This window comes from Scaptodrosophila lebanonensis, unplaced genomic scaffold (genome assembly GCF_003285725.1).
Source record: "Scaptodrosophila lebanonensis strain 11010-0011.00,11010-0021.00 unplaced genomic scaffold, SlebRS2 tig00000043-arrow-pilon, whole genome shotgun sequence".
In the NCBI taxonomy this organism is placed as follows: Eukaryota; Metazoa; Arthropoda; class Insecta; order Diptera; family Drosophilidae; genus Scaptodrosophila; species Scaptodrosophila lebanonensis.
In genome coordinates this window covers 1057724-1129812 of record NW_022060545.1, presented here as the reverse complement: position 1 = coordinate 1129812, position 72089 = coordinate 1057724, and the positions used below count along the sequence as shown (strand labels likewise).

At 38.4% G+C, this 72089-nt stretch overlaps 4 protein-coding genes across 4 annotated transcripts; 3 read left to right on the top strand and 1 right to left on the bottom strand.

Moving 5' to 3' along the window:
• Window positions 1–25507: 25507 nt before the first annotated feature.
• Window positions 25508–29704, top strand: LOC115622210. Its single transcript, XM_030516106.1, has one exon. The coding sequence runs from the start codon at window positions 25508–25510 to the stop codon at window positions 29618–29620; it is 4113 nt and encodes a 1370-aa protein (XP_030371966.1). The 3' UTR covers window positions 29621–29704.
• A 1609-nt stretch (window positions 29705–31313) lies between these two features.
• Window positions 31314–33674, top strand: LOC115622863. The gene is made up of 2 exons (XM_030516948.1): window positions 31314–31466; window positions 32376–33674. The coding sequence occupies exons 1-2, from the start codon at window positions 31322–31324 to the stop codon at window positions 33623–33625; spliced, it is 1395 nt and encodes a 464-aa protein (XP_030372808.1). The 5' UTR covers window positions 31314–31321; the 3' UTR covers window positions 33626–33674.
• Window positions 33675–47522: 13848 nt separating this feature from the next.
• On the bottom strand, window positions 47523–49979 carry LOC115622777 (ras-interacting protein RIP3). Its single transcript, XM_030516835.1, has 2 exons — window positions 49235–49979; window positions 47523–49153 (listed from the first exon to the last, which is right to left on the bottom strand). Exons 1-2 carry the CDS (start codon window positions 49830–49832, stop codon window positions 48894–48896), a joined length of 858 nt encoding a protein of 285 aa, XP_030372695.1. The 5' UTR covers window positions 49833–49979; the 3' UTR covers window positions 47523–48893.
• A 10573-nt stretch (window positions 49980–60552) lies between these two features.
• On the top strand, window positions 60553–61650 carry LOC115623145. Its single transcript, XM_030517354.1, has 3 exons — window positions 60553–60703; window positions 60765–61465; window positions 61536–61650. The coding sequence occupies exons 1-3, from the start codon at window positions 60610–60612 to the stop codon at window positions 61572–61574; spliced, it is 834 nt and encodes a 277-aa protein (XP_030373214.1). The 5' UTR covers window positions 60553–60609; the 3' UTR covers window positions 61575–61650.
• Window positions 61651–72089: the final 10439 nt, after the last annotated feature.

The window sequence follows — 72089 nt, the reverse complement described above, 5'->3', positions numbered from 1 at the left end:
AAGAGAAACAAGTGAAAGTGAAAGAAAGTGCTCACTAATGGCAATTGGAAGAGCAGGCTTAGTGGGAATTGGTGTGGTTGGGCCTTAGCATATTGAACATGACCCAGATTGCTGGCGCTTGCATAATTGATATGCTGCTGGGTGGGCATTTGACTTAGTAGGCGGCCTATGCCAATGGGTGTGCTTGTGTGGTTGCTGTTATTGTTATTGTTGTAATATTTCGCATGGCTTGTGAGATATGTACATAAGCTTAAGGAAATTTGGTTTGCTCTCACCTTACGATGTCAAAGAGCAATTCTCCATTAATGCTCGTCTTAACTTAGACAAAGTTGGAAAATGTACCTATTTGAAGAGCACTCTTCATTTGTTCACAATTTTCGTGGAAATGGTCAACTTAAATGTGAGTAGAATTCAATTTATTACCCTCGTTCTGAAATACTTATATTTGTTCTGCACAGGCATTCATTTCTACAGAAAAGAGACGTCGCGACGTCTGAAGAAGAAAAAATTAGAGAAACAAGTAACATTTAATGAGCTTAGAACAAGAAACTTAAAAAAGCAAACAAATTTCATTGCGTACGTACTACACCTACTTTATTCGTCCTTCTACTTACACAGAGATATGGAAATGAAAAATAGGAGCATAAAAGTAAATCCATTTGCAAAAGTATCGTTTGACTTGTGAACTTTTTCATTGGCTGCCAACTACACACTATACTTATAATGATGATGATGATGGATGCAAGCAAAATAAGGCATTCAGGTTGCTAAATAAAAAGCTGATTCATCAGAATTATGCTTAAAAGCAGATTGAGTTAGAAAGATGTGAAATATTTGTTTGAAAATTATGGTGAATAGTAAATATTGCTTACAAACAAGACGTAAAAAAACTAAACTAAAGAAACAATCTAAAAATTTGATTATTAATTTTATTAGATTTTTTACCTATTCATTCTATTTTATATCTACATTCAAATTGTGTCTTAAGAAATTAATGGAACACAAATTAATGGAACTGTTCACTGTAATAATTTTAAATCTTTTACTAAAATATCAGCTAATTCAGCTCATTTATAAAAATATCCATTGATAATACTGTTGATCAGAAAAACAAATAACTAGCATAAATATCAACTTATAATAGCGCTGATGATCGAAGCTGGCCAACAAATGAATGAAAATAACGAAATAAGGGAAATCAAGGACTAAAGCTCTCTCAATGCATGGTGTTTATCGTGTTTGTGGCTCATTTAAAATTGATTGAAATATTTTTTTTGATTAGAAGCATTAATTTCGTTCTTATACTAAATGTACTGTATGTATCCAAATATTTATGGACTACGCAAACAAATCGTTAATTTAATGGGGCCTGCTATAAGAGGCAAGGCACTTACACAATCAACTCTGGGCAAAGTTCTTGTTCTTGTTCTTGGCCATATAGTTCCATGGCCAACTTGACCCATGCACATTTATTAGCTTAATTAATAAGTTGAATTATGCGGGCCTCAGCTACGAAACTTTTTGAGCGCACTTGGCCAACTTAATTTAGTTGCTTAGTTTGAATAAGTAGGCTAGTATAGTGGTAGTTAGATATGAATGTGTTTATGTAGGAGGTCTAACTTAAAGTTCATGAAATTTAAATTTTCCCTGCTTTAATAATTTTGTTATGCAAACAAAAGATATCTATTTGGGGATCCCCTTTTGTATGGTTGTTTTGACTAGACTGAGGGCAGCAACAACATACTTATTACACTTTAAAGCCGTAAATGCTGCGGCAGAAGTTAAGGCCATGTTTAATGAATGTGCGTGTGTGTTTCATTAGACTAATAGCTACATTTTTGGGCCGCAAAGCAGGAGGATTTATGCGTGCTCGTATATTGCGCATACGCACCGCTGTGCGCAGCCCTTCCGTATTCTGGCCATAATGTGTGCACTGTGCATGCCTTTCCGTATGTGTGTAAGTGAGTTTGTCTGTCTGCCCATCACCATAAACTGAAATGACAGTTACATATCGACACACACGCATGGAAAGTGGAGATAAACATTTGCCCACGTCTGCATTTGTCAGCATTTGTTCCCATAAATGCTTGGCCTGCAGCCTTCGAATCACTCGAGCCCACTTGCTGTATTCCACATTAAAAAAAAACACAGAAGGAGAATCCCTCCATTGACCATAATTATTTCTACTTTACGGGCACATTGCAGCTGTTTTTGTGGTCGCACTGTGGCCGCTTTAGCTTTTGCTGTTGCTCTGTTGGCTTATCTGTTGCTTCGCTTCTGAGGCTCTTGACTTGTGGTTTTGGACTGGCATGAACAAAGTTGTGCATTTCTATAGCCTATTGAGGGCTCAAGTAACAGTGTGTATCGTGTTTACTTGCACCTCAAGCTTCATTCAAAGCTCTTGAAGGCAAATCATATTATATGTAAACGTATAGACCTACATTGACTTAGCCAATGAGTGCACAAAGCATAAGTGATTAGCCACAAGATAACAACTATAAAGAGGTAAGATAAATGTATCTTTAAACTTGAAAGAAAAACGTTCTTAAATATGTACTGCTCTTTAATGAGAAATATATATTTCTAAGCTCAACACATTCTTCATCGAATTACATTAAAAACGCTATTTTTTGTCGCATTTTTATTTCTAGATCGTTCGTTACATCAAGCATAGTTTTTAGCAATTTTTAAAAAAATGTATTTTATGTTATTATATAATGGTTTTTTTTTAAGAATTCGGAACTTTTTAATAAATATTTTTTGCCCGAAGCCAAAGTTGCTGAAACAATGTTCATAAACTTTATCAGACAATCACACCATATTAGAAGATGTATTAGACCATTTGTTCCCCAACATACTGATTGCCGTACATTCCAATCAAATATAAGGGCATCATAAATTAATGAATGAAGATGAATGATTAAAGAATATACAAAACTATTTAAAAATTTGCACAGCGTTCTTGAGTGGGGGTAAGCAAATGCTTTTGGGTATTTCCGGACCAACTACATATTACATCTCATTTTGGCTACAAAGTTGTGTCTCTGTTGCCGCATAATTAATAGTCATTCTGCTTAATTGTTATCGCAGTAACACATATGTAGCTACAACGACGTTAACATGCGTCTCATACATAATTAAAATGAGATTCGCAATGGACTAGTACATAACCAGCGTCATGTTCTTCTATATGCAAACATTCACGACGACGACGACGACGACGACGACAGCAACGACAGAATCGGCGTTGAGTGCATTGACAGACAGCGAAGGAAAATGGGCGGACGGGCAGGTAGGTACATAGACAGACAGTCACGCCCATGCTCCTCAAGGACGCGTCACGCAGTCAAAACTTGCTAGAGACTCACACGCGAGCACTTGAAACTATTACGAGGCGAAATGTCTTTCTCGCTAGTTTGCAGAGTAAATATTTTTGCCATCTTGTCGCTGGTTGTTGTTTCTCTTGTTGTAGAAAAATTGGGGCGCGCACAGCATGGTGGGTGCGAGTGTGTGTGCGTGTATAATGGACAAAAATTTTGTGCTCACAAATTTCGCTCCCTACAATTTGATTAAGTTGAAACATGTTTGTGTATGTGTGTGTCTGAATGTTTGTCTGTTTGCATGTGACTGTGTGTTTGTGTTAAAAAGACATCGCACTGTAAGCTTCATACGCACTCGTTCCAAATTAAATTACTAGCATACAATTTTCCTATGGCATTGTAACCAACTTGGCTCTTGTGACAACCATAAATAGAGCGTAAATAAGTGAATTACAAAATATGGATGTATACGTAGTAGATAAAAATGTAAACGGATGTCTTGCTATGTACAAGTATATGCATAAGCAGCAATGGCTCACATCAATTTCATTGAGCTAAAACATACAAAAATTATGTCAAGCATATGCTATAACATTTCATATAAATGTACATATACTACGGACTCTTGTATGACAAGTGCAAGTTTTTGAGGCGGGAAATTTAAATTTGTCTCGAAAGCATCAGATGTATTGCATATGAAATAAAGCGATAAATAGCTTCAATTTGCGTCATATTTTTATTTCTGGTAAATTTTATTAATTGAAACTAATTGAAACATTTCACCGATTTTAAAGACAAACTTTATTTTCGCTCTCTGGCTCAAACAATTTGTCAATGACAATTTAGTGCATCGAAATAACTCCACTTTCAGTCGAAACCAACTAGTGGCTGTGATATATTTAATACTAAGCCTTTGCATTCCATATGTTTTCAATGTAATTGGTGTTTTCCTGTGTAAAAAAGAGTTAGGATATGGGTTCCTTTTTACTCTGTATTTTAATTGCTTTTTCAAAGAATCAAATCAAGACCAAGTAAGTGCTTTTCGATATTAGTAGCTTTAGGGAGAATCTTAATCTTAAGTAGCCCAAACTCTTCCTAAGTCATAAATAAAGCTAATATGTTAAATTTGGTTTTTACTCATATTCGAGATATTTAACACAATGGCTCTATATAGTAATTGTCTTTTAATATATATGCCTTGATTGTATATCGTTTCATCCTTCTGTCTTCTTCAGCCTTTTATGAAAGATTACTAATTTTCAGAAATGTTGCATATTGGTTATTTAATTAGCAGAACAACAATTTAAAGTCTTATGTGATATCTTAATTAATAGTCCAGCGGTACCTGCACTGCGGATTGGTGCAGATAAAGTATACTTGAAGTTGTCTATCACTGCGACCAGTTTCTTGCATAATATATGCGATTTGGGTATTTTTGCATTCAGGACATTCGCCTGGAATGCGTGGTAGTGATGGATCGGAAATAATAGCTGGCGGTATATTTCGTAAACTATTCTCGTGCTTAATCAATTGGTTTTCATAAACGCAATAAGTCTGCGACTTTCGAGTCCAGTTGCAGTTGCGGCAATATTGCAGAAGCGCCTTGTTGACCTTATCTTCCTTGGGGTATGTGAGGTTATTGCAAATTTTGCAAAAGTTAATCCTTGTCTTTTCTCGAGGAGGTGGATCACCTTTTGATTCGTTTTTCGTTTCTTCAGGTGTTGTTGTAACGGGAGCTTCTTGCCTTAATTGTTCCAATGTTGATGTTGGTCCAATTATTGGCAGTTCGTCTAGATCCATGCAGCTTTGGTCGTCCTCCTCCTCCTCGTCCCCTTTTGTTATATCCGAAAGATCCCTCTTCTTCAATGATGTTTCACATTCGGAATCGCATTTATCGCTCTCTGACTGAAGATCCCTAATTGCTTCTTCCAAAAAATTATAATTATTACCTTTCGGATCAAATTGTACTTTTGTGGTAGTGTTGTCTGACCGTAGTCCTATTATATGTTGATCAGGACCTTCCGGCTTAGTTTGAAATGCGGTACGCGGTCTGCGGGAATATTTTCGACCCAAGTATCGGCTAATGTCGTCACGTTTTTCCTCGCTTTGCTCCTTCTTGGAGTCCCTTCCCGTTCCCTTGCATTTCTTTTTTATTGATGTGGTCTGACCATGGGTTGCCGTTTTTGACGTGCTCTCATTAGCTTCCATTGGCTTAGGGTCAGTTGCCAAGTTTGGGCTCAACTCGAGATTATCAGGAAACTCTGGTCCTTTTTCGGATTCAGCTGTCTCGCCATTCCAAACAGCATTATTTGGCAAATTTTGCACATCGTGCAAGTTTGTTGTCTGAACATATCCGTCGTCTTCCTCAGTGTCTTCAGACACTTCATCAAATTCGGGTAAGTTTGGCGTCTTCTCACATCTTATCTCGGTAAATGAAGAGTCCGACTCCTCCGATTCAGGTTGCTTCACTGACTTATCCACTAATTTTGGTAGCTTCGTTAATGACGCATTAGAATCTGACTGCTTTATAAACTTGTCCTTGGACTCTTTAATCGACTTCTTTACCGATTTCCTTTCAGACTCTGGTGTTGATTCTAATTCAAAATTCGACATATCAGACTTCTTCGACGATTTCTTAATCGAAGTTCTTAACGGCTTTTGTCCAGTCGGCTTGAATTCCTTTTCTGATTCCAATTCCCACTCCATTTCCTGGTCAGAGTTTGACATCGATCCCGATTCAGGGCTTAACATTAAACCCATTTTCGATTCCTTTTCAAGATCATACTTCGATTTCATAGGCTTTTTTAAAGGTTTCTTCACCGACTCCACATCCGACATCAACTGTAACTCGGATTCAAGTTCCGATACTGAGTCCATTTCCCGATCATTTTTCGGTTTTATGGACTTCCTATTCTTCGATTTATTCAAAGATTTGTTATCAAATTTCTTTAACGACTTCTTCGCAGACTTCTTTTTTAACTTTATTTTAGGATTCGACTTCTTTTCCATCTTAAATTTCGACTTTGCCGCCTTTTTGGCACCCCTTTTCAACTTTTTCTTTAAAGACTTCTTTCTTGACTTTAACTTCAATCCGGATTCTAATTCAGACCCCGAATCAGTCTCCAACTCTGACTTTACTGATTTCTTGGAAGCGATTTTCAAGGACTGCTTTGCTATTGACTCCATATCCGATTCTGATTCAAACATTGACCCCTTTTCCAACTTCGATAAAGACTTTACTGTTGACTTAACACCGCCCATGAACTCCATTTTGGACTTCTCCTCCAACGTCAACTCTAAGTTCTCTAATGGGCCCTTCTCAAATTCTAAGGATTTTTCAATTTCCTTTTCGGACTGCATTTCAGATAGACCTAGTTCTATAAAAGAAAAATAATGTTAGTATATAATTGCTATTGTAAATCATAAAGAACACTATAGACGGATCAATGCTGGCCGTTTAGAAATGTGTTTGGAAAAATTATGTTCGACTTAACAATCGTAAAAAAAGGTCGACAGATATTTTTCTCATCCCAAACTTTAACTTTTACTTTAAATTTTACTTTAAGTGCATATACAAATGTGTGTATTTTTTTGACAGTCACAGTCTAATGATTTGCGACTGATTTTGTTTTTTAAGTCACACGCATCACTTCTTTTGGTAAACAGAACTCAAGAAACAAATTTGTTTTGCGTACAAATTTGTAAAATTGTGCTTCTTAGAAGTTTTTAAAATATATTTTCAATGTTTTTTTTTTCACAGGAATCAAAACACAACCGAATCCAAAGGTTTTAATGAACTAAAGCAATGGATGTATTTGAAATACCCAAATTGCTTTTGGCAAATACATCAAAGCCTACTTTGCTAATATTTTTGTTCGCCTCCTAACAGACAAATGTTTCAAACACTTTTTTTCAACACTTATTTTTATTATTTTACTAAAACTTTGGAATATTACATTTAAATTATATTACAAATATATAAGTTAAGCCACAAAGAGGAGATAATATAAGTTTTAAATTGTAGAAAGCAGCATATATTTGTTTGAAATTTGAAAACAAAAAATATATTCCAAATATGCATTTGATCAAAAAGACAAACATAGACTTTATATGGTCCACTTTTCAGAACCTAACCAAACTCTTATCAGACTACACTTGAATTACATCCTTTCCAATAAAAGAAGTGTCATCGAAATCCGTTAGCGTATTGAGTTATTTGTCCATTTGTCGCGCACATACTTATTGCAAATTAAAGACCATTGAAAAACTGGACCACATTGAAATGGGACCATTTTTGAAGTCGTTTAAAAATATTTACGCTTTTTGTTCTTAGACACATTTTAAATGATGTAGGATACGTGACGATAAGATACATTTAATAAATTGATTTTTCAAAATCATTTGAACAATGCCCTTAAATAAATATAAAATAAAATTTGATAATATAAGTATTTACTCACGTGGAAATTACTTTTAGCCATATCGCTGTTGTTAACGCTTTTTAGTTTTTAGGCACATATCTATGATGTAACGATAAGATACATTTTATAAATTGATTTTTCAAAATCATTTGAACAATGCCCTTAAATAAATATAATATAAAATTTGATAATATAAGTATTTACTCACGTGGAAATTACTTTTAGCCATATCGCTGTTGTTAACGCTTTTTAGTTTTTAGGCACATATCTATGATGTAACGATAAGATACATTTTATAAATTGATTTTTCAAAATCATTTGAACAATGCCCTAGTGCATAAACGGGATTAAAATAAATACAATATAAAATTTGATCCTAAAAGTTGGAAAACAATGCCACTATGTTAACGAACGTGCAAATAATTTTTTGTCATGTCGCTGAGGCAATGGTACGATAAAGCCGATGCCTTGGTGTGGGGATGATGTTAATGGCATTGCAGGCTGATGACACACATGATATTGTAACTGTAAATGTTTGTTTGAGTGCCATCGAGAGACATAAACATCCTGGCCGCCACTGCTATGGAACAGCAACAGTTCGAGCGTTTATTTTCGTTTCAATTTTAAACGGTTTTGGATTTTTGTTTTTATTCATTATTTGCTCTTCTCTTTTTTTGTTGCATGCAGGGCACGCTTTAACACGTTTACATTGAATTAAACGCTGCTGGGAAGCACAATGAAAAGACAAACAACAGCAGCAGCAGCAACAATAACAATAATACCAACAACAACAACAACACTAACAACATCAACAAAGGACGACCATTCAGTGCAGATAACAACGCCAACGATAACGCACCCAATGACTACGTGTATAGCAACAGCAACAGCAACAACAACAATAACAATAATAGCAGCGGCAGAAGCAACAACAACAACAACAACAAGAATAATAGCAACAATGCAAGTGCATTGCAACATGGCAAAGTGAAAATCAACAGACATTGTTGCCGTTTTTACAGAGCGACGAGCAAAAGCCGGAAAGTGAAACAAGCTCAGCTGAAGTGAAAGAAAAACAGGCAACAGCTAGCGGAGAGCAGAAAACAGAAAGTAGAGAGCAGACAACAATGGCAACAATGTGCTTGAGAAAATACTGATATTAAGCACATTATATGTGTTGCACTCGATGGTATTATTTTCGGCTTTATTTTTCAGCTGAGGTAGCTTATATAGTATGTATTGTAACGCAGTAAAATTCTGCGTCACAAATTGTATTAGCTCTAAGATTTTTCTATTTGTATTATTTCTTGCACGGTTCTGAATAGTGCCAACTTTTGTTACTAGTCTTAAGATTCCACTACTGTTATTAGATCTAAGGTTTCACATTGAAGTTTCTATGCTACTAGATGTAAGTTTCACTTATATTTCACCACACTACATACAGAAAGGGTTACGCAGCAAAGATCTTTTGAATAGGGGAAGAATAAACGAGCTGGCATCACCGCCCACGCGTGTATAGGGATTTTAGAAAAAGAGAATTAGGTCACACGAACGAAGGCGAGAAGGGCGAACGAAAACGGAAGCTCGCTCTCTTCTTCGGCGACCATCAAGACGACCAGACGTGGGTTAGCAGCGAGACATAGGATCAAATCCACGTAAGTTTTGGAAATCAGCCAATAAACGTGGTGCAATGTAGGGCCAATGGCAGCGAAATCCCGAATAAAAGGCAATCTTAAGAATATTTAAGAAATCCGCCCACGCTATGAGCGCAACTTACATATATACCAGGCTCGAGTCCGAATATATGTAAGTTGTGACTGAAAAAGCGAACAAGTGTTGATTGTTATATTGTTGCGTATGAGCCGGCAATATAACGTCAAAACGAGCCCTAGTCCGCCCCGCATTCTCCAGCACCAGCGGCTACAGTGGGCCTATTTCATGTATAGCGTGTATGAACCGCGATAGATGAAATAGTCCACTCGACCAACGGAGTTTTGGAGGTTAGTTTGCAGCGCATGAGCATGCAGACATAACGCCAAAACTACCGGCCGCAAGGCGACTGACACCCTACAGTGTGCATCGAGTCCCTCTTGTCGCATGGTCCCGTCACATTTATAAATTTTCTTGTAATGAACCCTGGACAGCTGAGTTATACCCCAGCTGGAAATAAAACTTCTTTACAAGTGGCGCCCGAGCAGGGACCCTGTGACAACGCTGAAAGAAAATTAAGGGAAAAATGGATTAAAGTCCCATATTCGATGCCACTGTAGGTTAGGAAATTATCATAGAAGCCGCACCATAGGAAATTTGGCACATGCCAAATTTAATGCACATACAGAAGCCCAAGCAACGGCTTAACACACGTACAAACACACGTACAAACACACGTACAAACACACAAGCAAATACAAGCAAATCCAACCACCGGCGCTCTCGCTGCTTTGCTCGACCTAACGGCTCGCGACACGAGCTGAGCAGCGCAGCACCGACTGTATTCTCTCTCGATCCCGCTCGCGCTCTCTTGACGCCGACGCCGCCGTCGCGCAACGAGCAGCGCTAAGAAAAAAATTAAGTGAAAACAAGCAACGACCGAAGCAGAGCAGTGAACATTTATATACAGTGCCAAAATAACAACAACAACGCGTAAGACATAGTGAGAAAGCAAAACTGACACAGTGAAATAATTAAAATATATTATTAAAAATATATAAATCCAACAACGAGCGGTCCAATAAAGTGGACGATACACAGTGGAAATAAAAAAAAAAACAAGCAAAGCAGTACAGTGAACACAGTGAGAAAACATGAAACAGTGAAAAAAAAAGGACAACATAATAGAAGAATATAATACCTTTTTTTTTACATATTTTTTTGATACCAACAAAGATCTACCCAGTGCAAATTATCACACAAGAAAAATTTTATTTTTGTTTTTTATGTGAACAAAACAAACCCAACAACACAGTGTAGTGACAATACGCAGCAACAGCGAACACCAAGCAATAATATTACAACGAAAGCAACAATATAAGAACAGTGAATAAGAATTTACAACAAAACAAACGCAGCACAGTGAGCGTAAAACAACAACAAAAGCGGCAGTGACAAAATAAAAGCCAAATGTGCAAACGAAAAGTGCATAGAGGCAGTGACGTCATCAGTGATGTGCAGGGTCGTCAGTGATGTGCCATGTCACTTGACAGACGAACCAGTGAGCCGATCCAGTTCGTCACATTGCCTCCATGGTTATTTTGTATTTTATTTTTGGTTTTTTTTAAGTGTGAGCAAAACCTGAACAACAATAAACAATAGCTGGAACAAAATAAATAAATAAATAAATAAAAATAAATGAAAGTGATTTTTTTTACATTGAAACAATACAACGATACAAGGACACATGCAAATAAATCCATTAAAACAAAACCATCCACCAGCAATAAGAAGACAGTAAGAAAAGAAAGCGAACAAAGATGAATCCAGAAATTCAGGGTGAGTACGTTCCAGTAGTCACTAGAAACCCTGGGGTGGGAACCGGCTGGATTTATAGCCGGTCGCAAGCAGAACTGGAAGAGTTCTCAGTCGAGTTCGGGTTCGACACAGCGAACCAACTCGACGATTTAAAACAGAATTTCGCGACGTTCATTGCGGGAAAGGCATTGCAGCGCGAAACTTGGGCTCGGTTGGCGGATCTCGAACGGCATTATACGTCGAAATTCGTACCGGCCCCAGTTCCTGAGTCTGGACAATTGCCGCGCACATCGATGACGGGTGCGCCGCGCGATTTCCAGATACCCGGAACTGCTTCGCCTGCATATCTCTCGCCCATTAATGATCGGCTGTTCCCAAATTGGCAACCAAAGCCAAACCTATCGACCGCAAGTCGCGCAATACGCTTCGAGGAACCAAACCAGAACCGGCCCACAGCAGGCAACGTTACGGCCTCAATGGCATGTCATACTACAAGTCCAGAGCGCATAAGAAAATGGGGACTTCGTTTTAACGGGTGCACAGACCCACTGGCATTTATAGAACAACTCGAAGAACGGGCTGTTTCCTACGACATCGAGTTCGACGACCTGCCACGCGCCATGCCGGAGGTTCTAACTGAGAAAGCTGCACTCTGGTTCCGCACAAGCCGACTCCAGAATGCAACATGGGAAACCTTTCGAAAAGAATTTCTAGAATTTTTCCTGCCCTCCAAGTATTTTCAGCGGCTAGAAGACGAGATAAGAACTCGCTTCCAAGTAGAGGGGGAAAATTTTAAAGATTTTGTCGTAGAGCTGCGAGCACTCATGCATCATGCCGGGTACACCGAGGCCCAAGAACTAGATCGTATTTATGAAAACACTTTGCCAGAATTTCAGTTATATGTACGCCGCCATGAATTCCGGACGCTGCCTCATCTTATCCAACTCATTGGAGAGTTGGAGAGTGTCAAGCAGCGTGGTCAGAGGCGCACGCCCATGGCCGCACCCTTCGCCAACACTTCACCGAGCAGGGCGCATACGCCTACCGCTGCAACATATGGCCGCGACGGAAACACGAGACCAACAACATTCGAAACGCCACGCAATCCGTTCCGACAACGACCGATGCCGCGGCTGGAACCACCGACGATGACGTTGGCGGTGCCGGGAATGCGGCAAGGTGGCAGTCGGGACGCAGCGAACCAAATGATGACACAGGACTCGCATGTTCCGGGCGATGCTCGACGAGCATGCAGGAACTGTGGCCAGCAGGGCCATTTCCAGGATCAGTGCCGTAACAGTCGGGTACTGTTCTGCTGGGAATGTGGACGGCGAGGCGTACGAACCCTTGCCTGTTGCCCACAGCGAGCATCGGGAAACGAGCAGCGTCTCCGCTCGACTGGGAACCCAGCGGAGACAGCGCAAGCAACACCCCCAGCCTAGATAGCCAGATGTATATGTGCGAAGGACGCATTGTGGCCAGAGTCCAGATAAGCGGTCAAAGCATAGTTGCCACAATAGACACCGGGGCAACTCGCAGTTTCATCAGCGAAACGTGCTTTGATACGGTGGCTCGACAGGACGAAATCCGCAGCGCCAGCACGAACATTCGGCTCGCCGATGGCTCCAGATGCGAGATAAGCAGAGCCTTACACACGAGCGTACGCCTAGACAATCGCACTGTTCGCATGACATTCCTGGTTATGCCCAACATGCTCGACCCCGTTATCCTAGGTATCGATTTCCTACAGACTATTGGCACGATGATACAATGCGGGACCGTTTGCCTGAAACTTGGACCAGGCGAACCAGAAGCCCCTATGCACAACGAGAATCCTGATCTACCCACTAGCCGGAGAAGAAGCACAACCAAGGTCACATCGCCGCGCCCTGCACCAGTCAAGAATACAAGCGTACCCGTCACTAGCCGGCAGGCCATAGAGAGGTGTTGTCAACAGCATGAAGATGACAATGAGGAGAACAAGGAACCACAGAGTCCCTCAACGACCACGACTACGCAGGCCAGCCCCTTCGACGTCACTGAATTGGCTGAAGAACCCGAGGAACCAGATTACGACTCGGTGTTACAACGAGAACCGGCAGAACCATGGCCACGGGACATACAGCTCAAAGCTCAACAGTTCCTAGACGAGGAGCTACCAAGATTTGACACGCTCAGTGGAGTCACGCATATGGCGAAGCACTCGATCGTCATGAGAGATAATCGCCCAATCAAGCAGCGATACTTCCCAAGAAATCCGGCCATGCAACGTATAATCAATGAACAAGTGGATGAACTCTTGGAGCAAGGATTAATAGAGCCTTCTCGGAGCCCACACAGCGCTCCCATTGTGCTTGTTCGGAAAAAGAATGGCAAGTGGCGTATGTGTGTGGATTACCGGCAACTCAATGAACGTTCAATTCCTGATGCGTACCCTCTGCCGCGCATTAACCACATACTGGAGCGACTACGCAACGCAAAGTTTATAACCACACTGGACTTGAAGAATGGCTATTGGCAAATACCCATGGCTGATGACAGCCGTGAATGTACAGCGTTCACTGTACCGGGTCGGGGTCTATTCCAGTGGCGTGTCATGCCATTTGGACTACACTCGGCGCCTGCTACGTTTCAACGCACTCTCGACACAGTCCTGGGCACAGACATGGAACCCAACGCTTTCGCCTATATGGATGACGTCATTATCATCGGCAAGGACTTTGATGACCACATCAGAAATTTGCGCGAGGTCTTCAGACGACTACGTCAGGCAAATCTCAGAATCAATCCAGAGAAATGCACGTTCTTCCAACAGAGACTGAAATACTTGGGCCATTTGGTCAGCAACCAGGGCATTCACACGGATCCTGACAAAGTTTCTGCCGTACGAAACCTGAAGCCTCCAACGAACTTGAAGGAACTTCGCCAATGTATTGGGTTGGAATCCTGGTATCGCAGATTCGTGCCAAACTTCGCTGCAGTCGTGCAGCCAATGTCCCAACTACTCAAAAAGGGAAGAGTCTGGCGGTGGGGCGAAGAACAGCAAACAGCTTTTAATAATTTGAAATCTTTACTCACCACAGCTCCAGTGTTAGCATGCCCGGATTTTAACCACAAGTTCGTACTACAAACGGACGCTAGCAATCTCGGGATCGGTGCGGTATTAACGCAGGAGATCGATGGGCAGGAGCGGGTCATTTCATACATCAGTCGCAGACTGAGCAAAGCTGAGCAGAATTACTCTGCTACCGACAAGGAATGTCTAGCTGTGATTTGGGCAATCCGGAAGCTGAGGTGCTACCTGGAGGGCTACCGATTCGAGGTGGTGACCGATCACTTGGCACTCAAGTGGCTAAATACACTCGAGAGTCCCCTAGGAAGAGTTGCACGATGGGCGCTGGAATTGCAACAATATCAATTCGACATTCGCTACAGAGCCGGAAAGCAAAACGTCGTGGCCGACGCACTCTCCAGACAGCCTCTGGAAAACATGTATCGAATTGACGCAGAAGGAGAATCATCTTGCCCGTGGATTACGAACAAGATCAAGCAAGTACAGGAAGATCCACAGAAGTTCTCGGAGTACACCCTGGAAAATGGACAACTGTACCGAAACCTGGGTCACAGGCCAAACGACGACGATTACGTCCCGTGGAAGCTCTGTGTCCCTAGGAATCATCGTCGCCGTGTTCTCGAAGAGTGCCATGACGCTCCAACAGCGGGTCATCAAGGCATCCGCAAGACGATCATCAGGTTATCCCAGCGGTACTACTGGCCAGGGATGTATCGAGACGCCCGACGTCATGTTCAGAAATGTGAAAGCTGCCAACGATTTAAGGTCAATCAACAGAAGCCAGCAGGGAGAATGCTCACGAGGCAAGTCGATGAGCCATTCACGACACTATGCGCTGATTTCGTCGGACCTCTACCCAGATCCAAGCACGGTAACACTACACTACTCGTTTTCTTCGATTTGTTCTCGAAATGGGTCGAATTGGTCCCCCTTAAAAAGGCCACTGCCACCCATCTGGTACGAGCATTTAGAGAACGAGTCCTCAGCAGGTTTGGAGTCCCAAAACTCTTCGTGTGCGATAACGGCACACAGTTCACGAGTCGGATATTCAAGAACTGCCTAAAGGAATGGGGAGTCGACGTCCAGCATACAGCACCGTACTGCCCCCAGGAGAACCCAACAGAAAGGGCAAATCGGACAATCAAAACGATGATATCGCAGTTCATCAACGGCGATCAGAACACCTGGGACGAGTTGCTGCCGGAGATTACTCTGGCCATCAACTCCAGCGTCTCAGACTCTACTGGTTTCAGTCCAGCCTTCGTAGTACAAGGGCGAGAGCCAAGACTCCCAAGCGCACTATACGACGAGGTGACGCCAGCCACTGGAAGCGAATCTCAAACGCCTGCCGAGAAAGCAGCCCGTTTGAGGGAGATATTCGCCATAGCACAGTCCAACATGCAACGAGCCACGCAAGATCAACAACGCCACTACAATTTACGCCGCAGAGAATGGAGACCGAAACTAGGATCCCTTGTCTTACTTCGACAGCATCACCTTTCGAAAGCTGCCGAAGGATTTGCTGCAAAACTAGCACCGAAATACGACGGACCATTCAAGGTGGTCAAGTTCGTATCCACATACGTCGTGCGCATCCAACGTGTGGGAAGCCGGAGGAGACAAGTTGCCAACGTGGCCGACCTAAAAGAGTACCACACTGATGCAGCGAACAACGACGACGACGACACAGACATCCTCGAGGCTACCCACAACCCTCAGGATTAACCAAGAGAGCACTCGCCAAGCCCAAGTAGTGACCCACTTCCTGAGTATGAGCCAGAAGACATGGCGCACTTACTTGGACGAGTAAATTAGATAATAAGGTGTATTAGCCAGAGACCCCACACTCACACTAGTTTACCTTACGCGCAAGCCACACCTCTAAAGCGGAATAAAACCTGCAAAAACAAAGTTAATAACAAGAAATTTTATCTTCCACAGCAACAACAACTTTCGCCAAGCCAAGATGGAGAGAGAGAATGGAAGTAGTGCGTGGCAATCGTCGCCGGAGCAGGATTGGGAGGACGACAAGTCCACGTCCCCATACCTTCCCCAAGACCAGGACGGCCAGTCATCAGATGACCCGTCCCCAGCCAGCAGCGCTCCCGACAACGAGTGGCCTCATCCGAGCCGGAGAACGACGACGGCCAGCCCGACGAACGATTCGAAACAACACTGCAGCGGGATGAGTGGGACTGGCAAGAGTCACCACCACCTCCCAGCTCGGAGAGCGACACCCCACCGGAACGGCACTATCCCGACAATGTGCGCGAGGTGTACGACGAGGACGCACCACCTCACCGCGGCTTTCGAGGCCCCGCATATCCGCCCCGGTTCCAGGGCCATCAAGACGGCGGCTCCTACTCCAGGTCACCAAAGCCGGAACCCCGACGCGACCCAAGGAGCGGACGAGGGGTATACAAGCCCGCCGAGCCGCAGACTGAGCTGGAGCATTACACAGCCAGTCCGGCCAGCGAGTCCAGCAGCGACGACGAGCAAGTCTATTACCGGGAAGTGGTAGCATCTGCCGAAAACTACCAGCACATCACCACTCCCTATGGTGCCCGAGTGACCCGCAACACCACTACTACTGTGGATATCTTCCTACCCCCGGGAGAGACGATGAGCTCAATGTTCAACGTACCGAGAGAGTCACGGCAAGCACTCAGGGGTCGTGAGGAGGCTCGATGCATGCGCGTCGAGCTGGAAGCGACCACCGATGACCGGACCAGCAACCGACAACCAGAAGCGGCAAACTACACGCGGAACAACCGCAACGACAGTTCCCAGCGTCAACCAAGGCGGAACACCTCACCCGAGACTGTCCAACGGCCTACCTGGGAGCCGGCAACATCGGACGAAGAGGACAACCGTCCCCTCTTTCGTCGGCGGTACTCACGAGCCCCGACCAACGCGACCACCAGCGAAGCAGCACCAGCAGAGTGGGTTGTGGCACCGACGGGATGGAAGGTCGACACGAAAGACCGGAAAATACCCCAGGCCCTTGTCGAGGACGTCATGTCAGGGATGCACAAGCGCACCCGGGCCCGTTACTCTAAAGAACTGGACGGGCAACGATTTCAAGTGGAACGGACGAAGACTCGGAGGGTTTTGATCCATTTGACCCCCCGAAGAAAGGAGAGGATGTAACGCAGTAAAATTCTGCGTCACAAATTGTATTAGCTCTAAGATTTTTCTATTTGTATTATTTCTTGCACGGTTCTGAATAGTGCCAACTTTTGTTACTAGTCTTAAGATTCCACTACTGTTATTAGATCTAAGGTTTCACATTGAAGTTTCTATGCTACTAGATGTAAGTTTCACTTATATTTCACCACACTACATACAGAAAGGGTTACGCAGCAAAGATCTTTTGAATAGGGGAAGAATAAACGAGCTGGCATCACCGCCCACGCGTGTATAGGGATTTTAGAAAAAGAGAATTAGGTCACACGAACGAAGGCGAGAAGGGCGAACGAAAACGGAAGCTCGCTCTCTTCTTCGGCGACCATCAAGACGACCAGACGTGTGTTAGCAGCGAGACATAGGATCAAATCCACGTAAGTTTTGGAAATCAGCCAATAAACGTGGTGCAATGTAGGGCCAATGGCAGCGAAATCCCGAATAAAAGGCAATCTTAAGAATATTTAAGAAATCCGCCCACGCTATGAGCGCAACTTACATATATACCAGGCTCGAGTCCGAATATATGTAAGTTGTGACTGAAAAAGCGAACAAGTGTTGATTGTTATATTGTTGCGTATGAGCCGGCAATATAACGTCAAAACGAGCCCTAGTCCGCCCCGCATTCTCCAGCACCAGCGGCTACAGTGGGCCTATTTCATGTATAGCGTGTATGAACCGCGATAGATGAAATAGTCCACTCGACCAACGGAGTTTTGGAGGTTAGTTTGCAGCGCATGAGCATGCAGACATAACGCCAAAACTACCGGCCGCAAGGCGACTGACACCCTACAGTGTGCATCGAGTCCCTCTTGTCGCATGGTCCCGTCACATTTATAAATTTTCTTGTAATGAGCCCTGGACAGCTGAGTTATACCCCAGCTGGAAATAAAACTTCTTTACAGTATAATTGAAATGCATGAAAGGGGTTAGAGCTGCCAGAACAAAAGGCGGTAATTGCATTCACAGGCCAAAAAATTACAAAACCATTCGATAAATTACAAAAATATTTTGGACGCTCAGACTTTGGCCTTTTTCGTTAACGTAACATAAATCGTTCAAATCGGGCAATTCAATTTGATCCGCATTATTAAGAAGCCATTTTCCCATCCATTTTGAGGATGAAATGTGTTATAAATGTGTCCATATTATGGTTTCTTTTTGGTGATGGCAGAATCTTTTTAATATTGAATAATAATTAAAATATTGTCAAAATAACCTTATACCTCATAAATATGTGTAGAGTAATTACATGACTTTTAAAAAGTAAACAAAATTAAAAAATAGCAACAACAACATCTGCGAGGAAAACTTGGGATAAAAGGGATTACTTCTATGGCTATAACTTATTTTAAAATTGGCCTCACACGTTCAAACTTAACATAAGGACATATAACGTAACATATAATGTAATTACGAAATTTGAGCTAAGAACTCCAAGCTCTTATTGGAAATAGTAATCCCCGATTTTCCAGATACTTTTATAATATTTTAATTAATAATTTATAATAATAATTTATCAAGTTTCTCTCTTAAATAAAATAATAGGGAATCAGTTCTTTGATGTAAAATGAGAAAACATCAATTCTTGAACTCACTTCGGCTGATTGTTAGTTTGTGATCGAGCTGTACAAAGAAATTTCTTGTTAAAGATTGTTGGTTTTAATAAAAATTGTGAAGCGTGTTTTTGCCGCATTTTTGTTAAAGCATTAAGATTTTTATCTTACAGTTTTTATTTTTATTTTTATTTTGGTTTTTTGTTTTTGGTTTTTGTAAGGGTCCTTGGTTTGACATTTTATATGTCACGCATACGGTGTTGTCGGTGGCGCTGTTGATGGCGCCGCCATGGCATTGAATAAATGAAGAAGTGTCCTGGTCATGACGATGGCCAAGCGAAACTGCTCCTGCCTTTGATGGTCAGCTGCAGCAACGAGAAATGAACAACAAGAACCAAACAGAAACCACGACAACAGCCAAGCTGCCAACAAATGGAGCGGCAGCTGCCATTGCGAGTGGCATTCAAGTGCAGCAGAGGCAACTGCAAGGGACAGCAGCGAAAGAAGAAAAAAATAATGACAACAACAGCAACATCATCATTGCATTGTGCGCCATTTTTTAATAAAAAGGTTATGCATGAGAACGTCTTTTTTTTGTTGCTTTTCTTTGCTCTTGCCTTGTGCTTTTTTCTGCTCAGCATAAGCCAGTTTTTGGTATTTTCTTTTTCGCGAATCGCGACTCACGCACACAGATACACACACACACACACACGCACACATATGCATATATCGTTTAAGTGAAACATTTTAATTTAAATGTTAAAACGTGACAATAACGCTGACATTGGGGATATGAGACTGTCATGCGCCGGATCGTGCGTACATACATAAGGGCGTATATTTTCCATCTGAGACTATCCGTCATTGGCATGTTCGGCATACGAGTATGTCCTCCAGAGGATTAACAAGGAATTACATATATAGCCATAATAAGAAGAGTAAAATTTGACTTTGCAGCTTCGACCGAAAGTCTTTAATACATATAAACATTTTGATTTATTTCAGGGCATGCAGTTAGGTACATTTATGAGACTATCATAAAACAAGAATGACAAACATTGCCTAACGAAGTTTTGCCGAAAATTTTAGTACATTGAAGTCAATTAATGGTAAAAAGCGCAAACTTTAAAATATTTGGGAAGATGCCAAATAATGTAAACATTCAAATGTGTTAAATAATTTCATGGGTTGGTATCTTTACAAATAAAGTATATACTAGTATTAAGGGATACTGAGTCGGCAAAGAAAGAATTTCTGGTAGAAATCTGTACACAATCAGAATTGCCTGACATATATTTTAAATATTCTTTTTCTTAAATTGTTGGAGACCATAATTTTTCAGACGGCAACAGAAGATGCTTTTTAAATTTAATTTAATTTAATTTAGTCAACTTACAACTGCAACAATAAGGTTGTTTTTGTCCACTGAGCTGCCCTCATTATACGTTTTAAAATTGGATTGTACTATAAAGTGGCCTAAGCCTTTTCCATGGAAAAAAACATCATTATAATTTGTGATCATCAAAACCTGTTGAAGTCAAAGTCCATGGCATTTATGCTTATTGCCATGGCAACCTTCATTGAGTTTACAAAAAGAGCTAATTACAAGTATTGTGGACTACTTTTTTTTTACACATACATAAATAGCATGTATGAATTTTTTTCATTGCTTACGGTTCAAGTGTCAATTAAAAAGCTTGCCTTTGGCTGCGTTTGAAAAAACAAAGCGCTCAGCTCGCCATCCGACCTTTTTAAGCGAGATTCGGTAGGGGTAGAATTTTGAAATGAGGGTAAGTATGGTAAGGGTTTCTTAAAGCTGTGGCTGTGGTCCGCACCAGTGATGTGTGTATGAATTATGCAAAGAATGGGATATTAAAAGCAAATATACACTCATGCGCATCTGCATATATACATTTTATTTTGTTTGTGTGTTTTTTTTTTTTTTTGCTTTTTATTGTGCACCTCACTTGAAGTTATATTTGGGTGGTTGTGGTTGTTGTTGTTGTTGCTATTGCTGTTACTGCTGCTGACGGACGACTCGCTTGAGTAATTGGAGTTTTTACTGTTCACGCTCGTGTTTACTGCTCGCTCGTTTGTTCAATTTCGTGTCCTCTTCTGCTCCTTCCAGCAGGATTCTGCTGCTGTTGCTGCTCCAGCTCCTGGGTCTGCTGTTGCTGTCATCGTCATTGGCGTCCTTGTTGTTGTTGTTGATGAAGCAAATTTTAATGAATAATGTGCGGCTACACGCGTTGTCATAAAATATTTACGATGGGCGGGGTCGGCTCTGCCCTTTAGGCTGTAGTTGGACTTTAAGGCGCGCAAGTGTTGTTCAAATTAAAACAAATTGCACAGATACAACAAAATTAGAAACATATAACTTGAAGCAACAAGCTGGGGTCCACATTTAAAGAATTGGGCACTTTTTATTATAATCAATATAACAAGACTGACCTAAGAATATACATATTAAGATTAACCATTTCGTTTATCGGTACAAACTTCTTATAATAATTATTTTACGATATATACATTCTAATTGTTTAAATACAATCGAGTAGTTAGAACATTTCTCAACCTAGATCAGATCTTTATCTAAGAAGTCAATAGAATTAAGAAGGCTACACAACACACTGATTCCCTCTAGAAGAGAAAGTTTCTAGTTTCTAAAAAACTTCCTCTCTTATATGCACGGACAGACTGATATTCCTTTATTTGGCATTCTTGGCATAACTTGCTAGATTTTCATCATTCTGGTGCAGGGCTCATAAAATTTATTGATTCGGAACTATTAATTTTTTTTAAGCTACGAATTGAGTTTCCCCAATTATATTTCGATCATACTTTTAAGCTCACGTCTTAATTTAATATTTAGTTCTTAAAAAAAAATGCGCCCCAAAGAGTTCCTAAAGTAGTCCCTTTTTCCTTTATAAATATTTATATTACTTCATATTATTTTATACTACTAGTTTTTATACTTACTACTACTACTACTACTACTTTACTTTTTTACTTAAAATATTTGTCGCATTAAACTATACAAGTTTTGTGAGTGTATGTAGAAGCCGGAATTGAATTTGCGGTTACCTTCTTAAACCATGCAGTCTCATTAAATAAGTGCAATCAGGCGACATATTTCGCCTTAACCTTGTGGCTGTGAGATTGAGGCAGGATGTATCTTAATGCACTTTTAATTGAGCCGCAAGCTGGGAAGGACAAAATGGAAAATGGAAAAAGCATAATTAAGATTGCTATTAAGTGGGGCACAACGGGCCTTCACCTCTGGCCCCAATTGCCCCATTTCAGGGTCCATTGATTGAATTTCGTTGGTAACTGTCCTATTGGCTTGATAATATTGCCTATAGTAACAGGGCGCTCTGCTTTAATTGGACAAACGAGAAATTGCGCATACGCCATGTATTTGCATTAGTTGCCATAAATTAATGCTCAGGATTTATGCACGAATTGTCACGCTCAAACGCTAAACTTACGCCTAAATAAAATAATTGATTAATGCGAAGGACACGTGCGCACGTGTTGTTGTAGTTGTTGCCGCATCGGTGGCTGGCAAAAATTAAACGCGTTGCCTAATTTGCATATGTATTACAAATTATGTCGGTTACATAAAATTGGCAAACATATTGCATTTGATAAATGTCACATACACATTTTTTTTTTGCCGCTTTGTTATGTAAATGACAAATCATTGAGCAAAATGTTCAATTTTTCATTTATTTATAAGCGGCTTAAATGAGGCCTTCTTCAAATTTTAATAGGATGTGGATGCAAATTGTAATACTAAATAATGTTTAAAGTCTCTAATGAAAAGGTGATGTAATTTTTGATTGAAAATATTGATTAGTAAATGCACAATATACGTTAGGTTCGCATTTCAATCAACTATTTTAAATATTGAAATTATGTTTTCGTGGACATAGGGTTCGAATACGCTGAAGAAAGCAGAGTTCCTTATTTTATATTTTTTATTTTCATATTCGGTAAGTTAAAGTGTGAATATCTTTTTTCTATAGTATGCCTTAACTCTTCAAAATATGAAACAAAACTGAACCGTAATGCACAATTCCTTATGAAACAATAATATTACAGCTTCAAAGTCCACTACAATAACAATTTCAGGTCTCCATTGACTGTTATTTATTATTACTATTTTTTATCTAGTTCATACGCTCATATGCTTTTTATCTGAACAACTGGTTCCAACTATGCGTTTCTTTCCTTTTCGCCGCATAAATTTTAATCTCCCCACATCCATAGAATTAAATTGTCATTGATAAGCAGTCATATGAAAATAGAAATATGTCAAGTGGCCAATTGCTCATGTTTCGAAAAATTTATTTTTAGGCAATTCGCCCAACATGCTTCTACGTGTGTGTGTGGATGTGTGGATGTAGTCGAATGTCTACATATTTATTGCATTTTATTGACAGCCTATTTTGCAGATTATTTTTATTTTGTTCTGTGAGTAGCAGCTGTCAGCAACAAATACGAATAAATTGTATTTCCAAATTCAATTACCTAATGATTTGTTTTACATTGTTTTTCCCCCTTTCTTGTTCTTGTTTGCGGCCCCGTCCCTCGCATTCAATCCATAAAAACTCGAACGCACGAACTGTGCCACAAATTAGTCGACAGTGTCGTGGGTGTTTCTACATTCATTTCCACCAGCTATGTTCCATTTGCGATTGGCCGCAGCATTCACTCAATTCAGATTCTTGTCCATTGGTATTGATGAATGATCCTGCTGCTGATTTGATGGAATGCGTTTCGGTTTCGCCAAACAGATTTCGCCTCAGACTAGAAATGTGTGCAGCGTGCGGGTATTGCCAGTTTTAATTAATTAACATGCCACTGGAAGTGAATACGAGAGAAATACTATGTGCTTGTTCCTTTAAGTGAATAGGTTTTGGCATCGTTTTATTACTTCTAATACTGAGTTTGCACTTTTAACAACATTAAAAAGGCATTTGACATAAAAGAGTGTTATTTGTTATACATGCATCAATTACTATTGATGTTATTGTTATTATCATTCTAATAATTAGTTAGTCATAAATTTTCCACTAACTTCAATGCGAGCTAGCCAATCGAAGTACAATTATTCACAAATGCTCATAAACTTTTATTCCATTATGATTATATTTACTTATATCTATATTTATTTATATAGTATAATCAAGCAGCCAGAATTAAATTTAATTTCAACTTGGCAAATTTCCACTAAAAAATAAATTTGTTTTTTTTTAAATAAGATAAAATTAGCAAATATTATTTTCTTAAACGATTAAGAGCTTTGTGGTATAATATAGTATGTTATATTACAAAATAAGATAAGAGCTATATGGTATAATATGTAGTCCGACTTTTTCTGGGCAAAAATAATATCAAATTCCAAAAACCCATCATTGACTCGAAAGTCTTGTGGCTACTAACGTAAATGATAATTTACTATTCTTGTAAGGTTTTGCATTTTGCAAAAAAGCTAAAAATGTATTTCAACTTAATACCACATAAGAGTACGTAAACTTATCAAGTTAAAAGGTGGCTGATTAAAGGTTTTCCCCATCTATTTACTAGGAAATGTGTGACTAAAATACTTGATAACTCGCACAGTTTACTTGTATACCTACTAATTAATAATTTCTAGGCATATATTATATTTTTGAATGCCTGATAGAAAATTTTGCAAAATCAGTTATACATGTAATAAATGGCTTTCATTGCTTTTCATTCACAATGCATAATCTTTTCAAGAAGGCATCGATTTCATACGTTCATAGGTATTATTCAACCGATAAGTACGAAACGCGGGCACTCACATGTCAGATATGTCACGTTAATGTACTCCAACCATGATAATGGGATCCTAGAGACCTATATAAGAGTTATCAAAGCAGATAAGCCATTTAAGAGGTTCGGTTTGTAAGATTTGTAAATAAAAATTACCTTGCGGATTATTTGGCTAAATTTGTTATGCTTTAATCATATAGATTATAGAGTCGGTTGAATGATAAGCTCTTTGTTGACCAAGTCAATCACATCTCTTTATATTTTCCAACAGTTTTTTGAAATTATATTATCTTTATTTATTTTTTCAGGTATGACAACTCGAATTTGCTAATTGTAGAGCATAATGGATGTTAAGGCTTTAAATATTTAATGTTTAATTTTATGCTGGTTATTATTTATTTGTTTTTAATTTAATTAGTGCAGTGGTTGCAGTTTCAAAGCTCCCTTGGTTGGATTGACTTTATGGTTCGTATATTAAGTTTTATATTTTTACTGATCAACGTCCAACAAAAAAAAAAAAATAATAATAAAATAAAGATTACCTATTGCCATAAATAAATTTCGTGCTTCGAATGCTCGGAGCGATAGTGTGCCATATCGCTGAAACTATTTACTATCGCACGTATAAAAATGATGTGCGACTCGTGGAAGGGTTGACATACGCGAATCGAATATCGCAGTATGAAGTCCGGTGTCCGTCTATTATTGCCATTGGCACTGCTTTTTGCTGCCATTGCCATTGCATCAGCGCGCATACCTCGTGTCCTACCGCAGGCCGACGAGGGTGTTATAGTGAGCGGGGATTGCGAGTTTCGTGTAAATGGAGATCTCAATGATCCGGCGCCGCTGTTCGCCCGCTATAATTCCTACGAGATTATTGTACCAGATCCCACGGATACGGTGCGCCTACAAAATGGTGAATTGCTCGATATGTATTGCACGAATCCAGATGGCTTCAAGGCGCCGTTCGAGCAGCGCAGTAGGGTGACCGCGCAGTGCCTCCAACAGAAGTATTTTCTGGTGGATGGGTTGATCTATCCGTTTGCCAACTTCAGCTGTGAGGCTTGGCCCACGTACACGGCTCGGCGTACGGGACGGGAGTGCAATGGCGGCACCGATCTGGTGGAGGTTGGCTTCGAGGTGGACGACGGTGGATTCCTGCAAACCTATGACGTGTGCCATGATGAAGTGGCTGAGGTTACTCGCTATGTGCATCATGTACTGTATCCGTCTAGCTTCGATTACCAGCACGGTGTGGCACGGCCCAATTTTTTGGAGCTAGACTTTTATGGTGGCAAGGATGTGAACACCATGTACACGCAGGTGCAGCAGAACATAACAATCAGCGAAATACTTGGTTTGGATGCGTCGCCATATTTTAACTACACTGAGGACAGGATACTTGCACGCGGTCATATGATAGCGAAGACGGATCAAATCTTTGGCTCAACGCAAATGTCCACGTTTCTGTTCATCAATGTGGCACCCCAATGGCAGACGTTTAATGGCGGAAACTGGGAGAAAGTAGAGACGAGCGTGCGCAAGTTTGTGGCTGATCGCAATCTAACCACAGACTGCTACACGGGCACCTGGGGTGTCTCGACCTTGCCAGATGTTGAGGGCGTGCCAAAGGAGCTCTATCTTAATTTCGATGAGAACAACAATGGATTGATCCCAGTGCCTCGTTTGTATTTCCGCATCATAATAGATCGGGCGAGCCGTGAAGGTGTTGTGCTAATTGGCGTTAATAATCCATATGCCAGCTTAGAAGAAATAATGAGCGATTATGTGGTATGTGAGGATATTGGTAATCGGTTGAGTTGGGTCACCTGGGAAAAGGAAGATCTGAATGAGGGCTACTCGTACGCTTGTGCTGTGGAAGACTTCACAGCGGTTGTAAAGGATTTGCCTTTGGAGGATTTGCAGACAAGTGGAATTCTGGGTCTTGACGATCTCACAACAACGGAAGTGCCAACCACTGAGCAGTCTAGTTCCCCCACAACTGAGGAGCCCAGTACAACCACTGAACCACCAAGTTCAACTACTGAGGAGCCCAGTTCAACCACTGAAGAGCCCAGTTCAACCACTGAGGAGCCTAGTCCAACTACTGAGCAGCCCAGTTCAACTACTGAGCTACCCAGCTCGTCCACCACTGCATCAACAACTCAGACTACTGAAGAGCCCAGTTCAACCACTGAAGAGCCCAGTTCAACTACTGAACTACCCAGCTCGTCCACCACTGCATCAACAACTCACACTACTGAAGAGCCCAGTTCAACCACTGAAGAGCCCAGCTCAACCACTGTGCTACCCACTTCCCCCACCACTGCATCACCAAGTCCAACTACTGAAGAACCCATTTCAACTACCGAGGCGCCTAGTTCCCCCACCACTGCACCTGCGGGTCCAACCACTGAACCAGCACCGACTCCTACATTACCCTCCCCTACATCTCCAGAGCCGACACCCAACACCTGCTACTTTAACATCAATGGCGATCTGAACGATCCTGCACCACTCTTCACACCCGACGGTGCACTAAGCTGGCTGCTACCAGATGATAGTGGACGATTTGTCCTGAACGAAGGTGAATCCTTAGAACTTCACTGCACGGGTGCACTGATTGCTCCATTCAACAGATTCACGGCATTGACAGCGCAGTGTTTGGGTAATCAGAGCTATTTGGCCGAGGGTCTCGAAGTAGCGTTTAACAGGTTTAGCTGCCAGAGTTGGCCAACCTATGTGGCGCTGCGCACGGGTCAAGAATGCGCAGGTGGAACGGAATTGGTGAACATTGGCTTTGATGTGGCCGCCGGCTTTTTGCCGCATATTGAGCTTTGCTTCGATGAACTCACACAAATTACTCGCTATGTGCGCTACGAGCTGACCCCCGCCAATGTGGCCTATCAGCGGGACGTTTCACAGCCAGGCTTTCTGCGTGGCGACTTCTACTCGGGCAAGGATGTGAATTTGCTTTACGAACAGTCGCATCAGCAGGAGATTTTTAGCGAAACGTTGGGAGTAGATGCTAGCATTTACTTCGATAGCAGTCGTGACTTATATCTGACACGTGGACAGTTGGCTCCGCGGCAGAACTTTGTGCACGGCTCGGCGCAACGAGCCACACATTTCTATGTAAATGCGGTGCCGCAATGGCGCAGCGTGAATATTGGAAACTGGCAGCGTATTCAGCGTAGTGTGCGCGACTATGTAGCTGATCAGGGACTGAACGTAAGCGTACATGCGGGCAGTTGGTCCATTTCCACATTGCCCAATTCGGCAGGCGAAGAAACTCCACTCTATTTAGACTATTTGGACGAGGAAAAGCAGCAGGGTCGTCTACCAGTGCCGCGTTTAGTATACAGCATTATTATTGATCAGGAAAGTCGCGCAGGTATTGCCTTGGTCGTTGTCAATAACCCTCATGCCTCATTGTCCAACATATTGGAAGAGTATGTCGTATGCGAGGATGTGGGCGTCTACATAGACTGGATCGACTGGGATAGGCTCAATTTGCCTCTTGGCTATTCATACGCCTGTGATGTGCAGGACTTTATTAAAGTGGTACAGGATTTGCCAGTAGAGCAGCTGCATACCACGGGTCTATTGGGTGTAAATAAGCCATCGGAGTCCGGCTGCAGCTTAAGTGTGAATGGCGCCGACTTCAATGACCCAGCGCCACTGTTCGTGGTGCGTGAAGGGGAAAGTGGTAAGGCCAACTTCGTAGAGCCCAATGCCGAAGGCGTGGTGGAGCTGCTGCATGGCGAGCGCTTAGAGCTGCACTGCACAGATGCCTTTATTGCGCCATTCCAGGAACACCGTCAGCTGGAGGCCACTTGTGAAGGTACGCAACAATTGAGAGTGTTAGGCAGTGTGTTTAGCTTCAGCGACTTTGTGTGCAGTGCCTGGCCAAAATATGCAGCTCGTCGCACCGGTCGTGAGTGTAATGGCGGCACGGATCTGGCCGAAGTCGGCTTTGAGCTGGCCACAAAAGACGATTTCCTGCACCTCTTCGATGCGTGCCATGATGAGAATGTCGAGGTGACTCGCTATGTGCATCATGTGCTAACGCCCTCCAGTGCACAGTACCAGCGTTCGGTGGGCCGTCCTACATTCGTCACCGGCGACTTTTATGATGGCAAGGATGTGAATGGCATGTATACACAGGTTCAACAGCAACTGACCATCGCTGAAATTCTGGGAACAGATGTAACCCCCTACTTCAACATAAGTGGCAACGTGTATTTGGCGCGTGGTCATTTGGCAGCCAAAACAGACTTTATCTTTGGTTCACCACAGCGGGCGACCTTCTTCTTTATCAATGCGGCTCCGCAATGGCAAAACTTCAACGCTGGAAATTGGGAGCGAGTCGAGGATAGTGTGCGCAAATATGTGGCCAGTGAGGGTCTGACCGTAGACTGCTACACTGGCACCTGGGGCGTGTCGACGCTGCCTGATGTAAATGGTGTTCCGACGGAGCTATACTTAAACTTTGATAAAAACAATAATGGACTGATACCAGTGCCCCGTCTCTACTATCGCGTCATAATCGATCGCGAGAGTCGCAATGGGATCGTGCTGATTGGCGTTAACAATCCCCATATCGATGTGGAGGAAATCAAGCGTGACTATCTCATCTGCGAAGATATTGGTGATCAGTTGAGTTGGGTTAGCTGGACTAAGGACGATCTGAACCGTGGCTATTCATATGCCTGTACAGTCGACGACTTCACTGCTGTGGTGAAGGACTTGCCGCTGGAAGACCTGCAGGTGAATGGGATCCTAGGCGTTTGATAACGTTCATCATACGCTAGTTTACAAGTTTACGTAACCAATGTAATTTAGTTTTCTTTGTTTTACGACTACCTCATAAATCTGCTGCCACTACTCAACAACGTGCACGTTTCGTCTCTTTTTGATAAGCATACCTTATCGGTTGCTGCTGGTCTATATGGTGCCTTGGCTGGGCTGGCTTGGCTTGGCAGGGCAATTTACAACTTGTCGGCCTGCCTGTCAATATTTGTTCACGTGCCGTTACTGGACACGAGCGAACGAGTGAGCGGCCTTGGGCCCGCCCTCATTTACTTTTACAATAGAGACTTTGGCAGGCTTTCCCAGGCAGTGACTTTTACAATCGTTATCTTGGCCCTGGAGTTCGTGGCTTTTTGTTTATCTTATCAAGGGCATGGAAATGGGTCTGAATAGTTTTTATTGCATTTGTTTGAAGTGGAGCTCGTTTTGTTCTTTTTTTTTCTTTCTTGTATACTATATTTGCGCTACTTTCCATTTCACGTCACTTAATACAAGATGTGCGAGCAAGGCCAAAAAAAATTCGTGGCCATCAAGTGGGTGGGTTGTTTGATAAGCTTCCGTAAACATGGCAATACAATATTTATAAGATTGTGTATTTGCACTTAACATATTTATTTTTTCTTGCTCCACTTGAAGGTATGAAAATATCTTGCAATTGTTGTAAATGTTTAAAGCAGTCAATTTTTTACTATGTTGTATACTATATTAATTTAAGAGTTGAGTTAGACTGGATTGACATTATTCTCATATTCGAGATATAATAAATGCTTCTTAGATATAAATATTCTAATATAATTAAACTAACAGTGACAACTAGCTTTTGCATTGTTCTAATCGGTTAGGTAGATACATAGATAAACAATATAAAGGCAGATAAATAAAGTATTACGAATCACATACATATATTCAATATATAAAAAGCTAAAATTGTTGAACAAAATATTGACTAAAATGTAAATAAAATTCAATAATGGACACATTAGGCAAAAATATGCATATAGTTATAAAAGAAAAGACTCTATGCACTTGCTTTTAAGTTTTAACCTGTAATTAGTATGAACTTATATATTATATCTATAAATTCTAAATGACACATCTCATAGTTTCTATACAACCTATGGAACCTTTTAGAAATCATTATTAATGACATTAACATTAACATTACAAAACTAACAGACTCTATTGAGTAGAACGCACAGAGAGAGTATCCAAACACATCAAAGCGAAGAATTGCTCAAAAATTATGCTGAGAAACTTTTGTTTTCGTTTCGTTAACACAGTTCAAAGACTCACACAAATTAAGACTGTGTGGTTGGGTGAGTGTATGCGTGTGTAAGAGTGAGAGATTGTTTGTTCATACTCTCGTACACATGCTTGACAAGAATTCGGAAGCGCTTTCGCGCATTAAAAATGCAACAGCAACAGCAACAACAACAAGAACAATAAAAACACTGGCAGCGCGAGAGCATTGAGTGAAAATGTACGATAACGACAGCAGAACAAATGAGAAGAAATCAAGACAAAACAAACAAGGTAGCTGGTGGGACAGAGCAGGTGAGCTGCACGAAATAGCAGACAGCGCGACGACAGCAGCGGCAGCGAAGAATCGGCGTCGAGCTAAAAACCACCTGTAACCCACCGCATGTAATTCAGTGAGCGCCGCGACTGAGCCACGTCAAGACGATGCTCCGTGGGTTTCTCTTTCTGTTATTTGTCTCGATGATCGTGAGCGAAATTCGCGCACGTGAAGCAATTAGGCCAGCAACAGATGTGGAACAAGTAATCAAAGATTTGGAAGACCTGCATGTGGATACGATAATTGAGAGAGGTGAGTAAGGAAATGCAAGTATACATTATTTTTATTTTTGGCTATATCGGTGTTATAAGCTTAAAGATTTATTTAACTGTTGGTGACCCTCTTTATTATTTCCAACATTTCTTCGTTTATTAATACATTTCTTGACCTCAAGTCGGCAAAGACAAAACATGCGCGTAGGTTTTCTAAAATTGTATAAATGACAAGCCACAATTTATGAATGAGCGACTAATTTTAACGAAACTTATTGACAATTAGGTATAGAAATAGAATTACAAAATATATTCCGTATACGAGTACAATAAAAATATAATAATATAATAAGCATATAATATGTGCACTACGGATGCAAGCTTTCAAAACTTTCAACGATAATTTAAATTTAGGTGCAATTTTTTGATTTTTGTTTCTATGAATCGTTTTCTTTACATGAAAAGAAAACTTCGTATGGAAGTGCTTTATTTAATTAATTTTATTAATTTATTTATTTTAATTTTATTAACTAAATAAATAAACAAAACAACTCTTCTTTCACACATTCCGAGCATTAATAGAACAACATTTTTCTCCTAAGAATTCTTTAAGAACTCATAAGAAAGCAGCTGCTTTGAAAACTCACAAAAACAGTTGTTGTAAGCATAAATAAAATTTCATATAAATAACACTTTACTTATACTTAGTACACTCTGGATTTGCTTAAAAATTAAGTCAATATTTTGGCAATAGTGTTAATAAAGCCGTAGAGACAGTTAAGACAAACAAATGTCTTATGTTTAAAAAAAAGGTCTCAGTTTCTTTGAAGCTTCTCATTTCTAAATGTAGAATGACGTTATACACTAAGTTTTAGTCGAAGTCACATAATAATATTTTTAAAATTGATATTTGAGATAAGAGTGTGAGACACAAATTCATTTTTCTTAGGTCCGCCATGCACATTGGATGTCCAAAAGGATCTACCACGCCCCAATCAAGTGCAGCCGCTCTACCTTCGTCCACATACCTCCGAATATTGGCTACCCAATGGCAAGGGCCAGCTACAAATACCGCGCGGCGCCAGCATCGAACTGCATTGCACAAAATCCTTTGCTAATGTCAGTGCCACCGCCAACACGGACGAAGACGAGGATGATAGCGACGAGGATGCACCCTTGTTGCTGCAGGTGGCGCACAATACGCGAAGCATAAGCGCGCGCTGTCTGCACGACAGGACATTCGAGTGGGTGGGTGGGAAACACGAGCTTCGACACTTTGTCTGTAAAAAGGCGCTTCGCTACAGCGTGGAGAGGTTGCAGCAGCAGTGCGGAGAGGAGGCGGGCGGCCAGGCCCATCTCTATCGGGTTGGTTATAACATAAGCGACCAACGCTTTATAACTACCATGGAGATCTGCCACGATGCCTCCCAGCTGCGCACGCACTACACGCACCATCGTCTGGTGCCGGCGAGCGTGCACTTTCAACGGCAAGTGAAGCGCACGGAATTCAGTCAGGCGGGTCACTTTACCGGCTATAACATGCATACACTCTACTCCCAGCGCCATCAAATGGAGGAGGCGGCACAGCTGCTGGGTGCCAGCTCCAATCCAGGCAATGTAGGAGGGCTCTTTGATGTGCCCCGTGGCTTGTTTCTATCGCGCGGTCATCTGGCGGCCAAAGCGGACTTGATTTATGCCAGCCAGCAGCGCAGCACCTTCAACTATCTGAATGTGGCGCCACAGTGGCAGATCTTCAATGGCGGCCAGTGGCTTGCTGTGGAGGATGAGACGCGCAAGTTTGTGGCCCGGGGAGGGCTAAATGTGAGCGTGTATACGGGCACCTGGGGTGTTATGTCGATGCCTGGCAGCGAAGGCAGCGGCTTTTTCCTAGCCCGCGATGCCAACAACAATGGCGTGCTACCGGTCCCGCTCCTCTTCTACCGTGTCCTCATCGACAGTGTACATCCGTGGCGCGGCATAGCGCTGGTGGGCGTCAACAATCCCTTCGCTACACAGGCCCAGTTTGAGGCCGAGTATGTGATATGTGAGCCGGTGCAGGAGCTGGTCGCCTGGTTACGTTGGCTCCAGAATCGTAATTTGAGCAAAGGCTATCTATATGCCTGTACTGTTGCAGATTTGGCTCGTGCTGTCGCTCATCTGCCCGCTCAGCTGAGCGAGGTGCATGAGCTGCTGGTTTAGATAGTCGTAGGTAGCTAAGTGACTGCAATAAAGACTCCCGGAAATTGTAGCCGAGCAGCGTGGTTTATTAAGGGTCTCTGGCTAGTTGGACCATCGCTGGCTATAGGTGACAGAGCAATGTGTCAACGTGTTGCACTTTACAGCTTTTACGAAGTATCTCAAATTTTTGCCAACCTCCCAATATTGACAGCAGGTGCTTGAATGTCCGCGAATATATTACTCAAATTTGAAAATAGGTATTTTGATCATGATACCATTATTATACATTTTACAATAGGTAATATTGGTTTGTTGATACATTTAAAAAGTATATTAACGGGCAGATCAACCAAACTGATTTTCATTACAAATGATTTTCTGAAATAGTATTGACAGTTTTTATTGAATGTTGAATTTTCTAGCTTTTATATATATATATATATATATATATATATATATATATATATATATATATATATATATATATATATATATATATATATATATATATATATATATATATATATATATATATTTTTTTTTTTTTTTTGAAATTGCCACTTTAATTATGCTGTTATTTTTATGACTGAAATTAAACTCATAACTAAATGCAAATGCCGCTTAAGCCAGCAGCTTAGTCTTATTTAACTTTATATTATTTATACTTTTTATAAATCTATTGGCAAGATCAAGAGGGTGTGACCTCTAGCCGGATTCTAATTTAATTTCGCGATTAAGCTGGCGGACAATTGATACTTTAGAAAAACTAAATTAAAACAGCTGAGGCCATAATTTTATTAAAGATGTATCAAAACCAGATATGACTTAACACTTGAAGCTTTAATTGTAAGTTAATTAATTGTTAATTAATTAAAACCCATAGGTAAGCTGCTTGGAATGTGAAATCAATGCAATACAATTTATAGTTATATAGTTGACCTTCAATTCTAGAATAATTATATTTTTATATAATTGCAAAGAATTTCTAGTTAAGATTTAAACATCTTTGGACATATGTTTGCCATTGCTGTAGATTGCAAATTCAATTTATTCTCTAGCAATATTGGACGTCATGTTCAAGTCAACGAGTGCGGTTGCTCTAAAAAATGTCTAAATTTTATGCACGAACTCAGCACAGAATGTTTTTTTCTTCTGTTGTGCAAACAAAAATCACATATTGTTTACGACAAGCTAGCGTATAAGTAATATAGATAATTTGTGTGCACACATGTTGGCATGCCCTCGTCCTTGCCCCTCCACGCCGATATCATTCGAAACTCAGAGGCGTTCAAACAAGCGGAAAGCATGGGAAATGTGCTTCAAAGTCAATCAGTAAATGTATCGGAGGCGCAAATAGGACCAAGTACAAAGCCAAAAAAGTAAGGGAACAGCAGAAAGGAGCAGCCAAAAGAGATTTTATGATAATGCGGAGTGAGTTCAAGGCCGCAAATGCCGGAAAAGGGCATGCGAACAAAAATCCATGAAAAATTTAAGGAGAAATGCAGAAGCAGCGTCACGAATGGTTTGAATCTGTCACTCTTTTGAGTTGCTGTGGGTGGTAAAACAAAAAAGGATTAAATCAATGTTGCGGAACAAATTTCGTTTGTATGAGTACGAGTACATACATATGTATGTATGTGTGCTTCTGTGTCTGCCCAAGTAATGTAGCCTTATTTGATTTCAGTTGGGCTCCGTTATTGCAAGCACTTTCACGAGCAGCCAACAAGCCATAACGAGCATCATAATAAGCGGCAGGAGCGAGCCGAAAGGGAAGGGGAGGACACACGCTAAGGACGAGCCAATGGGTGTTAGTAATGCCACACACGTCGTGTGGGTGAAGGGGGGCTAAGAGTATGCTAATAAAAACAGCATGTACCTCTTGGCCATAAAAAGAAAACTTACTAAAGCAGTTTTGGCATTACTCGGACTTAGAGGAATTTACATGATAAGTTCAATACCGCTATCTCTCATATAGTTTCCGAAGTCCAGGTATTCTAAGGCATACATAGACGAATCATGCATAATATGAAAATCAGTGCCATTCATCTTTTTTTTAAGCATTTCGCTTTTTATCTGTCAAATTAAGGATTAAGAATAAAACAAAAAAAAATTATGCTGCATTGATAAGGTTAACCTACAAGAGTTAATATCATTCAAAAACAAAAGCTGGTAGAGCTATTTGGAAAAGCTTCTATTCAAATGTTTTCAGCAACAGACATAGCTTGATTTGGCGTTTAGGCGTTTTATCCTTTGGGTACACGGTATTTAAAAGATTAAGATACACATGTGATACGAGCTTTATGAATGTTTAAGTTTTTGGAAATCTATGGGTTGTCCTTGTTCACAATATTTTTTATTGAACAATATCCTATTATACATATAGTACATATAAGAGAATTCACTTGAATAAGGTACTTAAATTGACTTTCAAAATTAAATAAAAACTTGCCATATACAGCAAGTAAATTTAATCGAATCGAATTAATATGTCTTTCAGCTTTTGTTTTGGAACCCACTTGATAGTTAAATCGAACCAATCAGATATAGAGTGGTGAAAAAAGCTAGAGAAGATGTTCAATCAAATAGAAGAAAATTCTTTGAAGTGCTAAAAATATTAATCAACATAACATTTCTGTTAGTCTAAAGATTTAAACTTGGAAATAGCCTTGTCTTCTATTAGCATTCATTCACACATCGAGACAGCAACACATTTGCTCCAATCGTAGTCTGAACTCAGTAATATTCAAGTGCATTTTCTCTCCATTTGCCGAATGGTTCGTGTTACTAGTACAGGCACTTTGCCAATGGCAGGCCATTAATCAAACACCTCAATCACAACCACATAGGATCTCGACCCTCTACCAGCTTGTGCTCAAAATTCAATTTTGTAACGACCTTATTAGCCGTTTGCAACTCAATGCAACTCTAGACTCTTGGCATGGTTTGGTCCTGGCACTTGGCGATTTTCAACTCAGATGCAAATCCTCCTCGGACCTCGTTGTATCCCCCTCTCCGGCTTACTTACCGAACCACACACTTTAGCCTACTTAACGACTTTGTTAGCAATAAATTCCCTGTGCTAACAATAAGGATATTAAATGTCACTGTCAACTTGTTTTGCTTTTGCATTTTTACTGCCTGCCTGCCATTGCAATTTCCATTCCTATGCACACATACCCACACCCCATGTATGTATGTATGTACATGTATATACTTTCATACATACATAGACGAAGTGCGAGTAAAATGAAACGCCATTTTCATATTGTATTCATTTGCTCTTGCTCTGCTACTGTTCTCTGTCATTCGCCATTCGCCATTGTGTGCACGTACAGAATTTTTTTTTTATTTATTTATTTATTTTTTTTTTAAGATGCAAGTAGTAAGGATGTACATTTTTGCATCCCCTCGTCCTTTTGAGCTAAAACCCGGCTAAGTGAGATTAACTAAATTGTTGTGAGTGAATAAAATGGCAGGGAAGCTCGGGTCGCGTTTTGATGCGCTTGGGATTTTCTTTGATGCAATTATACAACGAATTTTTTGTTCATTCGCAGATATAAGTTGTACCGCACAACATTTATGGCGGTCATACCATTTTATTTGTCATTGCAAGGGCGAGATGCGACCAGCAACGCCAAATCCTTGGGGTGAATTAGTTTTGTGGGTCGTCCCAGGGAATAACATTCTATTACATTATCTAAGGGATATGACAACAAAGCTGCATTTGTTGAGAGTCAAAGAGTATTACACAGCCACTTGCTTAATATTTTAATCTTAGATCTAAGATATGATTAAAAGTAATTAAAAGATTTGAATTGTATAATTAAGTTAGCATCTTCCCCTTATTTTTTCTTTGTATCAGCATAACACTATAACCTATAAACTTAGTTGCTTTAAATACTCTTAAATCGTTTTATTTAGAGTTTCCAGTTTCGACAAAAGCAATAAGAACATTTCGATTCAAACTGCCTCTCACTTCGATGTAGGGACAAAGAATCTTCGTTTTTTTTTTTTTTTTTGGCAAAACCCAATGTTATTATTCCATTCGAATAGTTCTTAGTTGAACTATTCAAGTACATAGTCTTCTTTCGTTGATAGTTTCTTCTCTTATCAACTTTTGCTTTTTGACAGAAAAAAATGATTCGACAAAAATGCTCCAGCTCTAACTTTTTTCCCCTGTTTGTTTCGCTTCATTTCCACATTCTGAGAAAGAAAAGCAGAAACATTCATATGCTGCCAGTTGAGACTAAATGGAATAGATTAAATATGAGCAATATCTTGAGGGCTCATTATATTAAATTATTTCCCATCTTGTCACTAAAACGAGGGGGCGAGCTGATATTTGCTTGATATAATTTTTTATATTAACATAAAAATTGTTTAAAGTGCCGTGAAAGCTCTATTATTTCGTTAGAGAAACAATCAAACGAATTAAAAAATCCAAGCACCTATCACTTTTTATTTAAAACAAAAAAATAACAAGAGGAAGCCTTTCTTTTTGTAAAAACCAACACCAACACCGGCACACGTATACACATACATATAAACAATATTTGCATATCAGTTGAACTTTATACTCATGACGTCAAGCTTCATTTGCCACTTGCATGATAATAGAGTAGGGAAAGAATGAGAGATGATATTATAGCAGGTCCTGCCATCAGCTCATGCATAAAACCCAATCAAATATCGAACATTCCATTGTGATAAAAACGCAAACCTGAAACAAGCATGCAAACAAAAAACCTCAATTTTCAATATAAATCATGCCGCTTGCACGCATGCCCACCACTCCCACTGCCACCAAACAAAACGGCCTCCCCCACACCCTGTCTGTCCATAACATGAGTGGAAGGAACCGTCGTTACACATGTAAATAAGCCAAAGGGGAAACTTGAAAATATTTCGGCTTGGTTGCCCTTTTGTATGCAACAAGGACGACACGAGAGACAGACCAGCCAGAGGAGCTTGGGCACTGAATCGAACTTTGATATATACAATATATGAATATATGTATGTATGTATGTACATATATATGTATGTATGTATGCATGTATTTATGTAAACTTGTATCCGGGTATGTAGTTAACGGCCAGGCGAGCAACCAACCGAGCAACCAAACAGCGGAAGGAAACAAGGCGCACAACGACACAAGTGGGCACAGGAAATTATTTATATTACTTTTATGCTTTTGTTGTTGCGCTTCTTCTCGTTGTTGTTGTTGTTGCTGTTGTTGTTTGCAAAGATTTAATATGCATTTTAATCAAAATAAAATATACACCCACACCCACACGCACACACTCGCATAGCAAAAAAGTGTGCCCAAATCGTGGCAATATTAAAAAATACATTGAGCCGTGCCATAACAAAGAACGAAGTGACCGACCACTCACACATACAAATATAAATATACATATATACATATAATACATATACATAATAATAATTTCCGTTGGTGACCGCAGGACACAATGCATCCTTCTTCTTCTTCTTCTTGTACATAGCAACACGACGGTTTAAAAAAGTACAACATATAACGACAACAGCTGCGTGAATTGCGTTCAATTATTTTTTTGTTGGCCGTTGGTTGAAGATGTTTTTTTTTTGCAATTTCTTGCAAATTTAGTTTTGTCGGCAGATAAACTTTCATCGAGTTTGCCATATAGGGCACAAATTTGTGCTTCATGAAGAATTTTAAGTGAAAAGTTATGGCCACGAAAATGAAAGTCATCGCAATGGCCCGAGCATAGCAAAAAAAAAAACAAAAAATGGAAAATAAAAAAATGAAACAAATGTTTGCCACATAGCGACAGGACTGTGGCTTACTCTGCAGTTTGTTGGTTGACATTCGAGTTAGGTTTGAATTTTGTTTGTTGATGGCCTGGTTACCCGTTTGACAAGTGCCAATAACTCTCATTTTTGTTGGGCCACGTTCGGTGAGTCAACCGTAAAGTGAAACGTGTTAACTAGCCATTCATAACTGATGACACACAATCGCAGACGACACATACCCAGTGGTGTGTAGGGATTCACCTACAAAACCTTTCAAGATATGTAGAAGTCTGATAACAATTCTCTATTTACTTTCATTTTATTTTACTGTTGTTTTTTTTTTTTTTTTTTTTTTTGACCAAAAAAGTAATAAATATTACAAGTCTAAAATAGTAAACAATTTTTTTTTTTTTTTTTTTTAAAGAAAAAAATCTCGGCACTTGCCAAAACTCACCTGCTCAGGCTTTCTCAATGCATTTAGTTGACTGAAAAAAGAGAGAGAGATAGTGATTTTAAAATATCCTTTTATCCTTCTGGTACAGAATATAATAAGGGTATGCGCTCAACAAGTTGCACACCAGAGTCTCAACTCAAAAGGGATGCATAATGCTCTAAATATACGAGTAAGTATGAATTACCGGATTCGAGCAAGAAAATGTTTCGGAAATCAGCAATTGTCTTAGGGACCGTTAGGCTTTAGGCCTAATACGATAATAATATAAAAACCCCCTCAGGCTGCGCACCAGCTCGCTGCGGTATTGACAGCCAAAAGGGGACAAGAAGGACAACAACATTTAGATGACAGCTGCGAACCTTTTGATCTTCGGTTTTGCCAACCCAAGTGCCTGCCACTTGTCGCCATCCTTCCTGTGCCTTCGTGCCTTGTTCTTGCTTGCATGCGCCTTATGAAATGTTTTATATAAATATTCGCACATATTAAAATTCATACACACACAGTTAGCCTTTGTGTGTTTGTATTTGTGTTTGCCGCCCTACCATGTGCGATACATAATGGCTTTATGCGGCAAAAACCAATTTATTCACTCATCCTTATGCCGTTCCTGTTTTAAATTACACGTAGCGTGTTGAGTGCTATAAAAACTGTGCCAGCAATAATAACAACAACAACAACAACAGTATCGGCAGCAAGCCGAACAACGACAACAACAACAAACAGAAAAGCAAACGTTTTAACGATGACCAAAGGGTGCACCCTCGCTTGGTGGACATTTTAAAGTGAAAGGCGATGGTGACGGCAGCGGCAGCGGCAGCGGCAGCAACGGTTACTTAAAGCACAAATCATAAACATAAAAATAATAAAATCGGACGATAATGCGCCCGAAGGTATGATATTACATACAAGCGGCCCTTGCAATACAAAACCCCACCACTTTGCAGCTTATTCAAATTTTTTCTCCGCCGGGCTTTGAAACTGCAGCGCACGTGTAAAAAAGAACAGGAAAATGAGATGAAAAAAGAAAGAAAAATGCGTGCCGCATGTGGCTCGTTTGCATATGTGTAGCAGGAGCATATGAAATAGCCACGCCCCCTTCTCAACCTCGCATTTCCCGTAGGTGCGCCCGTGCGGCAAAAACTGAATCACTTGTTAAGTGCGCTTGTAAGTATGCTATGGAAAAGCGTTTCATTGACTAGGGTGGTTCCAAAAACCCACTGGCTGCCAGGGCGTGTGAACATATGTTGTGTTTAGAGATAAAGTATTTTAATACATTCTGTTCCAGTTTTAAATCAGAATTTATTATCTTAAAGTAAATTTCGTTTTAAGAATTAAACTATCTTTTTTTTAAATTCATCTTCACACTAGGGACATCGAAAGAGACTTATGTGTCCCCAAGGTTGGCGATGTCATTCAAATGCACGCAAGCAATTACGAGAAGCGACTCGGCAGTCACCCCAACGCACTAGCGAGGCGGCTCCTGTCCAAACCTAAGAAGAGAAGACTGAAGAAGTGCCATCCAAAGGATCTCCCCACAAGATCCCTTGTATAAAATATATAGTATATATCATAAAATATAATCATTTTTCATGTAAAACATTGTAAATATTGTATATATGTACATAGATATAAGTGCGTCCTATAGATGCTTACTATAGACAACTTTTGTATTCCCTAACTTTCAACTAGCTTAAGCTGCCATATTGGTAGTAGAAAACTAGTTTAATAAATTGTATATATGTAATTAAAAAAAAAAAAAAAAAAAAAAAAAAAAAATTTGTGCTTATTTTAATTATAACATTAATCAAAAATAAGACATATGAAATTTCTCTGTATTTTGCGAAACTATTTACGAGTATTACACTTGTTTTTTGAAGAGCTGTATTTGAAACCAGTGACTACAAATATAATAAATATTAACTGATATTGGCTTTGTATTAATATAATTACAAACAGTCGAAATGTGATGATATGGACGAAGCACTTCTTGAAATTGTTTTATATCATCACAGTAGCTCTATCAAAAAATGTCATTCTATAAATTCAGCCTGTGCTCAACAGCAGCATATGTAGCCAGCCCTAGTTGCAAACAATACGCCGCATGAAATGCGTAAGTCGCGTAGATTGATATGGTAATGAGTGCTTTAAGCTGAATATGGTGCTCAAGGGCTTTCAATGGATAGGTATATGTATACATAAAAGGTATAATAGTGAATCAGCCAGCTTATCAGCAAAAAGTAAACACTGCCTAACGACAAGTATATGAATATAACATTAAAATTATATTCTATATGTGCATGCTTAAGTATTTTATTTAAAATTTTTACATTTATCTTAAAATAAATTGACATTTTACTTAAAGTGTATTGAGGCTTGGCTTCCAAATGCGAACAAATTAAAACAGAATGCATCCTCATTAAACTTTAAAATGTTCGTATGTTCCTTTGCAACTTATATTGTAAACAATTTTCATACAATATTAATTCGCTGTAAGTGCACATAAATTGTATAAAAAGAGGTGAATAATAAATAAAATATGAAAATGGGCTGCTGTTGTTGGAAATGAGAGAAAGAATATATAAATTGAAGCTAATAAATTAAAATTATAATAATTCTCTTATTATTTTAAAATGTTTGTAAAATACAAGTATTAATCCCCATTTTTCAACTTTAAATGTAAGCACAGAAATTAAATCAATATAATGATATGAATAAAAAAAGTCACAGTGAGCTTTCCACACAGAAAAGCTACATATAATCTACATTTTATGATTAACTATAGAAGGCCTTGACCCATCAAATTAAAGTAACGATTTCCGGATGCGTAGGTCTTCATTAAATGCCCGTGAAAACATTATAGCATACTTTTGCGCGCGCCCTAAAGAAGCTGTATGATTTATTTTGTTTTGGTGGCCCAGAGAAAAACAAATGAAAATGCCATAAGTTTTATGTTAAATTTTAACGGTAACAACATTAGTGAATTGACAAGGACATACGAAAGCGGGTTGGTGTGTGGGCTGCATATAAATACAGTTTGTGAAAGCAAATTTTATAGCAATAAAAACAAAACGTAAAAAAGTTATGCCATACTTCATCAAATATAAAATGAGAGCAGGTTTAAATGAAACATGCATTGCTGATGGCACAACAAGACATTCATAAACCACCCAGGCAACAAGGCTCATAAGTTGGTTGAGTAGCTGCGCAAATACGAAGAAAATTATGAGCCACACCGGCCACTAAAATATGAAGCATGGCATGGGAAACAAAACTGAAATGTTCCAGCATTTCTCTCATCTCGACCAACAACAAGAACAGCTGACAGCATGTCGTACACCCATGTATAGTATTATATCCATGCCCGTTTCGCTGCACTGCTTTATACACGTTGCTGCGCTTTTTTTTATCGCCTCCACCATTTGCCACAATTGGCATGCCGGCGCGGCCGCAATGTTGAGGCAAGAGGTGGCAGGCGGCTACCAGTGTTGAGCACTGCATGTGAAACCACAAAAATGCGGTGAAAAGATTGCTCAAAGTATGGCGACATGGCCGAGGGGAAGGTAAACGCTGCAGCATAAAACTAAAAGAACGAAAAAAATATGCAAACGTGCGCGCAAGAAGCGTGGGAAGCATGCTCCTAGATGAGGCGGGAGGGTAGCATTTGCATTCGCCATAAGTTTAGCATGCAAACTAAATTGTTGCCCTGGTTTTCGTTTTTTTGTATACGTCCCAAACAAACAAGCTAGCATACGAATTTCAATGTTACGATACTCGTATGTGGTATAAAGAAATTGCTAATAAAAATACACGAAAAGTTTCCGTGATTTCATTACTAAATAAAGAAGAAGAAGACTTTTTTAAGTTTTACTAGAAGCTGAATTCCATTCTATATTCGATGCAAAAAACGAACACTTCGTTTGTTGGCATACCGTTATCGTCAAAGGTACTATGTATTAAAAGGTGCTGCTAAATAAAAATATACCTTTATCCTTACTTACCAATTGCATAAAAACGCACACATGAAAGTAAAACGTTAGAAATTCCATCACGTTTTCTGTAATATGAGATATTATCATAATCGAATGTTTTTTGTTTCTTGCCTTTCAAACGAATACAACGCTGAGTATGATTCCTAAATCTTTATATATCACAGAATTGGAAATATGTGTAGTGCGTTTTTGGCTAATCTTTTCTTAGGACGTACCTCTATGATTTCATGATTCCCATTTAAAGTATTGCAATTATGTTATCCATTAGTTAATTTAGCAGCTGGTTATGATGCATGCATTATATTTAATTTGTAATAATATTTTGAATTATATATCAATAATGACTATTCTAGACTTATAAGAGTTCAAAGCGATTAAGCAAACAGTACTTAGTTAATGTAGTTTTTAATGAATGTACTATAAAATTCCAATTGAATTTATAAACAGTCGTTTAGCCGCACAAAATATTTCTTATATATCAGTTTACACTATTGATTTTTTAAAGAGAATCATAAAAAAAACATGCATTGTATTTCTGTAGTTACTGTATGAACAAAATAACGAAACTACATCTAAAATGTATTATTTTTCCAATTCGTAATGATATACTCTTGCGTAGAAAAATATTGCCTAGGAAACTATTAGTGTTGTGAATTTCAAAATGTCTGAGATGCAAACAAAATAGACAGATGAAGTATTAGGGAAACATGGAAAATTTATCAACTAGGGTTCCATTTTATCTTTTTAATAAGTTGCACACTTTCGCTTTATATATAAATAAGATTTTATTGAAGACCCTTCCCATAAAACGGGAGGTTAAATACAAAAGAGATTTTGAAGCAAATGGTTCAGTGAACTTTTCATGGAATCAATTTGGCGCCAAAACTAGCCCGGGCTAGGTCAGCTGTTGCGTGCAATAAGTGTCCGTTTTATGGCTCCAGGGCGTCAATACCATTGCAATCAGTGATAAATCCTCCCCCTACACACAAGCCAAACAATACAAGATATATAGTCTAACAAGAGTGTACATGTTTGTACGTACGAGTATGTCCGAGCTCTTTTCACGCTTTGAAGATTGCAAACCAATTGAATCGAATTGAATTCAATTCAATCGAAAGCGCTTTTCTAAACGCTCAAGGAAGTTTTGGGTTGCGTGCGTGAGCAAACAATGTGAGGCCAATAATAGTGTTTGTGTGTATGGCTGTGGGTGCGTCAATGGCTGTCATTAGAGCGCTTTAAAGAACCCATGCCCATGGATATGGTTGCGACTCAATAAGCTTATCGCTGACGCACTGACAAATTGCAGGCGCGCGCTTTGCAACTGTCTGTGCGGCCTTTGACTTGTGACGATGGCGTCAAAGCGAATCGATTGCCATAAATCAATACGGTTAAAGAGGCAAACACCTCAGTCGATTCATCCTGCTGACAGCCAAAGCGGCACAATAAAGTCAAAGGAATGAAAGTAAATGCGAAGAACAGCCGCAGTAGTTTGCTTAATGGTATAAAAAATGTATTTCAATCTATTTGATTTTGTCTGCTGCCACCCACCGGCAATGTTCTTTGCGCCACTGCGCCACAAGATTTATGGCCATTGTGGTTAAATAAGTACGGCGCTTGGCAGCAGTATTGCAGGCATGTAAAACACAAAATATCGTTCACATAAAAACACCAGAAAGGGTCGCAAATTTCACTGTTAAACTTCAAGGGCTGTCGAAAGGGTTTCAACAACAAATACCGCCGCAACAGTTGAACAACATTTGAGAAAATTATGTATGCAGATTCCTTAAGTTTAGGCATTGAGCCAGGAAATACAAGAGCTAGAATAACCATACTCGGTATCTAGATTCTTCAAAATCTTAAGAACGGACAAGTATGTGATTTCTTCCTGATGCAGGACCCCACTTTCCAGCTATAAGTGATAGCCCCAGTAATATTTAGAACTTTTTACTTAAATGCGACAATGACATGTCAATCTTGATAGTGATATGTTGAATCTAAACTGAATTATTATTGTTGTTGTTGTTGCTTTGACTCAACTCTGTTCTGCTTACATAGAAGTTCATGCATGCAGTCATAAATATACACATACAGTTTAGGTTATTCAGGAGTTTGACCTGCGCGACCTAGCATTTTATTCATCCTTAAAGATGTACATTTACCTATATATATAAATAAAAATGTTCCTGGTATTAAGCTTGATTTCTTTATCCTTAAATACATGCACATGCTTATATATATAAATAAACATGGTTCTTCCTCTAAGATGGATATCTTCGCCGGTGGTGCACTAGAAGAAAACTGTTAAATACCAAATTTCATGATGAGATCAAAATATACGGAAAACAATTTTTTTAGAGCTTCCTCCTAACATTATGCACCGATTTTAATGAAAGATCAATATTTAAACAACTTAAAGGGTATTAGAGTTGCTAAAGTTATTCTTTTAAGAGTGACTTCAATACTCATCGGACCATTGGGCTCTACTTTTAATAATATTAATTGCTTGCATTAAACTTACTCTGCGTACAGATTAGATCTTGAAGTTAAGGTTTAAAAGTACTTAAATTTGCTGGACAAATAAAAACTTTTAGAAGGTCGACAGGTAGAAGTCTACCAACTCAATTAAAGGCAATCTTTCACACATTTTAGAGTGATTTCGTTTTTATCAGTGTACGTGTAGGTACTCGTTAAATTTCTTCACAGTCTACTAGCGTCCTTTCATCGTCAGCTAATAAACGTTTATCATAATGTTTGTACTTGAATGTGAACGAACCAGCAATTTGGTATACAAGTCCCATACCTCGGCTGAAAATAAAAATGCCATACTAGATATAAATTCTGATTACAGCAAGTGAAACTTTGACTACGCCCAGACATTTATGGCAACTTTAACGAGCTGCCGGCAAGAGTTGCTCCTATTACGAGTCTCTGCCAAGCGAAACTGACTCTAATGTGACATTTATAAGTGCTCAGCGATGTCATAGTCGTCATCAGTGCGAGTATATGCTATGAACTGCATTATTCATCCCGCTCTCTTATCCTTTTGAGTGCTTGAAAAGAAAACTTGTGCAAAAATTATGAAATATTATACGACGGCAACTAAACATTTTGTAAGTGAGTAAAAAGATGAACACGAACAGGAAAGAAAATTATACGAGCTGCAAGTTTAATGAGGCTATTTCACATTTATGAACATCACATAGATATAAACAGGATTTCACGATTTCTTCCCGAAGTTGTAATGGTCACAAATATAATTGACAATTTTAAAGAATCTCAAACTAAAGAGAAATTAGGAATCGAAATAGTTGTACTATAATTATTTTTCAAATTAATCTGTCCGTCTATGTAAAAAAAAATTAAATACTTGTTTAAAAACTTGAATTTTGAATGGTATTTAACCAATGCTGTCACAAACTTGAATTCAAACGTGTGACGGCAAGAAATCCTTTTGTTTTGAAACCGAAATGGAACATATTTCAGGAACCATTCGACGCTTTTAAATTTGGTATCTAAACTATATGACTATTGCTAACTCCCTATCGATACAACTCTTAAGACACGAGTATAAGCAAGACGATTACAACTATGGGTCCAAAAATCTATAAGCCGAAGAAGCCATTTTCAGAACTTCATCAGTATTGCACACAATTGGGAAGCTGTGGAAATGATTTTGAGTTGAAAAGAACACTGTAGAAGGCACTTGGATTTAAGAGCACTTTTAATTTATGGTACATAGGGAACAAAGATATAACACAGTCATGTTCGTACGCTTCGTACTGTCGCACATGTCGCAGAGTGGATGGCAATGGGAATGCGATCATCCGCTGTGCATCATGTGCGCAGTCCTAGAGCCAAGTGTGGATGGACGGGGTACTTGTATTACTTTGGAGCAACTGTTGATCGATTCGTAATCACAGAGCCGATGCGGTGTATTACCTCGGAGGGTGTCGGAATACGGGGGCCGGAACTTTGCTGCATCGGTTTCGTTCTTAAAAGGCGATTTCGACCTGTAGCTGGACTGGGATAACGCTTATACATTATTTGGCTTGGCGAATGCAATTTTGCGTTCGGTAGAGAGACAGACTTTGCTTTCGGCTTCGAACTGTTGCCCGAATTGAGACGCTCGCTATTAATATTATTGTTATTATTTTCATTGCGTCCGTTCGCTCTGCTCGCCAAAGGCAATGGGCTGTGATTGGGCTTTGGAGCGCCTTGAATGTTCGAAACCTTAGCATTTGTCACATTTAGTGGAGACAGTATTTCGTTGCTCGGCATTTGGGAGCTAGTCTGTTCCGAAATCTCTGGCAGCACTTTTTCCGACCTGGCGCTGGGCTTGTTACTTCCGCTGCTTTGGTTGCTTCTGTTGCTTCTGTTGCTTGTGTTGCTCATATTGGTAACGTTGCTTTTGTTGCTTCTGTTGCTTTTGTTGCTTCTGTTGCTTTTGTTGCTTTTGCTACTTGTGTTACTTCTGTTTCCAATGGTGTTGCTGCTGGCGGTATTCTTGCTGTGGCCGATGTAGTTGATAGTGTTGATTTGTTCAGACCTCTGCGCTTTTAATTGACTCTTGGGCTGCACTCTCGGTGGCTGAAGCACTTTCGGTGGCTGAGGTACCTTCGGTGGTTGGATCACTTTCGTTGGCTGAAGCACTTTCGGTGGCTGAAGCACTTTCGGTGGCTGTGGCACCTTTTTTGGTTGTGGCAACAGCGGTGCCCCCAACACCTCTGGCGGCCACTCATCATAATCAAAGACAACTCTCTCAAAGGCCACACAATTATCGACCATCAGTGGCATGAAAATCTGTGGCTCAATGTCCGGATGCTCCACCAGCACCAGCTTTCTGTCCAGCAGCAACTTCATTGAAAATTGCAATGGAGGCAACTTGTAATACATTTTGTTTTCTTCAGCCTGGACTAGGACTTTGTTGCCGCCAAACTGTTGCTATGTTCAGAACTGAGTTTAAAAAGTATATACGGGACAGAACAAAAATAAATGTTAATATTCGATGACGGTTCGATCATGTCGTGTGTGATAGTTTGTTTCGAGACTTCCCCCCAGTTATTGGGACACTTCACTACTTGCGCGAACGTCCGGCGACACAGCGCTGATCGCCAGCTGCTCCCGCTGCGTTTAATCCAACCATGCCGCCGGCTCCACTTGCTGAAGCTGAAGCCAATGGTTGAGGCTGTTTTTGTGGCGGTGACTGCCAACGTCGCTGCGGTTGTTGTTGCTGCTGTTGTTGTTGTTGCTGGTGTTGCTGGTGTTGCTGGAGCTGCTGCTGATGCAATTGATGCTGAAGCCTCTTCTGCTTGAGTAGTGCCCGGGGGTTTGGAGCTGCAATAGAACTGACATGATTGCGGCACGGACTATGCAGTCTGAGTATTGACGTTGGTGGCAAAAGGCTCGGCAACGTACCATTGGCCACAAAGGCATTGGAATTGTTGTGCAAGGGACTTGCTAGATTCACCAACACCACCTTATTGTCGTGCAACAATGACGCGGTCGCTAGCATTGCCGTCTCGTCCTTGGCTTCCTTGGAGCGCAGTCGCGAGCACTGCACCAGCTCGCTGGCTGTAACGCGTTTCATAGTAACGCAATGGCCGCAAATGTGTGGCAGAAAGATCTCAGACTCGAAGCCATTGCATTCGGCCAGCACTACATTGCCGTTTGAGATCAGCTTAAGGTTGAAGCGCAGCGAGCTAACGTTCAACATGCCCGGCGCTTTTCCCGCACTGCCTGTTGTGATCTTACGAATGGGCCGGATGCGACTATTGTGAACCCGAAAGCCGGAATTGCTGGAACGTATGGCGGCGAACTTGCTGTTGCTTGCGGCAAGCCCGTATTTGCTACTCAGCTGCCGGTTGTGTATTATGTTGACAAGTGCAATGCGATCGTGCTGGATCTGCGGCAAAAAGATCTCTGACTCATAGCCGGTCACCTCGACGAGCACGACACTCTTGTCCGAGAGCAGTTGCATTTTGAATCTGTGATTTGCTGATGATCGCTTCGTCATGATGGTGTTTCGAAAATTTTTAAGGTTATTAAAACGGACTTCTGATTGTATTTTTTTTTGTGAATTATAGTGGTAATTTTTTTGGATTTTTTTTATTTTGTTTAATTATATGGAGACAGACATGTTACAGAGTTTGACTTTATTTTCCAGGTCCGAAATTGATAATGAGCAACTCGCTTAGATAACATACTATATTATAGTGCTCTTTATATAATATTCATACAAACTCGGATGCTATCTGTCTTTAGTTCCGATTAAATTTGTTATACCTGTTTTATCCATAAGGAACATTTTAAAAACCGTGAAGAGTCTGGCAGGCAAAAACTGAACTATGAAATAATACTAATTATTTTACACTTCGTAAAAAGCGTGCTTGATTATGAAATTCTTTGTCAACTAGGGATTAGGACTTATGTTATTCGTTAAACAAATAGAGTAAATAAAATAAATTACAATTAATCGAAGCATTAATGTATTTATGTACATCTTAAAATATGAAAATAGTTATGAACGGCTGAGAAATAAAATGCAAAGCTCTACTAGCTTTTTATTCAGTCATTTTTTTAAAGTCACTTTTTATTTATATACCTACACGCATATATATTTATATTGTGTACCATAGATACATATACTGATATACAAAGATATGCAAATATGGTTGTAAGTTAATATAAATATATTGCTTTGATCAATTGCCCGGTTTAATTTATACGCTTAGCGCTAACTTAAGTCGATTACACGAAGCCCGCGCCACAAGCCAAACAACTGAACTTAATCACTTACCACTAAAGTCTCTGTTGACTGCCTCTTCGCATACGAAATAAAATTTTACCATCCTAAAAAAAATTTCGCAATATAAAGTCGACCACAAATTCATTATTATGACGCACTATTTCGCCTTAAAATGGTGTTGGATTTGGTTAAAAATTTTCTATTGATCAAATGCATAAATTAATATTTTAACGCATCGTGCATTATTTAATCAAGATTTTAATTTTTCGGACGCCTCTTTTCGCCCTTTAGTATGTACATATGTATGTACAAATTTCTCAAATACAACGCCTAATGACACCAGCAGTTAGTTCGTGAGTAGCTATCAAGAAGCGGAAGTGTTTTTTAGAAAGCGATGTATCTGAGTGATTAAATTATAATTGCCTAAAACTTGGGGCATTCATTACATTATCGTTCATCATTACTAGTGATATATTAAGCGATAAAAAGGTATTTTTTAACCCAATTTAAAAATTGTCTTGCATGCGCCGTTCTTTAAAATTCTGCCACATTTCCAACTAATCTGCCCGGAAAGGGAATGACCAGAATGAGTCGAAAAAGTAATCAACGGGCAGCAGAAATTGCGAGCTATCAGCGATGTACCCGAATCCAATAGCAAAATACTATATACCCCCATATATACGCCTAATTGTATAAAAAACGAGCGAATTTATTGTTCGAACTAATAGTGTCTGCAGTTTTTGGTCAGTGCCGGCTGTATTTTATGGCCAAGTCTAAGAAAATGGGAAGAAAAAGGGGAGCACGTAATGGGGTTGGTTAACATCGGCAACAAATACTTTTTGGCGCCCACTAGCAAAACTTTACAAAATGGCCGTCCTTCGTTGTGCGATTGCCGGCTGTGTTCAGCACATTATAAAAAATTCAATTATAAGCTTTTATAATGGCATGGGTTCGTTTCCACCTGGCTCGTAGGTTGGCAACTTACCGGCTGTCTATTTTACTTTGTACTCTACATTGTCGCCCAGCCGATTTTTAGGTAAAGTACGCATAATGCACTTTATCTTTTGCACTTTGGTGTTGGCCTAGTCTGCGCCATCCACTAAAAGCTTTGCATTGTACATTTGGAAGCTAAAGTAGGCAGGATACAACACAAAAAAGTTGAAAGGATAAGATGCGGCAACCTAAAAACTCCACCTGCGCCAATTGATCTTAATAAGCTAAGGTAAAATTCTTCATTAATAATAACACACATTATATTTTGTTAAATTAAACTGTTTTAGCGGAGATGATTTATATTAGTATTAGGAAGTGAAAAGGCGCCTATTTCTATCAGGATGCCCGATTAAGAAATTTTTATTTAAAATATTAATTTATTAAATATTGATTATTTGAGGTTTAAATAGTTTATTGCAAAAACAGTATGTATATGTGCGCTAGATATTGAATAGATTTAATTTCTATCTATATATTTTGATCGATCGAAAAAATAACTAATATATATTCCCAATTTTAAAACTACACTATAATCTATATATACCTCACGTAAATAAATTTAATTTTAAAAACAATTAATACTTCGAGTTTGTATAATTTGTTGTAAGTCATCAAATGTGAGGCTTTGAAAGGGTTAAGCTTTTCTAAATAAGAATGAACTATTTTTATTTATTTATTTAGAAAATCAACAAACAGTGCTGTCGATACAAATACGAAAACTATGATTTATATTGGTGTGTGGTGTGTAAACGGGCAGTTACAAATATTTAAAATGTATTTCTAAAGCAAAATTTATGAACATGTTATTATTCCCAAAGAGACTGCCTTTGAAGGACACGACAAACAATCCCAAAGTAGTGTGATGTGTTAAGTTCGTCCGAATAGTGGCTTTAATTCAATTTTTTTTTTATTAGAAACTGTCACAGTCTGATAACCACCCGTGAAGGTGTGATACGCATTGCTACTGAAATAATGTTTTCGTCACCTTTCCCACAACGGCCATGAAAGGACATTGGCAAATTGGTTTTTCATGTTTGACATGCATTTGATTTTTATTTCGTCGCAGATTCAACTGCTCCTGTAGGCTGGCAAAGGCTCACATTAATTTCACTCACCGGCAACGGCATATAAATTCTGAATATGCTTCAACGCCTTTGTGTGTGTGAGTGTGTGTGTTTAGCCAAGTAATTTAATCTGACAAAAGCCAAAAATAAAGTAGGCTTAATGTGCGAAAAAGTTGACAGCCCCAAGGGCAGACAAAACTGCGAAATTGTATTACTTGTATTATTTTTTCTTGGGCTACAAAGAAAGCCAAATTTGCATAAGTAAGAAAGTGTGAAAGTGACTCGACACAAACAAACAAGTGCGTGTGTATATGTTAGCGAGTGTTTGTGTGTGTTTGCGTGTGTTTGTGTGTGTGCGTGGCTTTGTTCGGTCTTGTGTCTCTGCTGGCGTGTGTGAGTTTTCCGTCAGCCGCTTGTGCAGTTTTTGACAAATGACTTAAAGCCTTTGGGGCATAAGGCAATGAAAAGGGTTAAAGTAATTTGTTGAGACTGTTGAATATTGAATGTGGCCTCGTTGTGATGCGGGCACACAAACACACATAATCACACACAATCACACACACAAACGCATTCATGTAAAAACAAAAAGAAGGCGCGCGACAATAAAAATGAAATATTTTTATATAAACAGCAACAATAACACAACTGTAAAGTTTTGCTGCGCAAAATTGTTTTATATTTTTGTTGTTGCTTTTCCCACATAAATTGCTTGCGAAAAAAAAACGAGCCGCTTCATGGCTATAAAAATATACATATGCGTATAGAAAATTCATATACACACCTACACACATATATTTTTAGTTACACACAAACATATGTATGTTTGTGTATAAGCCGGCTGAAAAAAGTTGTCACGTACGTATGCGATAATCAAAAATTTATAAACCATTAAATTTCTAGCAGGCAAATTAAATTTTGTCACATATACTGGGTTGTGTTTTCCCCATGCTTTCCCATTTGACAAGTTAATTTATATATACATACGTATCCCAACAAATACACTGAACAAAACTTATTACAGAATGTTCAGAAGTTTGTTTTAAGTTGGGCTCGTTATCAGCAAACATCTTGCAACATTTAGAGTAATGAATTCGGAATGGAAAATTTAGAAATAAATTCCAAAAATTAAGAAACAAAAAACTACTCTTATTATAAGCTCAATAATATTTGTGTACATGAATTTTATGATTTATTAAAAACAGACAAATAAGAGAGATTCCAAAATGTAAATCAGCATACCATTCTAAATATTTAAATTAGTCTCCTATCTCGCCATGGTAAGAAGCATTTTTTGACTTTAAAGTATAGTATATAAGCAGGCAAGCATACATAAATACTACTGTTATGTTTTTAAAGATCAACTTAATTGCGAACAAATATATATCCATAACACATTCGCAAAGATATTTGCACATTTTTTAAAATAAGTATAAAGCATTTTCTTAAACGATTGAATAATTGGAAGAACAACTATATTATATGCATCTCATTATTATTTTTTTTGTTATTTTTGTTAATGATAAAAAAATCTCAACAGATTTTAAATACAGTATGGAAAGCTCAGGGTTTCAATAGAAAATTTGAATTTTATTATAAGAGTCTGTAGATATGAACATTTTCGCTTTCAATTTATTTATGCTTATGATGTATACTTAGGTGCTACTATTGATAGACGGAGTTAAAGAAATCTAAAATGAGAAATGAGTTGTCAGTTGTGAAATGTGGAGCCAAAGTCCTTTTCGCTGTGCAATGAACGACACGTTTTTGACGCTCTTCATCATCCGATGAAATCACACAAGAATAATAATAATAAAAGCGAGTGATAGCAGGCCCCAAATACTATAAGGCGGAAGCAGAGCCAACAAACTTTCTTGTCCAGTCTCATTTTGGTTTTATGGCGCCAACTTGCGAAGATGACTACAAGGATGCCAGGGATGTCCAATAGGATAACGACGGTGTGCGTTTAATCCGGAAACTTATTTATGTATGTATGTCGTTCCTTTCCGGTCGTTTGCCTTGACTCATTTCTTGCATGTGTAAGTTCGGTTATTGTTTGCCATACACAAACTCCCCAACCTCTCTCTCTCTCACACACACACACACACACACACACACACACACACACACACACACACACACACACACACTAACTATACATGCACAGAGACGACACTTTCTGCTGACACGCCCATGCACACTTTCACTTTACATAAGCTGTTAGTGCTGCTGCCTTTTGTAGTGCTTACTGCCTGACACTTTCCCGGACCTTCCATGCTTCCCGCTTTGTGTGTGTGTGTGTGTGTGTGTGTGTGCACAACACTTGATAATTCCTTGCATACACGCACATAGCCTCGCTCCAAACATCCTTAAGATCTATGGCAGGCGACTTTGCTCTGCCATCTGCCAGCTTGTTGGCAATGTTGTTGCTGTTGTTGCTGCCTGTTTGGCGCAACCTCTGTTTGTGGCTGCTCGCAAGGGTCCTTTGAATTATTTTAAATTGTTTTCGCCATGCATTTTTATTGAGTTTTTATGTATTCATATGCGCGCATATCTATTCAATAAAGTAATGGCTGCTGTTTTGCATTAGTCGCATGGATGACGATTTCGCCATGGCTATAAAATGTGATTTAGTATTATTTTGTTCGCTGTTCTATCAGCATTAAATCTGGCATACTGTCAGGATGAGGCCTAATAGGGTTATCGCTGTGTCCCGCAGTCTATCCATTTACATATTTAGCAAAAAATATGTTGACCCCAGCTGAGCTTGCTGGTAATCGAAGATATGCAGATTCCCTCACATTGCCTTCAATTTAAATTTAAATAAATGCCTTTCGTTTAAAAAAAAAGTAAGCTAATTATTTAAAGTTCCAACAAAACTTAAATAAGAGCTCGAATATTAGCTTTTATTACTAATAACACTGACAGAAAAGTTGGCCGTACAATATTTAGCAAACACAGAACCTGAAGTGAAAGAATTGGAATGTTATTATTAAATTAAGTGTGAAAAGTTGTAAAATTTCACTTTTCAAGCTAATCTAATCTTGCACAGCATTTTTGGATTGAGCAAATTATAATATTTTTATATTAAACTCGAAGTTGTAATAATAGAAAAGGACATTTATTAACATGTACTTATGCAGCTATAAGAAAATCGTCTTAACATTAAGAAAAATATTGAAAATTATAATTTCTTAACTGTTGTATAGTTAAGTAGAAACTTTCCATTTCTAGAAGACACACCCATTATTTAAGTTTATTAACAAACTTTGTAAAAAAGCATGTAGTTGCATTTGTTTTATTTATTTTCAAATTTTATTTCCGATTAAGCTTTTTAATGAGCACTCGATGCACATTTTAATGTCGCTCTTTGACTTTTCAAAACACTGTTCAAGCGAAATAAGCCACAGATTTTGTTTTGTAAAGCATTTGCGTATTTTCGCTTGTTGGCGCTACTTGCTGTGTTAATTTAATTAACGCGCTAAGTGCAGAAATGGCTTTCCGCTGTGGGCGCTGCCAAGTTTTTCTGTTTTGCCTCTGACTGGCTGGAAAAACCTTTACGAAAATGCCTTGCCATAGATCACAGCTCTCGTGCTGTGCTGCCTTGTAGTGTGGGGTTTTGTTTCTGCGTGTGTGTGTGTGCGTTTGTGTGTGCACTGTCAGCAGGTGTGCGGCTGTTGGGAAAATGGCCGCTGCGACCGTGTGTGCGTATGTGCGTGTGTGCAGTGTCTGCATTGCCTTGTGTGGGTATGGGTGCGAGTGTCAGTTCATTTTTATAAACTGGGTCAGTAGTCGTGCGATGCCAATAAAAGTTAATGCATCTCTGTATTTGTTTGCGTGTATATATATGTATATATGTAGGAATGTTTTATATGGAATGCCATAATAGGGCTGGCCCTGTTGATATTTTTTAATATTTATAGAATTTTAAAACGTCCAACAAGTGCAAAAATAAAAAAATTGAAAAACACAGGCGCGCGATTACAACGCTCATCAATTTAAAATCATGCTCTATCGTGCCTTTTATTACTTTTGGCCTAGTTGTTTTTAAATTGCTGAATACCAATAACAATGCCACAACATTGAAGTTATTCTGTTAATTTTAAGAATATTTAAAATTTAATTAAATGTAAAATTTTATTTAATTAAATTTTTTTTAATTAATTTTAATTTTTAAAAAATTGCTTTCTTGTGGGGTGGGAACAGGGTATTTAAGAGTTGAGCCCAATCGACTATAGCATTCTTTTCTTGTTTTTAATTTCAGGAACCCCTGAAGTACGAATTTCTTGCAATAGCAAGGGAAAATGTTAGTCAAAACTTTACAGCTGAAGCTCATAAAGTGCTGCGCTCTATTCGTAATCCTGATCAAGATCAGCCACTAAAAATTGAATTTATTCAACAAAGTAAGACTTTATTTCGAGGAAGTTTCCGAATATAATTTAATTGATGTGCATAATAACTGATGGTTTTCTTGCATTTCCATAATCTAGAAGGACTGTACCAGCAACGCTTATTTACTAGTTTGTCTGCATGTAGCTTAATTCATTAAAAATACATATGTACAATATTTATGCAACAACAATATAGAATGCAATAATATCAGAGGAGAGGAGGAGAGCGCGCTGTCGCCTGGTCTTTGGCTGCCGAGCGCAATTCCCCACACCGGCATCCAACTACCAAGGGCCTAGCTTAAGTATTAGTTTTAGTTATATTGTAAATGCTTTCGCTAACGCATGTTCACGTCCACTCTACAAAGAACATTGTACAATTCAAAAGTTGTTAATACTAGAACATTAACATTAAACCACTTCACTACACAACCAACAAGTCCATCCCACTCCTTTTTCAAATATTTATTTATTCGGAAAATACATTCAAATGCTACGGTAAATGCTTGTCCGTTCAGTACAGACTCACACGGTTTAAAAAATATAACGTAATAATTACTTTAAGCAAGTCATTTGGTCTGATTGTTGACCTCTGCTATTAGAGTGCCACTCTTAACTCTTCCTTGACACTAATTATCTTGTTGCACAGCGGACTAAGAACAGTTTTCTTGTTCTGGTTGCTGTTAGAAAACTTTCAAGTAATTGCGTTGCTGGCTGGACAAAGACTAAAGACTTAACTATATGACCTTTTGACAGTTTTTAGTCTTAACTTATTTTGCCTTTGACATGGACAAGTTTTTGGGAAATCCTCAACTCTTGCACTGTGGCGCATGCAGATCCTGAGCAAGGCAGACTGAATTTGAAAAATATTTGATTTTAAGATTTTTGACGCCTGACTTGTTGAAGGGTTCCAATTTGGTTTCAATTTTATGTACTTTGCACTACAATATAAAAAACTTTATAGCTGAGTTAAAAATAAAACAAACTTTCCTCCATATGGATTTTAAGATTATTAGCAATCTTTAGAATTATTAAAAATGTCAACATCAACAAAAACGAGTTACTATATCATTGGATAAATGGAGATGGTCTGATGTTTAAAAGAAAGCAATACTGAAAGAAAATAACATCATTATTTAAAGCTACTTAGAAAGCGATTCGTTTCACGATTTAAAAAGTATTGGTGTTTAAAAATATAAAAAAATCTTTGTTGTCTCGAGGCGGCTACATTTAATCAACACTACAATCGGCCTGTGTCCCAACCAAAAGCCATAAGCTTAATACAAATGCTTATACATACATAATAAAGATGTTTAAATATTCCACGCACAGTACTTTAAAACATGTTTGCGATGCTCAAGACATCAATCAATCAATTTAAATGGCCTTGTTTACGCATGAAAGTGAGTCAAGGCTGTGAGTGGCTCCACATGTAAACATTAAAGTATACAAGTATATAATACATACATACGAGTATATAGAGGTATGCATGACTCGTATGTCTGGGGTGCCGCTTTAAAGCGAACAATAAGCCCTCGCTCACCGCAAACTTGGGTCTTCGCGAACAACTTCAAAGTTGAAAAGCATAACACTGCCAAGCCTGAACAAAAAATATATAACAGCAGCAACAACAGCGTTTTCAATTATGTTAAACTTCGAACTGCTAATGAAATCTGTCAGAAACAATTTGGCGCAATTTTTCACTTAAGGCATTCAGCAGAAATGTATTTATAATTAGAAAATGCCGTGTAGAAAAACCGAAATCATTTACCTGAGCGCGGTCCCACATTTGTGGCACAACTTTGCCAACAACAAGAGCAGACGCAACAACAGCAGCGTTAACAACAATAAGTGCAGGCAGGAACATTGCCAATGCTCTTCCCAACAGACAACAGACAAAACGATGCGAGCGTAAGGAAAATGTCTACGCAACAAAATGGCAACAGTCGGAAATACGTCAGGAATGGGTGGTGGCGAGGGGTTAGGCGCTGAAAGCCTTCAGTGGATGAACAGTAGTCGAGGCTGTGGCCGGAAAGGGGTGCGCAGCAGTGGCGGAGGTAGCAGCATCCTCATGGCCGCCATTGCAGATGGAAATGTTGGCAGCAGCGGAAATTATTGTTTCTATTTTGGATTTGTATGTGCTCTGCTAGTGGTTGTGCCCCAATCTCCCCTATCCTATCTTGTCGGCCCGCATTCTTTCTGGTCGGGCTATTCACAGAGAACTGCTTGACAAACTCATGCTGGATGTTGTTTGTGTGGGTTAAACTTTTTGTACTATTGCGTCTACTTTTTGACGTATTCTCGTAGCCCCAGACAAGAGTGAAGTATGTTTTGAAAAGTTTTCTTTACGCTTTGCGTTTTGTTCTGTTTTGTTCTGTTTTGTTTTGTTTTGTTTGGTTTGGTTTTGTTTGGTTTTGCATTGTTCCCTCGCCATGGAAAAGATAGCGTCAGCGAATCCTAACCTATGGCAAGGCATTAAGTTAAACTTTGCCAACTAAACGCAGAACGATTGTTGAGCTTAACTCTTCTACCGAACCTACTTTATTTATTTAATAAAAGTGTAAATCAACGGCCATTGCGAGCTTTCCCAGAGCATTGCGAATTTATTACCAATTTCTTATATAGGATTATTAAAAGTTGTTACTTTTGGATATTTTAAAGAAATAAAAAAAAAAAATTAATTCATTTTTTTTATCATCATATTTTGATTTATAAAAGCACCCTTTATCTAAAGTTCTTAAAAGCGTTTTGCCGAAAGCCCATCTTTAGAATTTTGTTTTGTTGATTTGGATTTCTACTCAAAGGTTTGTGAGCTTGCTAAGCGATCTTCAGTTCTTATCGCATACTTTTGCTTTATAAAGGGGAAGGCATTGTGCGAGGTTCGAGCTTTGTGGGCTTTTCACCACAAACAAATTGCGATAAGAAAAGGGAGAAACGTGTTTGGATTTTTTCAAGACAGTTAGTATTCAATAAAGAACAGAGAACAACGAACAATGTTTCGCGTGTTATTTTCGCATTGTAATAAATTCTTCACTTAGTACAACAACAAATGTATAAAAAAACTCGCGAAACTTGTGTGTAGTTTCTATTACAAGTATATATACTAAAACTACTTAGGTAGTATACTCTTATAACTGTGAAAGTACAGATAATGTCTGCAGATAATGTTCTGCTTAATGTTTATCAAATAGATTGTGTGTTGTTGGTATTTTATATTTAATTTTAGGAATCCCCCCATACCGACAGATAAAAAGATTTCCTGTAGAAATGAGCAATTATAATATTTTATCACTTAATGAGTATTGCTTATGGCATATATATAAATATTTAGATGTGATTGATCTGCAACAGTTGGCGCGTTCTAGCTCTGAATTAAATACGTCTTTAAACAATTGGTCACAGTCTCCAGATCTTTTTAAAAATATTCAACGAATTATAGTGCCGATCTCAGCGCAAACTGAGCTCAACGTTCACATTGTAGACCTATATAAGCTTGTACGATCCCAAGCTGATGTTTTCAAGGAAGCACTTTGGAGCATATTTCTTTCAGTATGCAAGCAAAATGCATCACTTACGGAAATACGTATAGTACAAGAAAATGATATGTTCCGTCGTTCTCATGCAGAAGTACTTGATCAGTTTCTCAACATCCTGCAGCATTTGCCCAATTTGAAAAGGCTGAGTATTATGGCAGATTGTACGTATGACACGACTTTTAAGTTGCTTCTTCAAAATATTGAAATTGAATTGTTTTTCAGTCTACAGCATTCGGGAAAAGCTACCTCTATTTACCAAGCTTGAAGAGCTGTATCTAGATGTTGGACTAGAGGCAGAAGAATTGATTAGCTGTTGCAAGTTCAATCCAAATCTACGTGTTCTCCATATTTACAATTCAAACATTTACGGCAATCTTCTCGATATTGCGAAGTATTGCAATACCTTGGAGGAGTTATGGATCCAAACAAAACCCAATGCTGAGGAGTATGGGCCATGCGCAGAGCTTCCGAAATTGAAATCACTAATTATTTGTGGACCACATGAAGCTGGAACCCTACATCGACCATTCCACGCCATGGCTAAGCCGATGGGTGATTTCAATCTTCACCATTTAAGCATTCGCAATACTATTATCAACTTTAAAGAGACAACGAAAATGTCACAAATTAAGTCGCTCGTAAGCTTGTCTTGCACCTTCGCAGATGCATTGTGTGTGGAAAGATTGACTTTACTGAAGAACTTAAAAGAATTGAATATATTGATGAAAAACGATATTCAGATTTCGAGAGAATTGCTTAGCATTATTAGAGATTGTACTAAGCTCGAATTTCTTGCAACAGAACGAAGAAATGTTAGTCAAAACTTTTTGGCTGAAGCTCATGAAGTGCTGCGCCTTATTCGAAATCCTGATCAAGATCAGCCACTAAAAATGCTATTAATTGGATATGGGAGAGTAAGTCCGGTAAGTTTCCGAATACAATTTAAGTTAAATATATAATAATGGAATGTTTTCTTGAATTTACACAATCTAGGTTGACCGTATCAACGATGCTTATTTACAAGTTTTGTAAGAGCTACATGCTAATGCCATACAAATGTATATCTGCAATATTTATGCGACAACAATACAGTTTTGAATAATCACGATGATTGTTCTTTTTCATGTTTTTAATTATTAGTTCAATAAATACATTTTCATGTATTTATTTAATCAGAAAATGCATTCATGTGCAACGACAAGTGCTTGCCCGTTTAGTACAGACTCTCAATATTTGAGAAATATATCTTAATAATTTGAATTAAGTCAGTTAGGGTGTGTGCTGACCTCTGCTATTAGAGTGCCACTCTCAAAACATCCTCGACAATAATTACAGAGAACTAACAACAGTTGTTCTTGTTCTGGTGGCTGTTTGAAAACTTTTAAGAAATTGCATTGCTGGCTTGTCAAGGACTTAAGACTTAACTGTGTGACCTTTTGACAGTTTATAGTCTTAACTCACTTTGCCTTTGACATGGACGGACAAGTTTTTGGAAAATCCTCAACTCATGAACTGCGGAGCATACTCGAAGTGCATCGCATGATGCAGATCCTGGACAAGGCAGATTGAATTTGAAAAATATTTGATTTTAGCAAATTCTTTTGACGCTTGACACAGGACTTGTTGAAGTGTTTCAATTAAAACTTAACAAGCTGTTGACATTTATCGAAAATAGTAGACAAAACGCAATACTGTGAAACGCAGGGACGCCTGAGGAGAGAGGGAGGGGCAGTCAAGTACACTTACATATAGTATGTAGATAAATATCTACGCCCACACACACACACACACACACACACACACACACACACACACACACACACACACACACACAATAATAGCAGCAAGAGAAGCACAAAGTAGCACAAAGCCCTTTAGTTTGACGAGCATTTAGGTGTTTGCTGCACTCGATGTCCTTCCCTCTGTCTGCCCCTTTGAAGGTTTTCGTTCTCAACAAAAGACGTTGACAGTAGTACTTAATGTCGTTGTTGAAGTTGTGTAGTTCAGACAGCATCTCAAGTTTTTACTCTCTACTTTTGTCTGCTGTTCAGCGTTGCAGTTACTCTCAAGTTTATATTTAGTTGAAATTGCATTTTACAGCAATAACAAGATAAGGAACTGAATGTATGCATGCCAGGATGTGGGTCTGTCTCTGTGAGTAAATAGTTTCTTATTGCAGTCTGGTTGCCCTTGTTGCTGCATCTTATTGTTTACTTTGACAGCCTGACAGTGTGTCTGCATGTAGGCGCAACTCCTCAGGATTTTCATCATCGTCGCACCTATAATATAGTTCATAGTTCCAAAAAAAGGCCAGCCATTGTGTGTATACATGAAAAATGGAATTAAGCCATTTATAAGGATAAAATGAAAGTTTCATTTACTTAGTCCCAGCAAATATTTGCTTCTTTAAATATTTGTGGTTTTTTTTTCTGTCTGAACTGAAGTATAAATATTTGTTCGCTAATATAGAAAAAAGTATATGTATGTCACACAAATCAAGAGATATATTACTAACTAAAATTGTTAGCGTGAAGTGGAAAGCTGTTGCTGTTTTCAATTGAAAGAAATCAGATTTGCGCTTAATAATTAGATAAATATACATAAAATTAACGAACTTGGGATGGAACGTATTTGATATATAGCCAACGAAGTTTTGTTTTCTTAAAAAAAAATGTTTTTATTCCGTCCGAAGAGTAAACGGGACATACATAAGTAGATAGTCTACATAAGTAGATAGTCTTGTAAAAAACACTTCTTTTAGGACGCTTCGAAAATATATATATATATATATATATATATATATATATATATATATATATATATATATATATATATATATATATATATATATATATATATATTTTCGAAGCGTCCTAAAAGAAGTGTTTTTTACAAGACTATCTACTTATGGAGGTACTCGTATATATATATATATATATATATATATATATATATATATATATATATATATATATATATATATATTATTTGTCTTACTAAACTTAAACTAAACGACTAAAAGGCATATAGAATTAGAGAGTTGTTTCAGCTGATTGACATTTCTCTCTGAAAGTAAAGCTCCACCCTCCCTAGACAACAACCCCATTATCGTAATCCGAAAGCTCCAATCGGGATCGAATGAAAATAAGATTCTTGTAATTTTTTTTACTATATTTGTCTCCAACAGTGTGCAGTAAATTAGAAATTGCTAGACCGTCTACCACTCAAGATTAAATACTTCCTTTACTTTTTAAAAAAATGGACAATCAATTGAGTGAAAATAATTTTAATCTGGGTGTAAGATCCCTAGATGAATTGGAACAAAAGCTTGCCCAACCCCCTACTGCTTGTGAATATTTGGAAGTGGAATTTTTTATACTGTACTAGTACATATTCAAACAATCGAAAAAAGGAGAAGAAAACTTTCGTACGTGGCTCGCCCAATTGCGCAACTTGAAAAAGGCAAAGCTACATAACAACTTGCCTCATAATGAATTAAACGCTTCACCTGAGCAGATACTAAGCTATTTAAATGGAAGAACATTCTTATTCGATGAACTCTTCGAAGCACTTAAAAATTTGCCATCGCTAAAAACTTTGGAAATTATATGCTTCAAGCCAGGTAATTATAGTTTTTGTCATCAAATAGACATAAAACATAAATATTACTGTATTCTGTATTCTTAGTTGGAGATTTCGAAAAATTGTGTAATTTAACAAATATTGAATGCCTCAAATTGGATATTAAAATAGAGGAAACACAATTAACGAACTGCTTCCGTTCAAATAAAAATTTACGCGTATTGCACCTCGAAGATGATTTTTATTCCAAAAATTTGGCAAACTCATTGTTGTGTTGCACAAATTTGGAGGAATTGCGATTGCGCATGAAAACTTTTGATAATGCTAAAAATTTATATGACCAATTGTCAAATCTACCAAATCTTCGACGACTTTTGATTATTGGATTTGAAGCCGAGCGGTAAGTTTAATTAAAACAGAAGGAAAAACAATTTCAGCGTATATTTTTGCTTCCATTTCAGGGCTAGATTGTGTGTACCAAATATGACAAATCTAGAGGAATTATATATTAATGATGAATCCAGTGGCAACCCTACAACAGTCTTCTTAGATATTATAGAAACCTTTCCAAAACTTCAACGTTTTCAAATTGCTGCTCAAAATTTAGACTCGGATTTTATAGTAAAAGCCCAAGGCATCCTAGAAGAAAATCCTCCGAGACAGTCATCACTTAACTTGGAAATTCCAAATATTGACCATTTTCAGACACACTCCAATGGAGTAAGATGCGAACTCGCATTTAATATGCACATTTTTAAATCGTACGTCTATTTCAGATCGCTATGAATAGTGCCCTTCTGACAATATCAAATCTTCAACTTGTGGACCCATTTAATCAGTAAATATATTGTCTTATAATCTTATATATATATATATATATATATATATATATATATATATATATATATATATATATATATATATATATATATATATATATATATATATATATATATATATATATATATATATATATATATATATATATATTATATATATAGGAGGGTGGAGCTTTACTTTCAGAGAGAAATATATATATATATATATATATTATTTGTCTTACTAAACTTAAACTAAACGACTAAAAGGCATATAGAATTAGAGAGTTGTTTCAGCTGATTGACATTTCTCTCTGAAAGTAAAGCTCCACCCTCCCTAGACAACAACCCCATTATCGTAATCCGAAAGCTCCAATCGGGATCGAATGAAAATAAGATTCTTGTAATTTTGACGTATGACTATTTTGTTGTTCTTACATCCCTACCACATTCATATCATTTATAAGTAGTACCTATTTTTATCAATAATTAATTTTATTCAAGTTATTAGTTGATAGCTTTGATTATACAAGTAGCTTTACACTGAAAAATATATATTTTCTTAATATTTATAATCAGTTTTGCAATTATTTACTTAATATACACTCTTTGTAAAGCATTCGTTAATGTTTATTTCAACTTAAATTATTGTGTTTGTGTGTTTTTCTTAGATTATATTTATTATTTAATGATACACTTGATTGTGAGCGTGATAAGTTTGTCGAATACTTTTAGGCATATTTTAAGAAATGAATTAAAGAATGAGTATTATTCATGGCTTATTTAAGGTTTCTACTTCAAAAGTCCCAATTTCGAAAAATAATTAAAATGGATATGACTCAAATCTGCCATTTATGGCAATCGGAAACGATAAGTGCACTTGCATTATAAAATGATATTGGTATTAAACCCTGATAAGGCGTAGGAGTATATTCACAAATTATAAATACATTTTACGCAACTAACGTGTTTAATATTTATTTCCCTTTATATTCTTTTATAGCTGCTTTAATGAACACTATGCTCAACAGCAAGTGCAATACATATGTAAGTACATATGTATATAAATAAATATATAATTGCTGCGGCCTTTGGGCTCACATGTATTAAAATGAAATTGCCATTCAAAATACGAAACTGATAATGGCAGACGACGGCGAAAGGGTTTTCCTTGTTTCAAAATGTATATTTATGAATTTATTGCGGCAAGCACACACACACCTATACATAGTGTATAATTTCAGGCACGTATCGTGAGTGAACGGTTTTGCCAATTCAGATAGTCGATTGACGAGCTCTTTAATTTGTGAAAACTTTTTGCAAGTGAAACTTTTTAAATTGGTAAAGAAATTTGTTTTTAGTTTCAGACCCCGAAAAAAATTCTCCCTACGCTGCATTATACAAGTAGTACTGCAGAGTTATACACACATGCTTATGTACTCTTACGTGAATCTGGGTCAACTCACACACACACAAACAAACACACATAGCCATTGCAACGTTGGTGTGCAATTGTTGCTTCAAATTGTATGCAACGGAAATTTTCATTAGAACCATTCTTTATAAAAAAATCTTTTATTGATAAACTGTATAATTGATAAATTAATTACAGCTTTAAATTATTATCAATTAATTCAAACTGGATATGTGTTAGAATTAATTAATGAGCCAACGTCCGGAGTTTATATGAACTGAAGGCAGTATACATACAAGTATATACATATACATACATTTAAGTACTTTATATATTTCAGCAAAATAAATACTTTGGTAAGACAATATATTTACTGATTAAATGGGTCCACAAGTTGAAGATTTGATATTGTCAGAAGGGCACTATTCATAGCGATCTGAAATAGACGTACGATTTAAAAATGTGCATATTAAATGCGAGTTCGCATCTTACTCCATTTGAGTGTGTCTGAAAATGGTCAATATTTGGAATTTCCAACATAAGTGGTGACTGTCTCGGAGGATTTTTCTCTAGGATGCCTTGGGCTTTTACTATAAAGTCCGAGTCTAAATATTGAGCAGCAATTTGAAAACGTTGAAGTTTTGGAAAGGTTTTTATAATATCTAAGAAGACTGTTGTAGGGTTGCCACTGGATTCATCATTAATATATAATTCCTCTAGATTTGTCATATTTGGTACACACAATTTAGCCCTGAAAGAGAAATAAAAATATATGCTGAAATTGTTTTTCCTTCTGTTTTAATTAAACTTACCGCTCGGCTTCAAATCCAATAATCAAAAGTCGTCGAAGATTTGGTAGATTTGACAATTGGTCATATAAATTTGTAGCATTATCAAAAGTTTTCATGCGCAATCGCAATTCCTCCAAATTTGTGCACAACAACAATGAGTTTGCCAAATTTTTGGGATAAAAATCATCTTCGAGGTGCAATACGCGTAAATTTTTATTTGATCGGAAGCAGTTCGTTAATTGTGTTTCCTCTATTTTAATATCCAATTTGAGGCATTCAATATTTGTTAAATTACACAATTTTTCGAAATCTCCAACTAAGAATACAGAATACAGTAATATTTATGTTTTATGTCTATTTGATGACAAAAACTATAATTACCTTTCTTGAAGCATATAATTTCCAAAGTTTTTAGCGATGGCAAATTTTTAAGTGCTTCGAAGAGTTCATCGAATAAGAATGTTCTTCCATTTAAATAGCTTAGTATCTGCTCAGGTGAAGCGTTTAATTCATTATGAGGCAAGTTGTTATGTAGCTTTGCCTTTTTCAAGCTGCGCATTTGGGCGAGCCACGTACGAATTTTTTGTTTTTCCACGTCTCTTTCTATTTCTATTTTCGATTGTATGAATATGTACACTATAAAAAATTCCACTTCCAAATATTCACAAGCTGTAGGGGGTTGGGCAAGCTTTTGTTCCAATTCATCTAGGGATCTTACACCCAGATTAAAATTATTTTCACTCAATTGATTGTCCATTATCTTAAAAAGTAAAGGAAGTATTTAATCTTGAGTGGTAGACGGTCTAGCAATTTCTAATTTACTGCACACTGTTGGAGACAAATATAGTAACTTGAAAGGCACGTCTTATTTCTTCAATCGTGAGACACATACTGATTCATTCGAGCGTATTGTTCTTAAGTTAACAAACAGAAATGTATGTACTACATACATTTTTATAATTTCTATGTTTCTCTACTTCAAAATAGAGAGCAGTGAAATTTGTCGTCGCCCTAAAATTATGCAACAGTTTCTTAAACTTTACAAAACTGGGAACCCCAAAACAAATTATGGCATGCTATGACGCGAAGAGCCGCACACCGACTCGTTTATACTCTAAATCAGAACTAAAATTGTTTATATATTTTAATATATGCATATGACGAAAGCATTTACATAAATGTTCATTTACATTTAAATTGAAATATTCAAAGCTCAGGTATAAGCGTACGTTTATTTTCATGACAACGAACAGAAAAATCTAAACAATATTCTTATTCTATAACTATTTGTGTGATGGCAAACGAAAAAAATAGTTGAAATCTAAAATTATTTAACTCTTTAAGATGGGTAACTAAAACTTGAAATACACTGAATCAATATTCGTAAAATATTTAATGTTCGCGAAGTCATAGGCACACGTTCTTAACTAATTAATTTACAGGATGCCTAACTTGTTTCTAACAAATTTGAGTGCATTTTCGTGTTGGCAAGCCTCTAAATACGTGCTGGTTTCTGTCTAATATACTCGTGTTTTAGTGCCCCCAGATATGCTCCTATAAAAGTGGGTCTTCAAAGTCTACACGAGGTGTCCTGATTAGCAATTGTCGCATTCAAATGCATTAGTATTTTCTGTTACGTGCGTTCCATTCACCACAATAGTCCACAAGCTTGTCGATTTAAGTACAATGCATTTGCTATGTAGGCTTAAGAGTATTTTTTTCCTTAATTGGCAACTGTCGTATGCTTATTTTGGACAACACAACAATTCCCAATTCACAGGACAATTTGGAGTGGGAAGCAATTCATTTGCTGTGCTTTATTTATTTGCCTTTAAACAGCTTTTTGCTATTTGTGATCGATGCTTCTTTGTTTCTGTATTGTGTTGGCGGACAGATTTAATTGGCAGTTTGGAAAATCGGCAGACAGATGACAAATTATGCTCCGTCTGTCCAATGCGGGTCGACACTAATGCACTCGGCCTGAATTATTTAGTTGGTATTGTGTGCCTGCTCGTTTGCGTATTTTCAACGAGTTTTCGATGCGTAAATAAAATATCTAGCTTAGTTTCCATTTCGGCTTCGGCAACAACTGCAACATCAATTGCCATATTTGTACGCTACGTATACGTAATTTAAAATGCACGCCCGGCCCCCGGGGCGCTTTCAACGTAATGCACACGGCGATCCTTTACCCGGTGTTGTCTGTTTAATGTCATTTGCAAATTGTAGCTAACAAAAAAACGTTGAGAAACTATTTGGAATAAACGATAGTCATGTGTGGGCGACTTAAAAACAAATATATTCTGATACTTTTGTGCATTCTTAATTAGTTTTTTGGCCTAGGAATTTTAACTTTTACCGTTTGTCCTTTTTTGAACATTATGATTATAGTTCCATTGACTGTTAATGAAGCTTTTTCAAACCATGTCACTCATGTCCGTCACAATACTTTGTCCTCAAGCTTGAACTTGTATATTTTGAGCCTATGCTCTATTAAAGGTGAAAAAATAATAATGACTGTTTAAATGTCTTCTCAAATTAAATAATCTAGTTAAGTATTTTTGTGGAATTGCACTGAGACATCCAAAAACAAAAGTATGTAAAATGAATCTGGTTAATAAAGGAAAACATTGTATGCTATTTAAATGGGTCTAGAGGTCCCTAAATGTTATAAAGTGAAAGTCGAGTAAGGGAAAGTTCAAAGTCAATCTCGCCCATCCAGTACAGAATGTTAATTTAATTATTATTGAAAACCACAGAGCACCTGACAAAATGTCTTGCCGGTCGACCCTCTGTCGTGTCTGTCAGGCCCGATATTACGCAAATGCATTTTGGAAAATAAACACCTGTCACTGTGGGCCTGACAGGTGTGCATACTCGCCCTCGAAGTGTGCATTTAGAATGAGTTGAAGACATGGGCGACAATATTGAGAAGCTTAATTAATATGCATGCGCAAATGCAAAATAAATAAACAAATGTGTTTACAGTGCTTCAAGTAATTACATAGCTACAAGCTCACATACATGAGCATATGGATGAGAATTTGAATTTGTATGGGCATGTAAATAATTCATGGGCTTCTTATCAATGCCATAAAATTCAATTCAATTGCCGCCTTGGAAATGTGCAAACAAAACTGCTTTAATTGCCAATATATTAATTCCATTGCAGGTGTAAATGAAATCCATGTAAGTGTCCTGTGGCAAATATTTTCTGGTTGCATATTTATTTGCAATTTATATCAGTAAGTTATGAGTTTTACATTTCTATGCTATTTCAGCATTTATGCCAGCATTATTTACACTTTGCAGGCATCTGAGCAGCTGCCATTTGGCACAATAAATTAAATGGATGGCAAAGAGATTAGTTATAGTGGAAATTGTAAACAAACTAAACAAATGCTACCAAATCTTCAATCAAAATAAAAAACCGCAATTTCACAGAGCAGCAATATCCGCAAGTCGGAAAATACTTATACTTGTATAAATTTTCAATGTGGATTGCCGTCAAATATATAGTTGCCTTCAACGGCTTCAGACTTAATTGAGTTTGTACCTCAAATTGAGATTTTAAAGCATTCCGGTTTTTCAACTAAAAACTCTAGTGGAAGGCACATACAAACCTTGTGCATACAATTTATTTATATATGTACATCACTCCTTTAGATGTAAAGCTATAAAATTATAATTCTTAAGCTTCAAGAGACAATACCGATGTAAATCTTCAACTAAAAATTTGAACTAAAAATTTGATCGAAACTCTGTATAGCTTGTGAATATTTTTTTTATTTATATACTTCATTCTATTAGTTGTAAAGCTTTAAAATTATTTGCTTTATTGTGTCCCACAAGTCGTTGTGGGAAGCAACTCACTCAACTAGTTCAACCTATTATGAATTGATATTTTTGTTTATTTAGTAAGTACACAAAAATACGCTATATAGTATACTTGTATATAAAAGCACTCTGCATACGATTTCGATATGAAACCGAAAGATGTTTTTTGAAACTGTTTTTCGAACTTTAACTGAGTAGAAAGAGCTCAACAAAAATATATGTGTAATGAAAATATAGTATTTTAAATAAGAGTTCTTATGTAGCCAATTTAAAAATTTAATTTGGTAGAATAATTTAGGGACTGCTTTCAAGAACGTCTTATTGGTACAAAATAAAACTCATATTAAATTTTACCAACTTTTGGTGCGGTGAATTTGAATAAATATTCAATGTAAGTGGACTATTTATAGCCAACCATTAGTTGAATCAAATTTAGTAAACATTATTCATTCGAACGATTTGTGCAACGAATTTAAGCCGTGCTGCATTTTCATTGAAGCCCATAATTCTTGTGGCCACCTTGCCGGCTGTTGTTGAATGAAAACAAGGTGCCAGCAATGCCCAGTTGAGCCGGTTAAATATGAAGTCCATTGTCCGGGTAGTGGCAGTACTATGGTACTGCTCGCCAGACCCGTTGGGCAGCTGCAGCCTGCTGGACACGCCCGCACATGATTAACTGCAGTTTGGCGCCTGCGATGCCGGCGAGCGGGCATCATTAAGCCCTGGCAGCAATAACTGTGCAACATTTTTCAAGATTTACGCTTGTTGCCACTTTTAATGCAAATTTAACGCTCGACTTAAAGCGCACTTTAAGTAGTTCCCGTTACAGAACCAAAGTAAAACTGGCAGCTGCTGCACTTAATTTGCAGCTGGCTCATTTGTTGGCCAAGTCCCAGACTCAGTTCTGACCGACAAACATTTTTCTTTGCCGCCTTTATCCAGGCCAGAAGTTTCTTACTTTCTTATCCTCCGGACTCCCTACCATTTGAGTTGCTGTGCGTGTGGTTATGAGGGAATATGCAAAAACTTTAGACGCCGTTACTTATTGTATTCTCCTGTATATCTCCGCTTTTCGTGGTGTGCGTGTTGTAATCTACTCAAAGCA

What these genes read in the sequence shown, in the direction of transcription:
- LOC115622210 (XM_030516106.1), top strand. Translation starts at nt 25,508, where the DNA reads ATGAAGTCCGGTGTCCGTCTATTATTGCCATTGGCACTGCTTTTTGCT.
- LOC115623145 (XM_030517354.1), top strand. Translation starts at nt 60,610, where the DNA reads ATGTTCCGTCGTTCTCATGCAGAAGTACTTGATCAGTTTCTCAACATC. An exon ending in GCTGAGTATTATGGCAGATT is followed by an intron (nt 60,704 to 60,764) that starts GTACGTATGACA and finishes ATTGTTTTTCAG; the next exon opens with TCTACAGCATTCGGGAAAAG. An exon ending in GATATGGGAGAGTAAGTCCG is followed by an intron (nt 61,466 to 61,535) that starts GTAAGTTTCCGA and finishes TACACAATCTAG; the next exon opens with GTTGACCGTATCAACGATGC.
- LOC115622777 (XM_030516835.1), bottom strand. Translation starts at nt 49,832, where the DNA reads ATGACGAAGCGATCATCAGCAAATCACAGATTCAAAATGCAACTGCTC. An exon ending in CAATGCCTTTGTGGCCAATG is followed by an intron (nt 49,154 to 49,234) that starts GTACGTTGCCGA and finishes GTTCTATTGCAG; the next exon opens with CTCCAAACCCCCGGGCACTA.
- LOC115622863 (XM_030516948.1), top strand. Translation starts at nt 31,322, where the DNA reads ATGCTCCGTGGGTTTCTCTTTCTGTTATTTGTCTCGATGATCGTGAGC. An exon ending in GGATACGATAATTGAGAGAG is followed by an intron (nt 31,467 to 32,375) that starts GTGAGTAAGGAA and finishes CATTTTTCTTAG; the next exon opens with GTCCGCCATGCACATTGGAT.